This window comes from Lactuca saligna, chromosome 3 (genome assembly GCF_052625555.1).
Source record: "Lactuca saligna cultivar CGN05327 chromosome 3, ASM5262555v1, whole genome shotgun sequence".
NCBI lineage: Eukaryota > Viridiplantae > Streptophyta > Magnoliopsida > Asterales > Asteraceae > Lactuca > Lactuca saligna.
The window spans coordinates 127,116,649-127,188,737 of record NC_136419.1 but is presented as its reverse complement, the minus strand read 5'-3'; the positions used below and the strand labels follow the sequence as shown (position 1 = coordinate 127,188,737).

Below are 72,089 nucleotides of genomic sequence, written 5' to 3'. Positions count from 1 at the left end.
TGTGCACTCACCGATGTCGCGGGTTTTTCACTTTTGTCATTCATAGTATTTCCCTTTTTCTTTATCCACCTTTGGAGGTGTTTTCTCAACTACATGCACCTCAACCGGTGGCTTCGGGGCTCATCTTTACCCAAAGGGATAAATCGACAAGATGGGTGTCGTGAGTGTCAGTTGTGCTTGTCATGGCTTCTAACATGGTAATCTTGGTGATTGGGGTTTACATGGGAGATTGCTTCTTCTTTCTTGATTTATGTGTTTGCAAAGTCCTTCAGGTTGGCTTCCTTTTATTCCCCACCTTTGATTTTTCGGAGGTATTTTTTGAATCTATATTTTTGCTCGTTTCTCGACTAAGGTACCATCCCCTGAATCTTTTTTGACAAAGGCATGGGTAGTAGACCTTAGGAGAAGGCACTAGTTACAAGGAACTCTTCGTGCCCGGGACGTTTAGTGTCACCAGCGTGAATCTAATGTATTATGCCCATATTGACTCTCCTTATTTTTTCTTTCATGCTGTTATGGAGTTTGCATCTCCCTTCCCCTTCCTTAGTTGCATGAAGTTGTTGAGGAAAAGGTATCTCAGCTATTCGAAACTCACGATGCTTCCCGATCGTAGTGCCTTAAACCATTTTCCTACGTTTCCGAATATCTTAACAGGGAAATACGTAAACATGAACTACTTGTCCATACTTAGTGAAGTCATCTTCAACTCATAGGTCTTAATGTGCTCATCGTGGTCAATTGCTCCATCATACTTGGAGATATTTCGTATCATTTCCGAAAGCGGGATCCCATACTACAAGAGCTCTTGAAAGAAGGCTAAGCTGATGCTCCACACTGGGTTTTCCATGTGAGGATATTGAAAACCACTGTGCATCGTAAATTATTGGGTGTAATATGAGTTCCCGTATGTTTAATTGTGCATTACTACTTGTGAGATGTATTGTTGCTGTTGGCAGCTCGATTGGATGCTTTGCTACAGTTACGAGCTTTGCTCTAGTTGTTGGGGCATGTTCAGAGTTGACCCTTAAGGCTGTTGGATGAAGATGTTGAGCTATTGTGTTAATGGGAAGTGAGAGTTAGACTCTTGAAACAATGGTGTTTTATGGTTAGATCTGTGTGACTATTGAAAATAGGGGTTGAAGATCAGAGGTTGTTGAGCAAAAATCAGGATATGTGACATTCCTGCTACTGGAGAGAATCGATAGCTTGGAATCGGGTACTTTGTAAAGGACAATATAGTCCAAGGGGACCAACTGTTTGTCCCCACCAGAAGTAGTTGTGTTTGGGGTTGAGAAAATTTTGGTTACGATTGTTGTGTCGTCATTTGGGATTATTGGGTCAGTGGTTGCGACTGTTGAGTTCCTTTCGACTAAGGTGCTATGGTCACGGTTGCAACCAGTTGCTCTGATATGATAGTGGACAATCAATATAGGTCAGCGATTGCATTTGTTGTGGTTCCCATTATTAGACCTAGCTTTTGTATTGCTGGCATGTGGATGAAGGCTTGTCCATCTGAGGCGGATGGCTATGTGCCCTTGAGCGACGACATTTATATGAGTGGGCTCATTTCTCCCCTGTTGGACGTTTCAGGTGCCTTTCCCATCATTGTTTCTGTCTAGGGTTGTTTTAAGGTTGTGTAACTATGAGTACACGCCTAGATGGGGCCAAATGTTGTGATATGCCTTTGAGCTTAAGGTTGTCTATAGAGGTTCCTCCTGAGTTAATCCTGAGAATCAGAGCAAATAAAGAGCCGATGTTAGTCGTTCTTTGGGAGGGGGTCCCCGACAACACCTTTTGACTCGCTTGGACCATTAGGATGTGGAGGCATCCTGTTAGTGGTTTGTGCACCACTAGTTGTTATCCGCTATTGGTACAAAGTATCTGGGAAACAAAATTTTGAGTGCTACAATTGTCATATTGGGAGTGGTTGGTATTATTTTGTCCTATTATGGGTCTTTGTTTCAGAACATTAGGGCCTAAGTACGAGGCTACAAGGGCGAGGTCCCAAGCCTAGCACTTATGTTAGGTAATGATAGTTAGCTAGGCCATCCTTTAGATAATCATCTCGTTATCTTTGATGAATTCCGAGAGGTTCAAACTAATGATAGCTTTCAAGAAATAAGGATAGATAGAACTTGATAATTCTTAGGTTTATATTTCATGTTTTACAGTCTTTTGACTTAGGAAAAATTTCGTTTTGCAAGTCCTTTAGTTCCATATGATTTTTGGAGCTTATATATAGGCTAGGATCCCTCTTGTGAATATGTTAAGGAAAATCCATGTTCAGATTTTGCTGGAAAAATCCAACTTAAAAAAAATACTAGGGACAAGTTTGAATTTGGAATTTCTGGGGAAGATCCCAACTAAAAAAATTCACTGAGGAAGATCCCAATCTTATAAAATAACCGATGCAGATCCCAACTAGAGAAATTCACTAAGGATGATCCGAACTTAGAAAATAATTAAGGAAAATCTCAACTTAAGAAATTCACTATGGAAGATCCTAAACTAAGATAACATGACAGTGTTGTAAACCATAGATTAAACGTTATGATCTTAACATATGTTCAGAAATAAGAGGATTGCAAAGTCACTAAAGCGTGAAATGATCCTATTACTCATATCCTAGTAAGGTATCATGCGTCGAAGCGAGGTGTAGAAACCTAAACTCATGGGAAAGAGGTTATTTACTCTTATTTTGAGGAGCGATGATCATTCTCTATTCATAGCGATTAGGATACCTGTATTTTTGCAAATTGAAAACGTTAAATTGGTGTGGGTGTTAGCCTTGCTAAAGATCCTCTAATTCTTAAGTTATTAATGGTCTTTTTAGAAAAAAACAAAATAAAATAATTTAGATAATAGTAAAAGGTAAAGAATGTGTACCTCAAATCTGATGGAAATTGAAATATTTAACTTACATGAAATACACTTTTAGGTGTATTATGTTCCAGGATCTTGGCAAGATGTCTCCTTCTATGGTGGTCAACCAATATGCTCCCTTTCCTTATTTTGAATCGATAGGATATGGCCCATCCGATTTGGGTGCCAACTTGCTCGCATCAAGATCCTTGGTATTTTGGAATGCTTTCTTAAGGATCAAGTCACCTACCTAAAATCTTCTAACTTTGATGTTTTTGTTGTATGCTTAGGCGATCCATTGTTTCTGAGTAGCAATGCGAATCTTGGAAAGATCCCTGAGTTCATTAATAGTGTCGAGATCCTAGGCTAGGATCTCATTGTGGTTCTTCTGATTTTGGAATTGGTATGATGTTGTTGGGAATTGGGATGACCACTTAGTCGGAATCAAACCCTCTATTCCAAATAGCACAGAATATGGTGTTTGACATGTGGTTGTTTTTAATGTAGTCCTATCCACCCATAAGATGAAAGGAAGTTCATCAGCCCATCTTCCTTTCTTTTCATCTAGCCTTTTCTCTAAGTTACTGATTATGATCATGTTGCTAGATCTGATAGACCATTAGCTTGAGAGTGAACAAGAGCGGGCATTATCATTTTAATTCCCCAACTGGTACAAAAGTCTCTGGTTCTTTTGCTTATGAATTGGGATCTGTTATCACGAACCTGTTCAAGATATTGTGTTTGATGAATGAGACTACTTCCTTGTCTCTTACTTGTACAAAGGCTTCAACCTTTATCTATGTTGAGAATAGTCAATCATTTCCAGCATGAAGACCTTTCCACCAGGAGCCTTTGGTAACTTTCATACTATATACATTCCCCATTTCATCAATGGGGAAGAGGAAATGATAGGATGTAGAGGTTCTGCCGGTTGATGAAGGATGTTGTTATGTCTTTGACAAACATCACACTTGTGTGCATGTAAAAAGACATTATTTCTTATTGTTACCCTTTCCTTAGTATTTTGGAGCATAAGGATCCACCCATAGTATAGTTTCCACAATCCCCATCATGTATATCGTTTAGAACTCCTGCAGCTTTGTGATCATCCTAACATATTAGGTATGGAATTACCATAAACTTTTTGTATAACTTCCTTTGGATCATTACAAAGTGTGAGACCATCATCTTGAATTCTTTGTTGCTTCTTTCCTCTTTTTTGCTTCTATGTTTCTATCTTGAAAGTATTATATAATGGGTCTATCCAAGATCTCGGAGGATCCTGATTATTTGGATTAAGATCCTAATCGTCAAGATCCTGGATTTTCTGGGATCCTATGGGATGATCCTATATTTGGCTAATGCATCTGCTTCGACTTTATCATTCTTGGGAACTTGGTTTAGGCTAAAAGTTTTAAATTCCTTAGCTAATTTTTTTGAGAATTGGAAGGTATGATGCTAGCCCATTTCCTTTAACCGTGTTGGATCCATTAAAGGGTTTAGTTATTAATAATTAATCGATGTATACCTGATGATCCTTGATTTGAATATCCTTGGCTAGCTACAGTCCCATGATTAGTGCTACATCTTTCGCTTCATTGTTGGTTGCATCAAACTCACAGCTAATAACCTAGGGTAGTATGTCCCCATGTGGCGCTTTTGGTATGATCCCAAGTCTAGTTACTCTTTGGTTAGATGCTCCATCCATGAAGTATGTCCATCTTCCCATGTTTTCTTGTTCTAGAAATTGTTGAGTTGCCATTTCCACTTCGACTTGTAGATCATCACTAAAGTCAGCCACAAAGTGTGCTAGTGTTGTAATATTATTGCGTATCTTGTTTCATACCTTATGTCAAATGTAATGAGCTTCAACAACCATTTAGCCATCCTTCCTAACATCTCAGTCGACTCATACTTTTTGTTTTACTTTAGTATGTAATAGAAAGGTTTACACCTATCCGAGAATCTTGAAATGAACCTATTTAGAGCCGCTACTCTTCCAGTCAGCCTTTGTGTAACACCGTGTTTATTTAATAGATAAACAGATAAAATCTATGAAAGAGTAGTAGACCTAAAATTCTTAATGTTCAGTGAGATATTGGTTCTAGGAGCCAAATGTTATAAATTGGATTATCCAGGATTTATTTTGTAAAGATTTTTAGAAGTCGGGACTTAAAATGTAAGTTTCAGGTTAGTTTCAAAAATATTTATTAGGGCATGGACTAATTGGTGAACTATTGGGACTCAGTTGAAGAGATTTTGGTAGCCTAGGGGTTGGTTGGTAAATTCCGAACCTTATTTCTAAGGATTTCAGAAGATGGGGTTTCAAGGGTAAATTATTGACTTAATTTGAAAGGAATTAGGATGGAGGGGTTGTTATTGTAATTATGGGATAGATTCTCATAACCGGGTATATAACCTCATTATTAGTCAAACCATAACCCTAACCCCCCCCCTTATGTTGCAACCATCACCCCACCTCCCTCCAACCACCATCGTTCACCTCCTTCATCATCTCCGATCCGGCACCTCCGTCATATACATCGTTCGTTTTTCTGGTCACCTTGCATCATCGGTATCCCTCGTTACCGTCAACATCGGAGGCCGACTAGTGGTGAAAGATAGTCTCCAAACACTGTTGCTTCGTCGAAGTTTCATTGCTGCCGACAACACTATGAATGACAGGGACCATCGAGACCGGGTTTTGTAGTGTGAACGTCGAAGTGTGAGCTGCTAAGTCGATGTCCAGTCACGGTTAGTGGAGGTTCGATATAGTCTGGTTATTGCTGCTATTCGGATGTCGAACGAGCACCTCCCCATTGTATTCTTCTTGTCTTTCTCCATTTATGTCAGGTGCTGCGACGCTGTTGTGGTTCCGATAAGTATTGTGTAGCTGCTTGTCCGTTCGACTGCTTCACGCCACCATGGGGACGGCTGAGACTGGTGTGTTTCCGGTGATGATTATGCGTGTTCTGACGTTATGTACGTATGATTGTTTTTAGGGGTGTGTGTGTACTGTGATAGTTTAAGGTTGCATGAGTGCATGTTAGCCGAAGATCCGAAGAGAACCACCACTACCACCGTGAGGTGGTGGCTGCCACCATCTACCACCACCGGCCACCACAAGGTGACTTCATGTGTGTGTGTGTTTATTTTGGGATTAAATCCTTGTAAAACGTAATTAGAAAGTGGATTAATAAAAAGAAAACTAAAACCACCACCGTAGGGTGGTGGTTGCCGCCACCGGCCGCTGCGTCGGGTGGTGGTGTGCCTTTTTTGGTTTGTGACTCATTTGGATGTTTGGACAAAGGGACTAAAACCCTAATGGGCCTAATGAACCTTAATTGATCAAAAGACCTAGCTATTGGGCCTATTGGGCTAAGATGGGGTTGGAAACCGTAATTAGGGTTTAGAAAACCCTAATATTGGATTTATGGGCTTGGATTTATCGAGACCCACATTTGGGCCATTGGAATGGAATTTTGTATTAAGCCCTATCACACCATATGAGTTATTTAGATGAATGATGGACTTAATGGATTAAGTCCTTAATGGGTTAAGTAAGAAACACTTAGCCCTAATCATCATTTTATGTGAAACCCTAATCTCACTTGGGTTTATTGTTAGGCGTTTCTATTGGGCCTTGATGATAGGGTTATTAATGGGCCATCTGAGATCAAGCAAATGGACTAGAATAATTAATGGGCTTTGAGGTAAGGCCCATATGACGAGTTGGGCCTAGTTTCGAAAATTGGGCCATAGTTTGGGCCTTTATGATTATGTGATATTGGGCCATTAAAATGTTGAATGTTGGACTAGACTAAATGGTTGGGCCTTACGGTAAGATCTTGTAAAGGTTTGGGCCCAATTTGGAAAATTAGGCCATATCTTGGGCTTTGACTCATAGTTAACTTTTGGGCCTTTAGATTGGGCCTTGCGCTTGAATAAAGCTATTTTATGGGTAAAGTAGTATTTACCCTCAAGTATGGATTTATGGTTAGGTGTTGGAACCCAATTATTAATTAGGTGATGTTTTGACATTGACAGTTCGGGAATCTATCATCTAGCATATGGGGGTTGTGTCTATGGGACTTCAGCAGTGTGAGGTGAGTTACCTTCAAGTAGAGGTGGGTCTATGGCACCAATGTCGGCCCATTAGTAGGTGACTATGTATGAGATGATTTTCTTTGTGATAATTTTCTGGTTTGCAACTATCTGATATGATCTATGTGCTAGGATGCTCTGTTACATATGTTAGTAGTAGTAGTAGGGGTGAAATAGTCCCCAGATACCGGTTGAAAGATACCGAAGGGGTCGTCAAAACCAATGCATGCCTACCAACATGTTATGTTATGTTATTATGTGGTAGTGATAGGGGTGAAATAGTCCTCCGTTACCAGTTGAAAGATACCGAATGGGAGGTTAGCTCCCTGTTAGCGGTTGAAAGTTAACGAAGGGGAGGTTAGCTCTAGGTTACCGGTTGAAAGATAACGAAGGGGTAGGTCGGGCACCTAGATATGCCTGACAGTATATTTATGTATGTTATGCTATGTTATTATGTGTTAGTGATAGAGGGTGAAACAATCCCTGGATACCGGTTGAAAGATACTAAAAGGGTATGCCAACACCCAGATATGATTGGAAGTATGTGTGTTGTATGGAATGTGGTATGTTGGGGGAACTCACTAAGCTTTATGCTTACAGTTTTTGATTTTGGTTTCAGGTACACCGTTTTCAAAGGAATGGAGCCGGCTTGATCACAGTGCATCACACTATGTCTTCGGCACATGAGATCTTTGGGATTACACTCTAATATTATTTCATGATAACATGTTTGACTATTGACACTTTGGTCTTGACAAGAGATGTTATTATAGATGTTTTATTACATATGGTTTCATAATAACTTATTTAAGAATGAATTTTTTTGCTTTAAATTTTGGGATGTTACACTTTGGATATCTTTGGTCATGGTTGGGGATCTCAGATCAATTATGGCTTTGATCTATGCATGGCTTGCTTCCATACCCCTTTTGGTGACCATATATCCAAGAAACTTTCATGCCTTTCTTCCAAATTGAAATTTTGAGGGATTTAGCTTCATGTTATATTCATTGAAAATATTTAATGTTCCTTGAAGTTCCCTGAGGTGGTCTTCAACTCTGTTAGACTTGATGTAACACCCTTAGATCCGAGCTAGTTAATTTAGAGATAATAGGGGTCGAAAATGAATTTTTGACAAAAGATTATTTAGAATAAATAATCTTAACCAAGTTGTAGAATATGTATCAACGGTTTCGTACATATAAAGAGCGCCGAAATCCAAGTTATAACGAAGAAGTTATGACCCGTTGAAGTTTCACGACGGAACCGACACAACACCAGGGAGATGTAAATAGTGAATTTATGATAGAGTGACTTTTATCCTTATTGATCTAAAGGAAAGTCATAGAAAATGTTAACCTGAGAGCATCCATAAAAAGAATGCCCAAATCTGAATTCGTATGAGGAAGTTATGATTTTTCTAAGATTTGGCTTAGCAGTGGACGACCCGAAACTCGAATTTTAGTTTGAGCGGTTTTTGGCTTACGCAACCTAAATGAGAGTTGAAGATCTCATTAATAGGAACTCAACGGTAAAAAGATCGACGAAAACAAAGTCTGTATGAAGGAGTTACGACTTTTTTGCGGTTATTTAATAGTCTAATCTTCTCGTACTGTTAAAGTTAAGATCAATTGCGAATTAGCTGACGGAATCAAAATGAAAGTTGTAGATATTATTTTTACCTACACGCGCATATAAAAACATCAAAAATGGAGCTCGTATGTGAAAGTTACGGATTTTAGAAGTCAGAAGTGTGTTGTGCGAAAATGGGTGATGTGGCACAACCTTGGCCATTGCTTTCTCCCCAAGTCTTGCCACCAAATGGTGACATGTGACACTAAGTTCAACCATATTTCACCCTATAAATAGAACCTCTCCCACCCTCATTTTCTTCACACATTTCCCATTCTAGTTTTTCTTTACTCTTTTTCTCTAGAACCTCTCTCTAGCCCGAAACCCCCCGAAAAGCCTAGGGAACCTCCCTAGCACGAGCCTGAAGCCACTGAGAGCTCGACGGCTCCGAGAAGAAGAGTTTTTTGGCTCAGGAATGGTACTCCAAGCAAAGCCTGATTTTCTAAAAAAACCCGCTATAAGTGAGATACGCCTACGCTATTTTTAATATAGCTTTTATTTAATTATAGTAACATTATTAGGAACTTATAATAAGTACTTGGGCTATTATTATGGGTTATATAAGTATTATTTAAAACTTATATAATAGTAATAATAGCAAGACTATTAATTAGTCTCGGCGAATAATAGACTAAATTCTAGTGGTAATAACACTAGGTTTCGTCGAAGGAAATAATTTATAAGAAGCGAAGCGCTGGATGAGTTTGGAATCACCACATTTTCAAGTGAGTGCATGGTCCCTTTAATCTTACACATGGATATGAAGTATTTTATATAAACTACGTTCTATGTGTGCATATTATCTGTATACTTGCTTTCTATGTTGGATGAATGATTTTATACATGTTTTAAAAGATTTAAAAGTTATATTTAATTTATATATACAAATATCTTGCGGATGAAACATGGGTAGATGAAATAGTTAGTTTGTGATGAAATAAAATGATGAGAGATAGGTGATGATAGAAATGTGATGATAATTAGGTAAATAGATGATGATGAATAGGTGATGTAGGATGAAAGGAGATACCATAACCTTAACTGGAAATGTGGCAATGTAGTCATCTACCAGAGTATAGATGGCGACCACTAACTATTCTAGACAACCCCGTGGAAACACCTGCAGTCCCATAACCTGTAGCTGATGAATTACGAGTTCAGGCGATGTTGTAACTACACATTCATGCGATGATACTCTAACCCCTTACTATGAATTACGAGTTCAGGCGATGTTGTAACTATGTATTCATGCGACGTTGCCCTAACCCTTGTTGGGCACGTATTGAGGGAGTAATCCCTGAATCAATATTGTCTATGTGGTGTGGACGACGATCCTTAAGGAGAGTCCTTAGGAACAAACATATAAGGAAATGCGATGTAAGGAGATGAGAGGTAAATATGATTTCGGAGACGTTCCTTAGGATAAATCCTTAGGGAAGGTACTTAGGAATAAAGTAGATAATAGGGATGGGTAATCTGGCTAATTGTTTGATGATTAAACATAATAATTATATTATTGTGGGTTGAAAACCCTATATACTCACCAGGTTTCCTAACCTGACCCACTCAGTTTACTTGTATCACATTGACGAGGTGTAGTTACATTACACTGAGAGATTAAGGATATATAGATCACTAGTATAAATGAATGTAAGTTCTTTTTATGCTTATGTTTCTGTATTGATGATGACATCCTAAATGTTTTCAAGTGAATAAAAATACATTTCTTTGGAAATGATTTGATAATGAAATTATCACGTTTTCCTAGGAACAAATTCTACAACATTTTTATTAAAAATTATACTCTGATTTCTATAAAGCATAAACAAAATCGGTCTTTTTTTACGGTAAAAATGGGGATGTCACAATTGGTATCAGAGCATTAGTTTAAGCGAACTAAGAATTTGTAGGATTTCTAAACGTAAACTTAGAATGTTAGGCAATGACTGTGAGATGTGAGCAATAGCTTATTTTAGGAATTGTGCATAAAAATGCTTTTATGTGTTAAATTCCCTATGCCTGATATGCTTTTGTTTATTCGGATCTATGGTCTATTGTCGACTGGATCTGGAAACTTTAGTTGTTCAGGTTTCTAAACGTTTAATTACAGTATTAGAACTGGCATATAACTTTTCGGAGAGATAAGGGATTATACGTCAATCATAGACAAAAAAATTCCTATTTTAATTATCGTCATTAGACATCGACCATATGAATTGGTGTATAGATCGAAATGATAAGAACCCGAAGTGGAGTTGGGAATGAAAATGGAAATAGGAATGAACAACCCCCAGTGATTGAACAAATACAAACCCTCTAGTCTTTCTGGAAGCCCATCACTGGTGGAAGTTATGGATTGGATCTCCAAGATGGAGACAATGTTTTCGAGCTGCGAGTGTAGCAACAAACAAAAGATCGCCCTTGCGGTCCCTCTGTTAAAGTTTTGATTACTAAGCTGGCAGAAGCTACTAGATAACACGATGCCCAAGGGAGAAGCAAGCATGATGTCTTGGGAAGATTTACTAGTGCAATTAAAGATGCAGTACTGCTCTGAGCAGGATCTTCTGGAGATCAACAATGATTTCTAGATTTTGAAGAAGGGGAGGATGAGTGTTATTGAGTATGCTGCAAGTTTTACAAAGAAGATTAAGCTCGTTCCTTATCTAGTTCCAACTGAGCTCTCCAAGGTTGACAAGTTTGCCCACGGATTACCAGCCGACTTTGGTCCAATGCTCAATCAAGAAACCACTCTGAAAGCTGCCATCTGGGATGCTAGGAATGTGCAGACCCAGATAAGAGAGAAGGGTCTAGAAAGAGCTAAAGTTGCCTGCAGTCAGGAAGTCTCCAATAGATATTGATATTGCGACATAAAGATTATGATTGGAAATATAACATGAGATAGAGAGCGAGGCCAAGATCGGGCACTGCCTGCAGTCAGGAAGTCTTAGAGTAAGATACTTGTTCGAAGAAACATGAAAATTATGTTATTACTTAGGATGAAGAGATAACGTATGGAGTCATCTTGCGAGCACTGTTTCGTTGATGATTCCGGAACGTAATCATCCTAAGGGGGAGATAATTGTAACACCCGTAGATCCGTTCTGGTCGATTTAGAGATAATACGGGTCGAAAATGAAGAAGCTATAAAGAGTGTACATATAAAGAGCGCCGAAATCCAAGTTATAACGAAGAAGTTATGACCCATCGAAGTTTGACGGAACCGACACAGCACCGGGGAGATGTAAATAGTGAATTTATGATAGAGAGAATTTTATCCTTAGTGATCTAAATGAAAGTCATAGATTATGTTAACCTGAGAGCGTCCATAAAAAGAACGCCGAAATCTGACTTCGTATGAGGAAGTTATGAATTTTCTAAGATTTGGCGTAAAAGTGCACGACCCGAAACTCAAATTTTAGTTTGAGCGGTTTTTGTCTTATGCGACCTAATTGAGAGTTGAAGATCTCAATAATTGAACTCAACGGTAAAAAGACAGATGAAAACAGAGTCTATATGAAGGAGTTACAAATTTTTCACGGTCATATAACAGTCTAGTTTTCTTGTATTGTTAAATTTAAGATTGATCAAGGATTAGTAGACGAAGTCAAAATGAAAGTTGTAGATCCTATTTTTACCTACACGTGGATATAAAGAACGTCAAAAACGGAGCTCGTATGTGAAAGTTACAGATTTTAGAAGTTGGAAGTGTGCTGTACGAAAATCGGTGATGCGGCATAATCTTTGCCATTGCTTTCTCGCCAAGTCTTGCCACCAGATGGTGACATGTGGCACCAAGTTCAACCATATTTCACCCTATAAATAGAACCTCTCCCACCCTCATTTTCTTCACACCTTTCCCGTTATTTCTTCTCTTTCATCTCTCTAGCCTCGAAAGCCCTCGAAAAGCTTAGGGAACCTCCCTAGCACGAGGCGGAAGCCCCAGAGTGCTCGACAGCTCCGAGAAGAAGAGAGTTTCGGCTCAGGAACGCTGCTCCAAGCAAAGCCCAGTTTTCTATAGCTTTTATTTAATTATAATAACGTTATTAGGAACTTATAATAAGTACTTGGGCTATTATTATAGGTTATATAAGTATTGTTTAACGCTTATATAATAGTAATAATAACTAGACTATTAATTAGTCTCGGTGAATACTAGACTAAATTCGAGTGGTAATAATACTAGGTTTCATCGAAGGAAATCATTTTTAAGAAGCGAAGCGTTATCTGAGTTTGGAATCACCACTTTTTCAAGTGAGTGCATGATCCCTTTCATCTTACACATATATATGAAGTATTTTATATAAACTACATGCTATGAGTGCATATTATAAATAAACTTGCTGTCTATGCTAGATGAACGATTTTATACATGTTTTAAAAGATTTAAGCATTATATTTATTTTATATCTACAATATGTTGCGGATGAAACATGGGTAGGTGTTTGATGAAATAAAATGATGAGAGATAGGTGATGATAGAAAGGTGATGATAATTAGGTAAATAGATGATGATGAATAGGTGATATAGGATGAAAAGAGATACCATAACCTTAACTGACAATATAGCGATTTAGTCATTTACCAGAGTATAGATGGTGACCACAGACTATTCTAGACAACCCTATGGAAACAGCAGTAGGCCCATAACTTGTAGGTGATGAATTATGGGTTCATGCGATGTTGTAACTACATATGCATGCGATGATACTCTAACCCCTTACTATGAATTACGAGTTCAGGCGATGTTGTAACTACATATTCATGCGATGATGACCTAACCCTTGTTATGCACATATTGAGGGAGTAATCCATGAATCAATATTGTCTATGCAGTGATCCTTAGGGAGAGTCCTTAGGAACAAACATATAAGGAAATGCGATGTAAGGAGACGAGAGGTAAATATGATTTAGGAGACGGTCCTTAGGATAAATCCTTAGGGAAGGTACTCAGGAATAAAGAAGATAATGGGTATGGGTAATCTGGTTAATTGTTTGATGATTAAACATAATAATTATAGTATTGTGGGTTGAAAACCCTATGTACTCACCAGGTTTCTCAACCTGACACACTCAGTTTACTTGTATCACAGGTGACGAGGTGAAGTTACATTATATTGAGAGATTAAGGAGATATACACCACTAGCGTAAATGAATGTAAGTTATGTTTATGCTTATGTTTCTGTATTGACGATGACATCCCAAATGTTTTAAAATGAATAAAAATACATTTCTTCGGAAATGCTTTGATAACGAAATTATCATGTTTTTCTAGGAACAAATTCCGCAACGTTTTTATTAGAAGATATAATCTGATTTTTAGAAAGCATAAACAAAATCGTTCTTTTCTGGACATGAAAATAGGGATGTTACACTTGACCACTATGTCATCAATGTAGACTTCCATGGTGTTCCCTAGTTTGTACTTGAAAATTCGATTCACTAGTCTTTGGTATGTCGCACCTACATTTTTAAGGCCAAAAGGCATGACGATATAGTACTATATACCTATAGGGGTTATGGAGTTATCATCCTCCTGATCAGATGATTCCATTTGTATTTGATGGAATAATGTTGAAGTGACCATGAATATTAGTAGCTTATGTCCTACTGTGGCATATATCATCGAGTCTATGTGTAGTAAGGGAAAAGGATCGTTATAGAAGGCCTTATTAAGATCCGTGTAAACTACACACACTCTTCATTTTCCAATATTATTTTGGACCACCACCACATTGGCTAGCCATCTTGGGAATTTTACCTCTTTAATCATTCTCGTCTTGAGAATTTTTTCAACTTCTTCTTGAATAATTTGGTTTTTCTCAGGTGTAAATTACCTTCTTTTTTGATGTATAAGCTTCAAATAAGGATTTATATGGATTTTATGAGTTATAATTTCTATATCTATATATGGCATATCCTCATGCTTCCAAGTGAAGGTTTTGTTACTATCCATAAAGAACTTTATTAGTTCCTGCTTGATTTGTTATGGTATCAAGGATCCTATGAGTAGTTTGGCTTCACGATCCACGAGGTTTAGGGGAACTTCCTTTATGTCATTCAGTATTACTTCTAACATGTCTTATGCCGTATGATTTGATTACTATGCTTTCTATGGTGTCGTTAAAGACTTCACCAAGGTATTATAGTACTCTGTAGATTCTTGATGATCTCCAACGATCTTCACTGTCCCCTATATGGTCGGCATCTTAATGCACTTTTGGTATGCTGATGGGACTAGTTTCATGTCATGGATATATTTCCTACCTTATTGGGATGTTCATCTTAGTTTGTGTATTTAAAAGTATGATGTTCACCAAGGATCCTCCATCTATCAGGATCCTTCTAACAAAGTTGTTGGTGATGTATAGTGTAATCACCAACCCATCATGGTGAGGATCCTAGATGTTTTCTCTATCGTGTTCATCAAAGATGATCTTATTGTTGTTTGTTATCAATATGTTCTTTTGGGGTCCTTCTTCCCTTTCTATCTTGGACACTTTGATGTGTCTTTTAGCTAAAGAATAAGAAGTTCCACAGATGTCAGATCCTCTAGAAATTACATTAATTACCTTGGCATCATTAAGAGGGGATCCTAGCTTTTCTAGGATCTTTGTAGGATCCTGCTCTTTTTCCATGGATATTTATTTTTTCCTTGCTATGACCACTCTAATATATCTCTTGCCGAGAGATAACTAACCTCCTTCCTAAGGGGTATGCATTCCTCAGTGTTATAAAAAAAATTCATCATGATATGAAAACTATTTGGATGATTCTTTCCAACTTTTCGCTTCTCTACTTTTCTTGGTCATCTCTCTTTGTCACCAAGATCCCACAAGGCGAATATTAGACCTGAAACATCCATAGAGAAGCAATAATCAGTAATTTTAGGAAAATCATCTTCCTCTTCTTTATCATTATGGGCACTAACTCTATGATGATTTAGTTTAGAATATGGTTGTGACTTATAGGATCTTTGGGCTGAGGTTCAACTTTCTTCTTAGGGTTGTCAAAGGAGTTCAGTGTGATGAACCTATTTTTTATTTCTTTGTCTTCTTCTAATCTGATGAACCTTGGTGTTCTGCTTCTTACATCATCTATTCGTTTGCATGGGTTCATCACAAGATCACTGTAGAATGGATAATCCTTCTTTAAATCCATCCTAAAGGAATAGTATGCTTAGGGATTCCATGCCAAACTTGCTTACAAAGTATCTTAAGGGTTCTTTAGGATCCTCGACTACCCGATAGAGATCTAGATATACTTTTAAATATCCTGCTGCAAGAAAGTAAATTATTGAAAATATTAACTAGGTTGCAAAAGGAAGTAATAGAGTAGGGATGAACATTAAGAAGCCATTTTAAGGCCGATCCTATAAGTCTTGATCTGAAGCCTTTGCATAAACAGGCCTCCTTTAAATGTAGTGGAATAGGAATGATTTCCATCCTTTCCATATATTGTGCAATATGTTCTTTAGATCTGTGATTCCATCATAATGCTTCATGCAAAGATTTTGGAAGTGCTTTGGAACTTTGGTGTCCGCTATCAAGGGGATAAATCTTGAAATCCTATTACTAGTGGGGGGTGCTTCTGGTATGGGTTGGACCACCCCTAGTACACTTGACATCATCGGTCTTAGTTGTTGGAGTTCTTTGGCAATGATGAAATTATTCGTGTATCGAGATCCATAGATTTAGCATTAATAGTGTTACTATTAAATAAGTTACCAGTATCTATGTTATTAGGGGTATTGAAGGTTTGATCAAGATCCTGGATCACAGGAGTTTGGATGCTTGGGATCGCTATCCTTGTTGGATAGCAACAAATGTTAGAGCTATCAATTTTGGGCATTTCCCTAGGGATCCTGTATTATCAAAATTGAAGATCCTCGGGTGCATGATTGAGGGTGTCATCTCCTAGGGCTTCCATATCTCCTCCTTTATCCTTTCTTCTTCTTTAAGTAAAGTTCTAATGTCTTCTTGTTGTTAAGACACCTATTGTGTCACGCCTTCATCATGGAAAATAGTTCGTTATTAGAGACCGAGGCAGTAGGATCATTGGATCCTAGGGATCCTATAGTAACCAGAGGATTGTTCTTATTTGGTACATCGAAAGTTTTCCTTTGGACATGGATTCCGCTTGGAGGAGGTGGAAGATTTTTCGAATGAATATAAGGAACAGGGGAAGTAGAAAGGGTTAGTTGTGTAGACATGATTTTCAAGGATAATAAACATCATGGGCCCACAGTGGGCACCATATTGTTTTGGTCAAAGATCAATATAATTAAAATCAACCAAAGTGAATGAGTGGTTGTGGTGTTGTAGCTGAAGTGATTTATGAAATTAGAACAATGTTAGAGAAGTGATTTACAAGGAAAACCCTTGAACATACATAAAATTCATGAAAATTTAAAACTTTTTCAAGCATTCGAAAACCAATATTTATTACAAAATGTTTTCAAAATAGTTTCATATTAGAGTATTCCAGAAGAAAATCATAAAAATGTGACGAAGTGCATGATCATGCCATTGCCTTCCAGCAATCATCCAAAGTACCTGAAACAAAATCCAAAATTGTAACCCTGAAGCTTAATGAGCTCCTCCAAAATAACAACGCCATACAAATCATAACCATATCATAGAAAGTAAAAAACATGCATATAGAGTCTACAATATGACTGGACCACCTTCACCGGGCCTACAATCTATATGGCACACTCTCAGAACATTCAGCATGTCTGGTCTGCCAACCTGGGCCTTCAGCCTGTTTGGACCATTCTCTAGGCCTTCGTCTTAACTGATATGCCCTAATGGGTCTGCAGTCTATCCAGTCCGCCCTAGGTTTGTTATCCTTCAACACAAATCAAGTTCGTCTCAAATGAACCCCACATACGCAATCAACACATAGATATCCTAAGCTAGCTAGCATGTACTAACAGTCAGAACGATCTAACAGATGACTAATCGTAGCATCATCCTATATACCAGGATACCGACCAAACAGGTCACTAACATATCATCCTATATACCAGGATACTAACCTAATAGGTCATTAAGCATATCATCATGCAATAAACAGGATAATAATCGAATAAGGGCTGACATTGGTTCCTTCGACCCTGTTAGTATAGTGAGGACAACTCACCTCACAATGTCGAATTGTACTGAACTGAAAAGATCAAACTCCTGTAGCGTGGCTCCAAACTCAAACTCCTACAACCACCATTAATCCAATTCCATAAATTCCCAAATTACCAAAATACCTTCAGGAGTTAACCTTGGTCAGCCCTTGGTTAAAATCAAAGTCAACGGTCAAGGTCAATAGTCCATGTTGACCCAACTCGTTGAGTTCAGCTTACAGATTCGTCGAGTTCCTTCACAACTCATAATGTCGAGAAAACCCCAGTCAGCTCGCCAAGTTACCAAGTAACTCGTCGAGTACATGTAGCATCCAGAATATTGGGAGAACCCTCATCGACTCATCGAGTCATCTCACCCACTAGTCGAGTTTACTCAGAATCCAGAAAGCAGGTAAACCCTAACCAACTCATCAACTTGACCATGAAACTTGTTGAGTTCCTTCAGCCATTTCACATTCAGCTCATTCTAGTGAAGTTCATAGCTCAAAACTCCAGATCTGGTTTTCTAGGGTGAAGTTACCACGTAAAGTTGCCAACTTTATGTGTATGCAAGGTCTCAGAAGGCTTAAAACACCAAAACTAAGTCTAAGAAGAAGTTTAGGGCATGTAGAAGGGCCAAAGCTTCATATATCTTGAGGCTTAATGTCAAAGAGGGCCTAGAGGAGTCTAGATCTGAAGCCATGTCCTTGTAACAATATCAAACCGGAAAATGACCCCCATTTTGCACCAAAATACACATAAACTTGAATAAGAAGAGATCTAAGGAATAAAAAGTCAAGGAATTAGATTTATACCTCAGATTGGTTACCAACACCAAGTAGATAAAGGATCTACAACCTTATTTTTTGATACAAGCTCCTCAACCTTCAAGCTTCTTCAAGAAATGCACCAAAAACATACTTTTAGCCTTACACACACTCAAAATATGGATTTTTTTAGCTAGGGTTTCCTCTCTGTACATGAAAGTGTCAAGGCTAATTGGGGGAAAGAACTTAAGGTTCTTTAAATAGGATGCAAACCCTAAAAATTAGGGTTTCCATTCATAGCCTCTACTCGTCGAGTTGGGTCCTCTGACTTGTCGAGTAGATTCTAAAGTCCATGCAGCTTGATCAATCTCTACACGATGAGTTGGGGCAACCAACTCGTCTAGTAGGTTCTAAAATGTGAAACTAAGTGCTTTAAAATTATACCTGGGAGTCAGGATGTTACAACCCTTGACCCATGCTAGGATCTCCGACACAAAACCTTGGGAGGTAATAATGTTCACATTTCTTGTTTAATTGTATTGATTAAAATGTGAATTACAAAAATGGAAATAAGTAAATAAGTACAAGTATTGCAGTAAGTCTAGTGGTGTGTAGCGTGCGTTATTCATGTGTATTTATAGTTTAGTCTATGCAACCATGAGTCTGATATTTCTGGGATGCTCTCAAATAAATATGAACATGTTGGTTTGACTTGGTATCCCTGGGTATTCTGCTCAATAAAAATGTTTCTTCGTTGAGAATGTGTCTTATGTTGGCTATTTCTACACATGTGAGGAATAATCAAGACATGTAGTTGTTAAATAAAAATAAGGAATAATAATAATAATCAGGATCCTGGAATATGTTTAGGGATCTTCATATATCTTCAAGATCTGGGATCCGAAATAGGGTTAAGGATACTAAACCCTAACAAATATTCTTACTAGTAACTAGCGACCTAACAAAAAACTTGCTCATTAGTCTATCCAAGCTAACACATACCAATCCTCATGCATGACAAAAGAAAATCAAAGATATCATAAGGATATATGAATACTTATTGGTGACATCGATGGGTGTTGCACTAGCCTCCTCTATAGAAAATGGATAAGCTCAAACCGTATCCCTTAGGACCTTCATTACCGCTTGACATCTGCTAGTTAACTGCCAAGATATGGTTATGGATACAAACCCATCCCTCCAGCACATATAGGACAATCAACGTTGACATGAATCGACAAGTTACAAATAAAACTTGTTATCATCTCCCCCTAGTTATAATCTCGACTATACTGATCCTCCTGGCTACATCTAACCAACCAATTCAACCAAAAAGTATCTGCATGATCCTACCTCGAGTATTGATAATCTTGACATTTTTAGCTATTATCATTGATTCATTAATATGTATGTGCTCCTTATTTGTTGATGGGTCTCTAAATCCAACTCCCTACTTGTAGTTGGAACCACCATCTCATTGATATTCGTACACCTAACAAGACACACAAACTCACAAATCTCTGTCCTCAGCATGTCATGGTAACAATTTATCTTCATTCTCCATGTCATAGCATACTCGGTGAAAAATAATGAATCTCCATAACCTTATCGGTGATCTTTATCACTCACTCGGTAGTATGGTCGATAGATATGTATTCTTAAGTCACCTAATCCACCTCTACTAAAGGCACATACTCCTTCAAAATTGTCTCATGAAATCCTCTTATAACATAGCCTCTAGCTCGTCCATTGAAATGGTCTAGATGATCTGACACAACTAATCCCTTATCCCATCACACAGAAGGTTCACATTGAATCTTACCTTTTCCTCTTCTAGGAAAAATCTCATTGATTTTTTTCATTACAAGGAAGCAATACAAGACTATATATAGAGGCAGGATCCCTAGACAAATGAGATCCTTCAGACCCATGGGCTAAGTAGGCCAAAACTGACATATGAAATATATACATTCTAACACCTTAAAAGCACTCATACTATCCATCTATTTCAAATTCATAAAGTTAAACTAGAGTTAAAGTATAAAAAGCAAGTGGAAGTCACAAAATAATAATATAAGAGTGATGCAGATGTACAGTCACATCACACCCTACCCTTTCTCCTTCAATCGACTTAAAAAACATTTAAGTTAACAACGTAAGCATAGTGCTTAATGAGTTACTAATAATACCGTATATTCCATCACACATACAACATATAGATACCAACTATTGGCTTTCCGCCATCAACTAACATCAACTCTCAACCACTAACCAACTATAGGCTCCGATACATCAAACATCTACAAGCTCTAAACCATTTTACAAACATACAAAAGTTACTAAAAATATTGATGGGTTGCCTCATGAATGCATAGTTATACGTAGTTGATGATTAGATAACCAATCAAATAGACGTTGATAACCAAGATCAGTCAGACAAGACCAGGAAATAATGCATGATCAATAGTTCTTAGGCTATCTAATGCTAATTATGCCTGACCCTATGGAATTCACTCAACAATATATCAATATTAACCATACCCCAAGCAAGTAAAAATGTTAAAGAAACTAGCATCGGGCTATCATATCCAATCACATAATCGTACATTATCATAACACATGTATCTATTGGATTTGGTGTCTAACCCATAATTATAATTGGTATGTACTTGATTGGATAGTAGCATGGTGATTTTTGGTTTCCTTCACTCATGCAACTTGCAGGATGTCTATTGGAAAGAGAGAGAGAGAGAGAGAGAGAGAGCTGAATTTATTATTTGAAATAATAAATTGGTAATAAAAATTATTTTATTAACATATTATAAGATTAATATATTATTTCGAAATAATATTATTAATTAGTATTTAATCAGAAATTATTTTGGGATTAATTTTGGGATTAAATTAACTAATTAATAATGGAAGGGTTGTTTTGCAAATCATTGATAGTTGTTAAAACTAGGCTTAGGACTCCATGGAATGGAGTAGACGAAATATATAGGACGCCCTATAAGATTTCATCCAAAGGCTTCAAGTAGAGGTCCGCAGGTTGGTTAGGGTTTTGGATGAGAACTAGAGCTTCTTTATTCAAGTCCAGCTTCAAGATTAAGCAACATAGCCCAAGATAAACCTCTCCAAACCCTAGGAATTTCGGCCTATGATTTTCCTATAACCCTATCCGATTTTCCTTGTCTCTCCTCTCATCCTCTTGCATTGGGTGTTTGTGAACCACTAGAGGTGAAATATTTGGGGAACTAAGCTTTCAAGTGTCAAGGATCTTCAAGATTGTCTTGTTATTACTACATAACACGTGAGGCAATCTTCTAACCCTAACTTGTCTATGAATTCTGAAAATTGTATACTACTTCTAGGGTTATTGCTTTGGAATCTAATTTTCATGTTCAATAGTGAAAAACATATATCCAAAACAATTAGGGTTGCATGAACACATAGGTTTGTTGTTACGCTCATAACCCATCAATGGTATCAGAGCCTAAGGTGATTTTCCCATTGTATTGATGCAATATTGAATTATCCTTAGTAGCAGAAAATCTCTTTTTTTTTTGTTGTATGTACCTTGAACTCGACAAGTGTAATGTCAACAACGACGAGTTAGACGAACTCAACGAGTTTGTTGGCCAATACAACGAGTTGACTCATTAGTTACCTATTTTTTCAATTTTTAGATTTTATCTTGATTAGGATTATTGCCTTATTTCGTTTTTACTACCTAAAATCAATTTGTTTAATGGTAATATCCTCATCATAATTAAACGATTTGGTTAAATTTAGATAATCATATGATTATTATGATTTAAAATTTAACCTAGTATCTTGAAATGTTTTAAAATACACCCTTTTGATTTTATAATTAAATTTGAAATTAAAAATTTAATTTTGGAAATTTAAATGGAACACCCTAAAAGATATCCTTGTGGATTTTATTAATATATTAATTAAAAGATAATTAATAAATCCATGTATGGCTTAAATTTAATTAAACTAAAAGTTTAATTTATTAAAAGATTAAACTCTAGTATTTTAAAAGTTTAAAATATGCCCTTATACTATTATAAAATGAAAAATTTAATTTATATATATATATATATATATATATATATATATATATATATATATATATATATATATATATATATATATATATAAAAGAAAATTCAGTTTTACCGTTTGTAGGCCTCATTCACAAAACTGGTGTATAAGGGGTGTTTAAGGAAGCGACCTATAAAATGACTTCCATTGGGTATCCCTTCTTACCCTTTGTACTCTTGACTAGTAGAGGGTTGTTAGCCGAACGGATAGGATATGACACTAAACTCTCATTAAATGTATAATGAATTATAAAGTAACTAAACAATTTTTAAAATTTTCCAATCTTAGTTACTTTAGAAAAAATGTGAATTTGATGCTAACCTATGAAATTGCACATTGCACCAATTGGTCGTTAGTGGAGCATATGGTTAAACGGCACACTAATTTGGGACTAAGATTGTTGGCAATGGGTTTCTCGTAAATTATCACTAAGTCAATCGAGAGTGTGTGGTTAACCGACACATTGATTGGGTGATAAATGACATTGAGAGTGCCTAATATGCATGGTTATTCACATCTCGTATATGATCCTGGGCATCCCAGTCACAAAGTGAGAGCATAATCGAGATTAAACATACCATTGAATAGTTTAATGAATCTCAAAAGATCTAGGAATTTCATCTAAATCCTAATTCGTTAAAGTTTCGTTTTTCGTGGTGGAAGTGGTAAGTCATCATTACCTACCTTCAAATAATTTACAATTGGATTATGACATCCCTTTTCTGAATTGTGAATTATTGTGCTGGATCCTAGCCTTAATATTTCATTTGGGTGTTATATTAAGGATCCAAATCAACTCACTTTAATTTTCTCCCTTTACAGATGTCGAGTTCAGACAACTATGGCTTTTCTCATCCTTTTGAAACAGGTTTTCATTTTGAAGATGATCTTCCAGAAATCATACTTCTCTTCCTTTACCTCCTTCATTGATTCTCCCCGACCCACATACTTCTCTTCCTTTACCTCCTTCATTGATTCTCCCCGACCCACATTTTCATCAGATTGAAAAGTTCAAGATTACTCAAGCCCTGTTGGCATGCAAACACCTAGATGGAAATTATGTGTGTGCACATATTCTAAACATGAAGTTCCACATTGACAGATAGGGAATGTTGGGTGTAATTTTACCAAAGGAGCTGGCTGTTAACTTGGTTCTTCGCTCGCTTCCTGAGTCGTATAGTCAATATGTTAAGGAATACTATATGACTGAAACCGACGTGACCATAACATATTTGCTAATTATTACTGAAGCAAAAAGGGTTTGGCGCAGTGGTCAAGCGAATTTGTTTGGAGGATCGTTTTCCCAAAATTCTATGGACGTTGGTGATAGCAACAGTGATAGTCTACAAATGGTTTCCCCTCCTAAGGGAGAGAAATCGGCCAAAGTCAAAAAGTTTGACCATAAGAGAAAGGCCAGTTTTGAGATGGTTCCACGTGTCGGTGATAAAGAATCCATCTATTTCTACTGCCAATTGAAGGGACACTGGAAGCGAATCTGCCCAGAGTACCTAAGAGATATTAGAGAAAGTGAAGTCAAATGGTATGACTCTACTTCAGCTACGTCAACTATCTAACTCTATTAAGTTCCTATTTATAGATTCTTATTACATGATGTGATAGTAACATTCTAATGTTTTGTAGGATCAAAGAGAAAGAAAGAAGCTTAAAAGAGGAGTAAGCTTAATCTGATCGTGATAAATGGATTTTGGTCGAATGGTTCGATGATAAGATTTATGTGCTGCTGTTTAGGAGTTACGATAAATTGATAGATTGCTTAAGAATATTGAGAAACATAGTTTTAATATGCATTTGCATTGTAAGGACAGAGTTCCGCACATTATCAATAAAGTAAATTTTGCTTTTATCTTATTTTCTTTATGATTACTTGCAATGGCATTTATGAAAATTGGTGTTTAGATTTCTATTATTAGCAATGTTGGAAATGGATTTGATTCTTAGTAGTATCTCTTGTGGTAGTGTCATGATGTACCAAGTGAGGAAGGATTCTCATCACCCAAGTTTCAACTAGATAGAAACTTGGAGTCATGGGATTTGATTTGTGTGATGTATGAGAATCTTGATCCTTGGGAAATTGAGGCTAATTCCTTGTTCAGATGTATATGTGAGTCAACTGAAGGACTAAAGGATCTAGTACACATTGATGTGAACCGGTCTCATCCACCATAAAAAACGATAAAGTCTATTCGGCATGATTTATTTTTGGTTCTGTAAATATTATTATGCTTATAAGATTAAGTATAATTCTGATACCTTGAAAAGTTTCAAAGTATAACAAAACAAATAAGAAGAATCCATTGGGTAAAAATATAAAAGTTTTTCCAATCTGAAAGGGAAGGAGAGTACTTTAGTATTATGTTTTATGATCATTTTAATGATTTAAAAACCATGAGACAATTGATCCTCTAAGGACACCTTAGTGCATTTATATGTATAAGAAGAGGAATCATGTATTGTTAAAATGGTTAAATTAAGGAGGTGAGTCCATACATTGTTCCAAAATCAAGTTTTAGATTCATACTCTAGTTACTCTGAGTTATACCTTGAGTAACATGTTCTAAGTATGTTTACAACACCACATGAAATGTGGAGTATAAATGTTTTCTTGCCCTAGTACATTTGCAATTGGTAGTTGTGATGTTTTGGTTAAAACAAAGACCAACTAAGTCCAATTATATGAAGTGTTTTCTTGATAAGAACCCACACTAACTCTTGAATATTTTTTTGTCAAGGAATGTTACTTGACAAAGAATCTTATATGTCAAGAAGTCAGTGGGAGTCTTGTTGATCTTGAAAAGTTTCAAGAGACAATCGAGAATAAACCTTTTAGTAATCACTAACACACGACCTGAGGTTGATAACCTATCGTGTTGACAAATTCTTGTTTCTATGCCCATTCCAGTATAGTTGGCAATGCTTATAAGATCTATATTTTTCTTTGACTGCAAAAGGAAAAGCACCTTGATCAGTGAAAGTACATTGATATGTATAGGTGAGCTGCTCCGTAAATCGGAAGCATTGGTAGGCCCTTGTGCTACTGGATGGCAAGAAATTACGATTAAGCAAGTTGGGTCTATATGATTTTGAATTTGTCATAAACCTTGTCTTATGATAGTGGTTAGAAATGATAATTTTACATGGACAGGAACACATAAACTATAAAATCTAATTGGCAAGAGGTTTTGCTTTACTTCATGAAAATGTTTATGAGGAAATGCTTTCACTAGTAGATTTTAAAGGATTAATGTCATTAGAGTTAGCAGTTGTGATAATTGCATTCTCAAATTCGAGTATGATTACGACATCCCTTTTCATAGTTCCAATTGTGAGAAATGTCAAATAGTTTGAACATTTGGGACTTATTGCTATAAGTTTTGGAAGGGTTTAGACACACACATTAGCTATCTAATGAAAGGTGTATGAGATTGAGAAGTCTAGATAAAGACTTATCAAAGCACCACATATAAGAAATCTGAACTTTGGTAAGAAATTCATTTGGTATTGATTTCAAGAAGTCCACTTGATTTCTGGGTACATGTCAAAGCTAGTGGGAGCATAATTATTATGCCAACAACAGTATAGTTGTTATGCTAGTGGGAGCATAATTGTTGTACTAAGTGTTACAAGTAGGCAATGCTTGTTATATGAAACAAAGGTTACAAATTTGAAAGTTGCTAAGTTTGGAAGTTTTTTCACTATAGAAAGATATAGGGGAGAGAGCACTTATACTTCATTTCTAATCTAAAAGTTTAGACTGAAGGAAAAATATCATTTTGAAATGATTCAACATAGGAAAATCAATATATGGAAATACTATTTCAAGAGACCGATCAAGTGTTAATTAAGACATTATGAAATGAATCCCATATGCTTTAGATATTGGATGGATTGTATATGCTATAATACTCACTCATTCTGATTTTCCAAATGCCTAGGGCATTAAGAGGGAAAGGATTAAAACCAAATATGATTAAAGTTGTTAAGAAACTATCAAGGACAATCTGAGGTTTATCAAAGATTGGTTGCTTGTGAACAGTTGGAAGTGTAGTGTAATTTTGGAAGGACCATATTCACATGTTCTAAATAAAGGTAACTCTTTTTCAGAATTGATAGTCATATGGAATATGGAAATGTTTCCATAGTGGGAGTTAGATATGAAGATCTATGTGTGATTTGGTAACTTTAATGAAAGAAGGATGTTCAAGGAATGTTCTTTGAATGTGAGACTTCGTTTCCATGGAATTGTTTTTTTAACAAATCCCCAATGGGATGCTATATAATATCATTAACAAAGTCTCTGTGACTTTAGTGCCTCGACATTACAAAAGGATCTTTGCATGAAAGGTTAGATTCGAACACATTCTAGTAGTGGCAAGAATTTGGTACTCTTACACTTGTAGTACGGATTTGGAATTGTGAAATGAGCATCATTCAAAATGTGTTCAATTGATCTGTTTCACAAAGGAATGACCATATATAAACATAGTGTGTGCTTAGAGAATGGCATAACTATTGTTTTAATTCAAATATTAAGTTGATTATTTAAAACATTATATAATGAATAAAGTCTGATTAATATGATGATTAAATAACTAGTGTTTTATTTATATTCACAAGTTTTGAGATCATACTTAATTAGGTTATTCTTGTGTTTCACTTCTCATGTTTTACTTCCCGAATAACTAGGTTGTTCAAACATCCACAGTCGATCATACTTTTTGAAGTAAGTAGTGAATTAAGACTGTCATGAATCTGATTGTATATTGTATAAGAGCTTAGACATAGCACAAGTTTGTTGTAGTGTTCATGAGTACTCCTGAAATATGAATTTTAGTATTGGATTAACCCACACTAAAAGAATTACCTCATAGATTTTATCACGAGTAATTTTGAGATGATAATATCTTATATTATTCAAATGGAGATATATGAGTTGTTGTTTACAAGTTGGTTGTGCATTGATAATACGTAAACACATCAGTAACTTGATGTTAAAACGTATTCTTGTGTATAACTTGATGAGTGAATAGTACAAGAATATAGTCGAAGTTTATTCGTTTATTTTACCATAAATGATTTAGTGATTGCATCTGATGCAATTGGCTAAGCCTAGACTGATTTGATTTGTTCAATTAGTCAAACGTCATAAATCAAAAATCGGGAAACAAACCTTGGACAAAGAGAATGATTATAATCCATGTCTCATGTCCATACGATATCTTGTACAATGGTGGGATATTTGATCACTTATCTAAAGGACACATAACAAACTAGGTCAAAGTTCGACATCGGCTTTTTAAAGCTACGATTACTAGTCAAATTTTGAGGTCATACTTGCAATCATAGTTATTAGACTTTTCCAAGTGGGAGACTGTCGGATTTGGTGTCTAAAACCATAACTATAATTGGTATGTACTTGATTTGATAGTAGCATGGTCCTTTTAGGTTATCTTCATTCATGCAACTTGACGAGATGACTATTGGTGAGAGAGAGTTGAATTTATTATTTGAAATAATAAATTGGTACTCCAAATGATTTTATTAATATATTATAAGATTCATACATTATTTGGAAATCATATTACTAATTAGTATTTAATCATAAATTAATTTGACATTAATTGTGGGATTAAAGGAACAAATTAATAATGGAGTGGTTGTTTTGCAAATCATTGATAGTTGCGAAACTGGGCTTAGGACTCTATGGAATGGAGTGGAAAAAATTTATAAGAGGCCCTATAAGATTTCGTCCAAGGGCTTCTAATAGAGGTCTATGGGTTGCTTAGGGTTTTGGTTGGGAATTAGGATTCCTTATGCTTGTCTCTCCTCTCATCCTCTTGCATTGAGTGTTTGTGAACCATTAGAGGGGCAACATTTGGGGAATTAAGCTATCAAGAGTCAAGGATCTTCAAGATTATCTTGTTATTACTACATAACAAGTGAGGTAATCTTCTAACCGTAATTTATATATGAATTTAAAAAATTGTATGCTAGATTTAGGTTTATTGCTTTGGAATTCAATTTGCATGTTCAGTAGTGAAAAACTTAGATCCAAAACAATTAGGATTGCATGAACACATAGGTTTTTTGTTATGCTCATAACCCATCAGTATCCTACTACAAATTTGACATATAATGTCACACATAGTATAGTAAACTCATGTAACGACCAAAAATACGACCCAAATTTTTTTGTTTAAATAATAATAAGGTTATCAACGATCTATAATATAACATAAAATCGTACATCATAAATCCAAAAAAGTTATAATAGAGGTGTCATAACAAAAGAACTGTAACAACATATCATAGTATATGAAATAAACTCCCAGGATAAAAGCTGAAGCGGTGGTGTGTGCAATGTCGTCATCCCGAGCCCTTCCCTTTGCTTAAGGAAGTACCTGAAACCAAAACTGAAACTGTAAGCACAAAGCTTAGTGAGCTCCCACAGACTACCACATACTATACAATCATATAAACACATATTGGGCCTTGCCCAATGCATCGGACCGAAGTCTGGAAACTGCATCGGACCGAAGTCCGAAACTAACCAGAGCCTTGCCCTCTGCATCGGACCGAAGTTCGGAAACTGCATCGCATCGAAGTCCGGAACTGACTGGGACCTTGTCCCCTGCATCGAACCGAAGTCCGGAACTAACTACATCATATCGAAATCCGGAACTGAGTGGGACCTTGTCCCCTGCATCGGACCGAAGTCCGGAAACTGACTGAGCAATACATAGCATATCATAAACATATCAACTAGCATAAACACATATACTGCACACTGCAGCGGACCGAAGTCTGGAACACATAAGACAAAGACGTGCTTGAATCACAAAGACATCAAGCACACTGAACTACTGCATCGGACCAAGTTCCGAAACTGACAGCTAACTAGACGGGCTGGCATTGTGGCCGTAGACCCGTTCCTACTGGAAGGAAAACTCACCTCGTAATGCTGGCTACTGTGATGCTATCTCTAAATGTGGCTGACTGCCGCTCCAAAACTGTCCGGCTACAATTTCCAAAAACATTAGATCAATTACTAGTAAATGCTCTTACGGGTCAAATGACTATATTACCCCTAGTCAAAGTCAACTTCCAGTTGACCGGACTTGCAGAGTCAGGGCGCAGACTCGCCGAGTCCCTCCCCTACTAACTCTGACTTTAACTCACCGAGCCCTTTTCCCACTCACTGATTTACTCTAAACTCACAACTCGAAGGGAAGATGAGGACTCGCGACTCGACTCATCGAGTCCGAAGAACAACTCACCGAGTTCCAACGCAGCTTCCATGCAATCGAATTCTAATCCATTCCAGGGCCTCTAACTCACATATCTAAGCCCTTGGGACCATTTGAACACGTAAAGTTGCTGACTTTACGTGTAACTACAAAGGAATGAAGACATTTCACTCAAACACTACTTTTCTCGGGAAAAACTCATCCGACTCACCAAGTTGTAGAACAACCCGTCGAGTCTAAGTCAATCTTCATCGGACTCGCCGAGTTCCTCATCCAACTCATCGAGTCCAAGGTTATCTTCATATGACTCGCCGAGTCAAGCTTGTTACTCGCTGAGTCCATTCAGTCTCTTTTCCATACATGCCTGATTTGAGAGATGCAGTGACTCTAAATCACAGATCCATGCTTCTAGGGCATGCTTATAATGTAAAGTTGCAAACTTTATGTGCATGCATGGCTTTAAAGGCTTCCAATGCCAACCCTAATCTCTTAATGGGGTTCCAAGCTCAAGAGGGACTTCAATCACGACCTTTACTTAAACTTTATACTTTTAGAATGCAATAAGAGTCTGTCTCTAAAGTTTTCATCCAAGGAGAGTCCATATCTCAAGTTTTGAATCATAAAAGGTTCCATAGAAAGCATAACAAGCATAAAGGAGGTTATAATGAAGGAATGCACAAGGTCATAACTTCATTACCTGGATGAAGAACAAATGTAAACTAACTCCTGGATCTTCCTTCCCTTCAATGGACCTTCTTTCCATCCCCAAAGCTTCCAAGCTATCACAAGCACACTCAAACTCAACAATAGGGCTAGGGTTTATAGGGTAAATGTTCTAAGAGTGATAGAGGTGAGGTTGGGGGCACATAAGTGTGTTTAAATAGGGTGGAAACCCTTAAAATTAGGGCTTCATCTAGACATGCGGACTCGTCAAGTCCAACATATGGACTCGTCGAGTAGCTAGCTCAAACGCGTGATCGTCCCATCTCTACTCGACGAGTCGGGCTACAGAATCATCGAGTACCCCTTCAGAAAATAAAATACTTTATTTGAATTACATATCAGAAATGGGGCGTTACAACTCACTTGGATCTAGATGATCAATCAAAATCCTGACACACGGCAAATACTGATGAATTTAGTAGCATGGGCCATAAAGTTTGAGGAGTCCACAAAAATCAAGAAAATCTCTGGAATTTTCTTTTTTTTTGAGACAAAATAGTAACAAACTTATTTAAATCTCACTTGAAGGCACCATGACACAAAGAATAAGACAAATCGGGATAGGGTTTTTAGGTTTGGGGTTTCTGGGAATGGAAGCCGAAGGAAACGACTAACCAAAGGAGTTATTGTCCTTATATATGGATCAAGGCCCGAAATTAGGGTTTGGGGTTTATGCGGCTTCATGTCGCGACCCACACTAGGTTACGTTGCTACTAATGATGTGGTGTGCTCTAAGCTTATCCGTTAAGTGCGTCATGAACAAGGCTTTCTCCAAAAACACTCAAATATATTTCCGTAATATCCCTAATTAAGCACATACGGAAAACAAGAATTACAAACTAAATATCCAATATATGGCATAATAAATTACCGTCTTAATTATGTAGGTGCTTTTGTTCTGAAAAACCATTATCATGAATAAAAAAAACTTTACAAATGATCCATTCCAAGAAGGAACGTAAGCTTATACTTTGTCCAACAAAATCAACCGGTCTTCCCTTGCTGCTTGCTTCAAACTTGATGGTAATACAAAGAGAAGTAGATGTTGGGGGCGTTGACATGTAAGGGAAAAAGGGAAATTTTAGCATTTTAACTATGTAGCTTTATTATATAGCTATGAGCTAGCAACCTCCCTTAAATATCTATATGATGTGCTTCATAAGCCCTTTACTTACCATACAAATAACATGCCTAAAACCATGGTCAATTAATTCTATTAATTAATTGATTTTTTCTTTTAAATAAAAAACATTTTCTACTTTATTTTTAAGTAAATAAATTATTTATTTATTCTGTCTTTGACCAATAAATAATAAAAGAACTACTATTTCATTGTTTATTTAAGTTGGTAGACAATAAATTCACACATTGTAAGATTATTATTTATTTGTTCATTTATCATGCTCTTTGGTGTGCCACCTCGTAATAAAAAATGTGGTTAGTTCTTTATTCTTTGCATATTATTTCCAACATAAAGTTCTAGAAAATACAATCAAGATGTGGGAAAGTTTGAGATGCGGGTTTTCTTGGGAGGGGAAGCGGATGAAAATGAACTTAGTTAGATAAAATGGGATAAATTCTCTTGATTATTCATAATCATGTGGAGTCTATTAACCATGTGATCATATTGGTCGTTGGTGGGATCTCAATGTTTTTACCCTTAGTTCATGTGTTTTAGTAAACGAAGAAAAAAAATATTGTGATGACAATATGAAGAGAAAATAATGTGAGAGAAAAGGAAGGAAACTGTATGTTGGTGGTCATGAGTTAGAAAAAAAGGAAATGAAGATTAAGAAAAAAAATGCCCTTAAGCCTATTTCCATCCATATCCATCTAACTTGGGTTAAGTTACGGAGAGAAGATCATCTCTAATTTCTATTTTCTTCTCTCCTATACTTTCGAAAAATAATCTTGGGACAAGTGGTTTCTGATTTGGAGGCCTTGTGCAAAAATCAAAGAGAAACCCCAAAAAAACATTTATTGTAAAATATTATTAAGTAAATTTCATATCGCTAATCTCAAAACTTAATGTTGATAAAAGAACATATCGTAAATTCTTTACCTCAACATTATATACTTGTTTTCACTCATCACTATTGGAACCTCAAACTGAACCTCAAGCAATCCTAAGTCCCAGTGCAAATTCCGAAGTATGCATATGTTCCGAAATGGAGAATGGTCCAGAATCAAAAGTGAAGAGTAGTCCGGAATCTGTCCGAACCTAAAGAGAAGAAGATGAGAAGATTAAAGTGAAGGCATTCCGGAATGGACCTCATGTCCGGAATGTGTGCTAATCCGGTGTCACTGTATTTTGTCCTTTTACAATTAATGAAATTTGAGTTTGTATGGATAGGAAGTTTCATAGGGCTTAGTCTTTTTTGTAATATTAGATAATCAGAATGTTAGGAACATTTCTATTGTCCGGCTCTATGTTAGTTTCCTAGTTTATTCAATGTAATCTTCACTTCTATTTATAGGAGCTTTCAATGCAAAGTCAAAAACATATCTTTCACTTAATTTTGTCATTTACTAAGTCACTTCAATTCTCTCAAAAACATTCTTCGTGTTCTTCATTTAATATATTTAGCTTGATCATTATCTTCTCTCTTCACTTATGTTTTGAATAGTTTGTCAAGAGTATTTATTCAGACATGACTAGTCTTACCAGACTTGACTACAACACTTATTAGCAAGAAGACATTGATCTTAAACATTCATTCAAGGTTTGAGTTTTCAACCCTTGTCCATGTGCACCAGATCATCCTTGTTCTTACAATTAGTATTAGAGTTTGAGCGGTTGTCCTTTGAATCCACAAGATTAAATTATCATTGATTTGAAATTACCTTGGTATTTCAATCAGTTATTTGTTCAGGACAAAAGTTCTTCTATATACCACTTTTGCTCAAAGATATCTTAGCTTCAATGGTTACTTCTAATCCTCAAAAAATGTATTCAATGCAAATAGCAAATAGCATGAGTTACCCTACTCGTGCCCATTGCTAGTTGTTGAAGATTATGATCATTGGAAAGTAAGAATGGAGAGATTTTTACATGGAAAAGAAAAAGGTGAGTCTACCAGGAGATCCATCAAAGAAGGACCACATGTGCCAGTTCGAACAATTGTAAGAGATGTTGCTGCTCAGCTTATGGGTCAAGATGAGACTCGTCCAGCTCCTATAACAGCTGATGATCTTGAGAAGTTGCATGCTGATGAAATCTTCTTCTCTAAAATGGTGTTTGGTGTTCCTCCCTCTCTTTTTAAGCACATCATATTATGCAAGTCTGTTAAAGAGATATGGGACACACTTTAAGATCTGTTTGAAGGGTTAGAGAATATGAAGGAAAAACGGTTGACTTCGGTTGTAAATGAGTTCGACACATTCACTACCACTCCTGGTGAATTTGTTGCCTCAACTTCTAATAGATACCGAATAGTTTTCAACAACATGAAAACTCATGGAATAGTCCAAACTCCTCTTGAGTACAACCTTAAGTTCATCAACAGCCTCGGAAAGGGATGGGGAAATGTGAAGTCTTGTCTTTAGAGTAGAGGATCTCTGACAAAACTCAAGGTCTGTCAACTTTTTGATGAGCTTCAAGGTCATGAATCAAATGTTCCTAAAACTCTATGAGAACTCTCCGGATGTCCCCTTGCCTTAATCAGTTCCTACGACCCTCCTCAAACCTCCAACCCAGGCACTTCGGACGCTCTCACAACTGTTGTTCTGTTCACTTCATTCGTACTTCCTTCACTTCTTACTACTTCGATTCTTACCAATTCCAACTATCCACCTATGGAAATGTTGAATCATGATGAAAAAGACTCAGAACTTCAATTCCAACAAGAATTTGCTCTACTCTCAATGAAGTACAATCATCCTTTCAACAAAACCTACAACAAGCCCTTCAACAACCACTTCCAAAATTCTCAACAAAATAACCGCTTTCAAACTCCTTACCAAGACAATCCTCAACCTTTCAACAAACCTTCTGAAAATCCTCCTGCTTACAAGCCAAATCTTCCAAATCAGGATCACACTTCGAAACAACCACAGATTCCAAAATCTGAAAAACCAAAAATTATGTGTCATAAGTGCGGACATGTAAATCACTTTGCCAAAGGCTACTTAGCTGAAGTCCCACAAAAACAAAACGTTAAGGACTATACTTACTATTCTCGATGTGCTCAAGAATTGGCTAAAAGTGAAAAGGCCTTTGTTACTACTGTGTCAAGGGATGTAGAAGGATACCGATCGTGTGGAGATGATGCTGATATAACTACTGGCATGAACATGTGTATCATGGCTCGACAAGAAATTAAGTGTGATAAAGGATAATAGTCGTCTAGATCTGAATGGGATGATGAAGATGCTGAGCCCAACTACTGCTACATCGCTATGAACAATCCTCTAGGGAAAAGCATCATTCTGTAGGTAAATTTTATGACTACTGAAAATAATTTTGATTTATCTGTTTGTGAACCATATCTAACTTAGATTCAATAGGACATGAACATCATTTAAAAAGCCCATTAGTCAGCCATAGAAGCCAGTGAGAAGAAGGAAATCAAATTAAATCATCTTAGCTTACGTTTCGAGGATAAGAAGTTAAAAATAGAGTCTTTAGAACATGAGCTTGTAATGTCAAAAAATGAATGTATTATTTTAAAAGACAAATGTGAAATCACTTATTCTGAAAGATATGTCTTGATTTGTGATAAAAAAAAAACTTCTCAATGATAAGATAGATGCTTTGCATAATTCCATTGACATACTTGAACCAAATATATGGATGACTCATAATTTTCGTCATCCATGGTCCAAAGCACCTGGCCTCAGAAGCGAGTTTCCGAACCCAATTGTTCGTCCTTTGGAGGAATTGCAAAATTTGATATTTAGGGGAGAGGTTTTGGACATCAAACATTTGGACACCACAGTTTCTCCATTGTCGCCCCTTCTTGAGAACGAAGACCACTTTGCTTCCTTAATTCATGAGTTTCAACCAATTGCTGTCAAGTGTCCTGATTCCACGCCTCTTCCGCCTCTAACAAACCTGGAGCTGAATCAGACCACGGAATTTCATCACAGTGTCTCAAATTGTGTAGATTATGTTCCAATACATAATCCTCCTAACAACTGTGTTATTAAGGAAATCATTCTGGTGACAACTGAAATTGCTACCTCTGAATTTGTATAGGCATACTTATATGCTAAAGTTGAAACCTCAAGCTGTGTCTCCTCTGATTTTTGTGAATCAAAATCTTTAGTCACCTCAAAAACCAAGTTGGTTCCCATTGGTCCCGAATTTAGTAACCCATCTGCAGGACAAACCTCAAAATCTTCATCTCAATTCAAGAAAAAACCAATGGTCAATAGGAAGGATATTGTAGATCCCAAAGTGGAAGTGGGAAATGCTTACAAAAAAGAAGTTAAGTCAAGACAAAATACCAGGTTCTTTGAGAACTCCAAAAAGAGTGTATCTCGGAATTCTCGCTCCTCAACCCCTAGTCAAAACTCCTTCACTCCTACTAAGATCCTCAAGAGACCCTCAAATTCTTCCAGTCCTGTAAAACCAACGAATGTAGTCGATTCCACTAAACCTAAGTCTCATATGGATACCACCTCTATCCAAAAGACCGCTCCTCAGACTGGTTCATCTGTTTTCATTGCTAAATCTGATGGCACAATTTTTAAACCAAATTCTTTAAAAACCAATGTGTCATCAAGCAAACCAAAAAGTATAAAGAAAACAATTTCATCAAAATCTTCAAAGAAAAATCTTGTGTGGAAAGTCAAAACACTTGTTAATGAAACCATAGTTCTGAATGTGACAGTTGTTCACACCACTCCGTAAATTTATGTCATTTAATATGACTATTGGATAGATGAAAGAACAATGTCATTTTGTTTGTTTCCCAAGGAATCTAAGAACAAACCTTCGAAACCCTCAGTTGCTAATAAGTCACTTCAAAAGCCCAAGACTTGTGCCCTTGTCCCAAAATCTAACTTGGAGCCTAAAAACTCCACTATTCACTAATTTTGCAGGCATTATGTGCTTCGGAGAAATAGACAATATGGTATATTGATAGTGCTTGCGCCATGCACATGACGGGGCAGAAGGACTTTCCTCGAGATCTGAAGCTTCCACCAATTGCTCGATATGTATCATATGGCAACAACTCCAACTCTCAAATCCAAGGTTATAACATCCTTACAAATGGTAATTTTTCAATTTCAATCGTGGCGTATGTAGCTGATCTAAAGCACAACTTGATAAGTGTGGCTCAACTCACTGATTTAATCATCGAAATTTGGCAAAAAAAAAAACATAGCTACATCATGACCAAAGACAGAAAAGAATGCTTGATCAAGTCCAACCACAACAAGAACATGTACCCTCTTGATATCAACATTGTCATTGGCAAGCCCCAACTGTGCTTACTCTCTAAAGCAATTCCTGATGTTAGGTGGTTATGGCACCGAAGGCTTGCTCATTTGAACTTCAATTACATGAATGATCCTGTTTCAGGCGAAATGGTTAGAGGGCTGCTGCTCGTCAAATTTGAGAATGATGACTTATGTGCTACATGTGAGTGTGGTAAGAAGTTAAAGAAAGGTCATCCAGTAACCATTGAAAAATCAATCTCCAAACCCTTAGAACTTCTACACATTGATCTATATGGACCATCAACAGTTGAAATTTTAGATCACAAAAAATACATTCGTGTGATTATGGATGATTTCACTAGCTTCACTCTGGTCTTCTTCCTCAGGCTTAAGTTAGAAAATAGCCTCTGAGCTCATAAATTTCATCAAAGGAATAGAAATTCTTATCAAACTCCCCGTAAGGCGAATCCAAAGTGATAATGGTTCGGGATTCACAAACTCTACCATTGAGAATTTCCTTACCGAGAAGGGCATTGATAATATTTTTTTTGCTCAATACACTCCTCAACAAAACGGTGTTGTCCAACAAAGAAATAGAACTCTAGTTGAAGCTGCTCGATCAATGCTCAATTTTGAAAATCTTCCTCTCTATTTTTGGGCCGAAGCCGTTTCTACTGCGTGCTTTACTCAGAATAGAAGTATCAACAATCGACGCCTCAACAAAACACCTTATGAATCCATGAATGGTCGGAAGCCAACAATCTAGTTTCTTCATGTTTTCGGATGTAGGTGCTTCATCAAGAATAACACTGATCAGCTTACCGAGTTCCAACCCAAGGCTGACGAAGCTATTTTCCTTGGATCCTCCTCAAAATCAAAGGCTTACCGAGTTCTCAATCGATGTACTCGGGTTATTGAAGAAAGTATTGATATTACCTTTGATGATAATTTCGCTCAGAATTCTGGCCTCACTCATGTTACCACCCACACTATGGCGTCTGATGCTACTACTTCGGAATGTCTAAACATTCAAGTAATCCATGAAGTGGATTTTGAAACTCTCTTTGGAACCTCCGAAATAGCTCTTGATTCGGAATCTTGTATAAGGCAACATGCCACTCCAGAAGTTCCTATTTCTCAAAATGTCGTCGGTCCGATTCCAAGTCTTCCTCCATTTTATTCCGAATCATTTCAACCTTCTCAGGTTGAGGGGGAGAATGGTCAACCTTCCCTTAAATCAAATATGGATGGATTTCAAGATGCAGCAACTGACTTCAATGATTCAAATCCGATCAACATTGATGAAAAATGAAAATTTCTTTGAGTTCCCTTCTAATGATGATGTTAACCGCTCCGGTTCAGAAGTTCAAGGGGAGCATCATCCTCAAATTCAAATCATTCAGGGGGGAGCAACTCAATCACATCATTGATTTTGGATCTTTTTTGTCTCAAGAACTTCCAAGGTTACATGTCTGGACCAAGGACCATCCTCTAAACCATGTAATCAGAAATATAAACACTGGTGTACAAACCAGATCTACTGCAAGTCTTCAACATGAATGTCACTTTTCGGCATTTATCTCCATGGTTGAACCCAAATCCATTAAAGAACCACTTAAGCATGCTGATTGGATCACAGCCATGCAACAAGAACTGGCAGAATTTGATAGAAATTAAGTTTTGTCTCTCATCCCTCCTCATCAAAATCATTCTATTGTCAGTACTAGATGAGTGTTTTGCAACAAGTTAGATGATGTAGGAGTCATTATTCGAAATAAGTCAAGACCAGTGGCTAAAGGTTTTACTCAGATTGAAGGCCTCGACTAAGATGAGACCTTTTCTCCTATTGCATGACTTGAAGCTATCCGAATCTTCCTTACTTATGCTACTCATAAAGGCTTCAAAGTTTACCAAATGGACATTAAAAGTGCTTTTCTAAATGGTGAATTTGACACAGAAGTATATCTTCAACAACCTCCTAGATTCATCAATCTTGCATTTGCGAACCACTTCTACAAACTCCGGAAGGCAGTCTATGGCCTCAAGCAAGCTCCCCGCGCATGGTACGAGACCCTCACCGAATTTCTCAAGCACTCAGGTTTTCAAAGAGGTTTTATGGATCCTACTTTATTCCAAAGATCGAATGGAAAGCAACTTATGCTAGTTAAAATATACGTGGATGACATCATTTTTAGATCTATAGATTCATCAATGGTTGCTGACTTTGCTAAGCTAATGATCAATCAATTTCAAATGAGCATGAACCGGGAGTTAAGCTTCTTTCTTCATCTCCAAGTCAAACAGACTAACAGAGGAATTTTCATTCACCAAGATAAGTACATTTCGGAACTCCTCACAAAGTACTCAATGGACACCTTTGCCTCTGCCAAGGTACACATGGGATTCGGACACAATGTCTTTGTCGACCCTTCAGGTGTAGCTATCGATTAAAATAAGTATAGAGGAATGATTGGATCTATTTTATATCTAATAGCTAATCGCCTGGACATCATGTTTTCCACATGTCTGTGTGCCGAATTTCAAGTCAACCTGAAAATGTCTTATCTTTTGGCTATCAGGCAAATTTTCAAGTACCTTAAAGGTACTAAGAACCTCGAAATCTGGTACCCAGCAAATGAGAGTTTCCTGTTACAAGCTTACTCAAATTCAAACTATGGTGGACTATAACTGGATAGGAAAAGCACATCAGGTCGATGTCAATTAATAAGTGGTCGATTGGTTAGTTGGCCATCCAAGAAACAGAACTGCATTGCTTTCTCTACAGCTGAAACTGAATACATTGTTGGTGCCAGCTGTACCTCTCAAGTTCTATGGATGAAGTCTCAAATCTTGGATTATAGTTACCACTTCCAATGAATCCCCATCTATTATGATTCTCAAAGTGCAATTGCAATTTCACACAATCCAATTCAGCACTCCATGATGAAGCACATCGACATACGGTACCATTTCATAAAAGACCATGTTTTAAATGGTAACATTGAACTCATTTTTGTTCCATTTGACATTGAGATTGTTGATGTCTTTACCAAGGCATTAGACGAAACAAAATTGAATGGTTTTCTGAACAAGATGGGTATGATGATGCCAGATCCTTAGTTCTTTCAAGAGATTTTTTCTCTATGATGGAAGTATTCGAAAGAAAATTGATTCCGATTTTTTAAAAAAAATCTCTCTGAATACATAAGATCATTTTACTTGTCTTTATTTCTAACCATATCCTGAGTTTCAAGTTGTACAGTTCATTCTGATTATCTGTTGTTCAAAGTCCACATAGTCATAATGATAAATCTTGGAATTCACTCCATAAGGTCATCCTAGAATTCCACTCCGGAAAGGTATTGCACTCTATACTTCAAAATTCCTTTTAAAAAGTGGACTCCGAAAGTTTTCTGAAATCTTGTTACAGAATGTCTCTTAAATCTCTTTCGAAAACTGCTTCAAAACCATTTTCTCCGGAACTCAAAAATCATCATTTCGGAATTTCGCTCCAGAAGCACTATTTTTTTTTTCGTACTCTGGAATTTTCAAAACTTCAGATGACATTCCACTCCGGATTTTTCAAATCATAGTTCTGAATTCAAATCATAGTTCCGAAATGTCAATCAAAAACCTTATTAAACTATATACTCACTCTGTATTAATTCTCATTCCGGACCTTTATTAAAAATATCTTGTTCTGGAACTCAACTCTTTATCCTTCAGTTTTAAATCTGTCTGGAAAAGATCATCTAGAATACCAAAGGTTTATAAGGAGAAACATCTCACAGCGGTTACTTTTAGAGGATCCTTATCCTATCTTCCTTGATTTTCGTGACACGATTACACGCCTCCAAAAAGCAACCATCGAATCGACGTTTAGGGTTTTCCACTTCAAGTCACAAACAACCCAACCTTTCCCTTCCCAAGTCAATTCAACCCCCAAAAGCAGTAATTCATTAAATGTAACCCCATTCACACCCTCATCATTACTCTCATTGACCCGACCCATTTACCTTACCTATATATACCCATAACCCCCCCCCCTTTACCTCTTCACGCGCTCAAACCCTCTAAAACTTCAAACCCTCTCTGTGTTCGCTATGTTCTTCAAGCATTCATTGCTCTGCAACAATGGTTTCCCAATCTTCACCACAGAAAAATGTACCAACCGCCTCAACTCCAAAGAAGCCCATTGCAAAGAAGAAACGCTCCAAAGGTTCATCATCATCAGCATCGCCTGAACCGTTTATCAGGGATACAACACAATTGTTTTCCCTAAATCATGTTGATTACGATGAATTTGTCTGTGTTATGATTGAGTTCATAGTGAATCACCCGATATCCATTCCTCTCACCAAAGTCCATGAACCACCTCTCACACTTCATCACCTTCACAGATCATTTACAAGAATCAAACTTGAGGATGGTGTGTTGGAAACTATGATCATCGACAACAAGAATTGTGCCCATATACAAATCAACTTTCCTCAAAGCGATTGGTGTGAAAGAAAACCCCAGAGGTTTCAGAGTTCAAGAACCCACTACTGAATAGTTTCAGATGTTTGAATCATATTGGTTACAATCAAGACTATAAAGCTAAAGACTTGAAGAAATCAATCCTCTCCGGACTATGGACTGTTCTGATGCACTTCATCATTCGAGGGCTATCCGAAAAGCACGGGGGTACGGATACTCTTAGCAAGGACTAGCTATATCTGGTTTATAGCATCTTTTCCAAACGCAACAATGCAGTAGATCTCCCGGAGGTTCTATGGCAAGGCTTTTACAAGTTTTCCATCAATAAGAAGGATAACGAGATTTCAATCCTCGGGTTTTGGGCACTGATGATTCAGCTGATGGGTTTTGAGCATTCTAACACTACTATGGTGTACATTCAACCCTAGAAGCCTTGGATCTATGTTTAATTATGATACATGAAATTTGATTTTCCAAGGTTCATAACCTATCTAGCATACATGGGGAACTTTTAATATAAAAGCTAGTAAGAGATACATACCTTTTGTTGCTGGAATTCCTTTTATATCCTTGTGAGCCTAGCACCCCAAATGTGATGTCTCAAATGCTTCACACAACACCAAGTACACTTGGAGTAACTTAGAGAGAAATGCAACACACGTAGAAATCGGCTATGCCCTCTTGTTCTTCACTAGTGGCCTATATTGGTAGCTAACACATCCATTTTATAGTGTGTCACAAGTAGGGTTACACCATGTAAACCATAAATGACATGACTTTTCATTTCTTGGATTCATGGGTCCAAACCACGATGGAGCATCTCATGGGTTTTAGCCCAACTTAGTACACCATGGACTACAAAGCCCACTATTAAAGAAATTGATGATCACACAATTAGCCCATATATTTAATTACTCTTCTTTTGATCACAAAATTAATTCTAAATTAATTATTTATCAATACTAATTAAATAATATTTATTAATATATCATAATCTATAATATATTAATGAACCATAAGTGACCTTTCTCTCATTTTAGTCTACCCAAGTGCATGATGTCAGGAAACCCAAATGGACCATGCCAAATCGGGTCAAGTACATACCATAAATACTTATGGACTTAGACACCTTATCCAATAGTCTCCCACTTGGATAAGTCTAATAGCTGTTACTGCAAGTATAACTTCAGGAACAGATTAGCAATCGTAACTCTTTCAAGGTCTCTTGGAATTGAGATAATGATGTTACACCATTAAACATAAGTGATCATAAAATCCTCTGCTCTCAGGATTTCAGCCGGATAAATACATGGAACAATGTCGTACTTATTGTCCAGCAGTTTGTTTGCCGATTTCCGATTTGTTTGACATAGAACTTAATCAAACACATCAATTTAGTTCTGATCGGGCCCAATAGATATGTCAAAACAAAATCATCGAGGGGCCCAAATATCACCTCTAATCCAAGAAGGAACAGATAAACTTCGACTCATATGCTTGTTCTACTACTTATTGAATTATACACAAGGCACATTTTATATCATCAAATTACTAATGCGTCTTCGTACAATCAATGTATAACCAACTCATAGTCAACAACTCATATCTCTAGGTTTTAAGACTTATATTATATTACTGTCTCATGATCACTTAAGATAAATTCCATGAAGTGATACTAGTGAGCATGGATTGAATCCAATACTCAGAACTTATGAGCACTCATGAGTGTCGTAGCAACTCTTGCTATGGATAACTACTTAGACATCTACAAGCCAACTTCATGACAGTCTTGATTCATATATACTTCCAACATATGACCGACTGTGGATACTTTGAATAAGGTAATTATTCTGGAAGTCAAAACATGCAAAGCTGAAACAATATTAAATAATTGACAAAGATAGAAATACTTTACTCATAAATAAACAACAACTTTAATTCATCATCAAATATCGATTACATTTTACAAGTTTCATAAATACCTATATAATTTGCAAAACTAATATCATCCTTCAGCCCGATGTGGCTTGCATGCTAAAAATGCTTAACCCTAGTCACTCCCTTCGTAACGGGATCTGTTGGGTTCTCATCCGATGATACTCTCTTTGCCATGAGGAGTCCTTCTATTTGATGTCTGATAAAATGGTATTTTCTGTTGATGTGTCTGGATCTCCCGTGATCCCTTGGTTCCTTTGCTAAGGAAACTTCACTTTTACTGTCACAAAAAATTCCCATAGGCTTCTTTATAGCTTGTACAACTCCATGGTCTCCAATGAAGTTCTTCAGCCATATAGCCTCCCTCGCCGCTTCACTCGCTGCTATGTACTCTGATTCACAAGTCGAATCAGCTACAGTCTCCTACTTGGAACTTTTCCAAGTAATTGCTCATCCGTTTAAGATAAAGACCCAGCCTAACTGAGAACGAAAATTATCCCTATCAGTCTGGAAGCTAGTATCACTATACCCAACCACTCTCAAGTCATCACTCCCACCAAAGGCAAGGACCCAATCCTTAGTCCTCCAAAGATACTTGAGAATGTTCTTTACCGCAGTCCAGTGAACCTTGCCAGGGTTCCCCTGATATATGTTGACCATGCTCAAAGCAAAAGCCACATCAGGACGAGTACAAGTCACAACATACATGATCAAGCATACAATGGAAGCATACAATACTCGAATCATTTCAGCTACCTCAGCCTCTGTACTCGGACTCTAAGTCTTACTCAGCTTGGTGTTACTCTGGATTGGTAATTCTCCTTTCTTGGAGTCTTGCATGCTGAACCTATTCAGCACCTTATCCAACTAAGTACTCTGACTAAGTTCAATTAGTCTTTTACTCCTTTCTCTTAATATCCTTATCCCTAGGGTATAGGTAGCTTCTCCAAGGTCCTTCATAGCAAAGCACTTCCCAAGCCAGGACTTCACCTCCTGCAGAGTTGGGATGTCATTTCCTATGAGTAGTATGTCATCCACATACAATACCAAAAAGCTAAATATACTCCCACTAGCTCTGACATATATGCAGGACTCATCTTCACTTCTCGAGAAACCAAACTCTTTGACCTTTTCATCAAAACAAAGATTCCAATTGCGAGATGCTTGTTTCAATCCATAAATGGATTTCTCAAGCTTGGATACTCTATTTGGGTACTCCGTACTGACAAAACCCTCTGGTTGACTCATGTAAACATCCTCAGCCAGCTTTCCACTAAGGAAAGAGGTTTTGACATCCGTTTTCCATATTTCATAATCATGAAATGCAAGAATGGCTAGCATGACCCTAATAGATTTTATCTTCGCTAATGGTGAGAAGGTTTCATCATAATCAATTCCATGAGTCTGAATAAAACCCTTCGCAACTAGTTGTGCCTTCTAAGTATGCACTTTGCCATCCATGTCGGTCTTCTTCTTGAAGATCCACTTTCACCCGACTGTCTTACGACCGGTTACATTGTCAACCAAGTTTAAAACGTGATTGTCATACATGGACTGTATCTCGCTTTCCATAACCTCCTTCCATTTAGCCGACTCTGGGCTTGTCATGGCTTCAATAAAGCTGTTAGGTTCATCCAAAATTACCAGTGTACTATCACCGATAAATGTATCACCTTCTGCAGTAATATGGAAACCATCGTAACGCTCAAGTGCATTCCTAACCCTCATGGAACGCCTCAGGGGTACAGACTCATCAATCGGATCAACATGTGTTTCCTCCTCAGGTTGATTGCTAGGGTTTGAAGTTCCTTCATCGCTTGAATATTAAATTTCTCGAAGGTCAATTTTCCTCCTACTGTTTCCTTGGATTATAAACTCTCTCTCGCAAAAGATCCCTCTTCCTGCCACAAAGACCACATTCTCACTGGGTCTGTAGAAGAGGTAACCAAAGGATTTCTATGGGTAATTGATGACAATACACCTCTCAATTCGAGGTTCGAGCTTATCTTGAGTCTCGCGTCTCACGAAAGCCTTGCAAACCCAAATCTTGATGTGGTCCAATTTGGGAACTTTCCAAGTCCACATCTCATGAAGTGTTTTTGGCAACCTTCTTTGAAGGGAGTAGATTTAGGATATGGGAGGCAGTCTCTACGGCACACCCCTAAAAAGAGATTGGTAGCGAAGTTTGACTCATCATGGAGCGAACCATGTCCAACAAGGTCCGATTACGCCTCTCACCCACACCATTCAACTGTGGTGTCATGTGAGGTGTCAATTGTGAGACAATCCCATACTCCTTAAGTAGCCGAGGAACTCTATACTAAGATACTCACCACCTCGATCGGATCGAAGCATCTTAATGTTCCTGTCCAATTGATTTTCTACTTCCTGTTTAAACTCTTCAAACTTTTCAAAAGTCTCTAACTTATGCTTGATTAAGTAGGCATAACCATATCTACTAAAATCATCAGTAAAAGTCACATAGTAGCGATTAGCATCCCTTGTGGCGGTTTTGAAGGTTCCACATACATCAGTATGTATAAGGTCCAACAAACCCTCACCCCTTGCACAAGAACCAGTGAAGGGTGATTTTGTATTTTTCCCAAGCAAACAAGATTCACAACTATCATCTGACTTTAGGTCAAATGACTCCAAGACTCCATCCTTATGGAGTTGGCCTATAGGTTTCTTGCTTACATGACCAAGACGACAATGCCATAATGTGCTTTATCTAAGCTAGTAGAAGTATCAATACACAACACATTATTTCCTAGGTTATCTACAATCGACACAGTTTCATACACACCATCACAAGCTAATGCTTTAAAATAAAGAACATTATTAAAGAAAGCATTAATACCACCACATTCATTATCAAAAGAAAAGGTAAACCCTTATTTGTACAAACCATGAAACGAAATAATATTTCTCGCCATTTCAGACAAGCAAACACATTTATTCAAATCTAACTTTAACCCACTACTTAGCAACAAAGTATAAACTCCAACCTTGGTAACAGGCGAAGCCTTCCTATTCCTCATGATTACGTATATCTTCACGTGCTCCACATCCTCACTTCTTCTTAGGCTCTGCAAATCAGAACATATGTGAATACCACAACATGTATAAAGGATCGAATAGTTAGAATATGGTGAGTTATTAAACAATAGAGTGTAAATACCTGCATATGATGGTTTCACTTTCCCATCCTTGACATCTTGCAAGTATTTTTAGCAGTTTCACTTCCAGTGCCCCTTATTCTAGGAATAGAAGCCTTCAGACTCTTTGGGGTTGGTAGAAGGAGTGATAGAACCACTTTTGGTTCCAGATGAGGAGCCTTCAAGAGACTTTCCCTTGGTATTTTCCCTTTGCCTTCCCGATAGCCAAAACAGAGGTAGTTGTAGGAGTAGAAGTAGAAGTAACAACCGACTTACCTTTAGGACCACTTTCTGCGGTCTTCAAAAGTCCCTAAAGTTTGTTGAGAGTAACTTTTTCCATGTTCATGTGGTATGTGATTCGAAATTGGTCATAACAAGAAGGTAAGGAGTGCAAAATGATGTCAATTGCCAACTCCTCAGGAAAGCTAACATTCAGTTTCAGCAAACGGTCCACATACCTTTGCATCTTTTGCATGTGGCCCGTGATGAGTTCACCATCCTTCATTCGGGTTGTGCTCATGGAGGCGATTATTTCATACCGCTCTTGACGAGCACTTTGATGGTACCTTTCCATCAAATCCTGGTGCATCTTAAAAGGGTAATAGCCCTCATAGGACTTTTGGAGCTCGACTGACATTGTGGCCATCATGATGCATGCTACTTTAGTGGCATCTCTCTCATGTGTCCTGAATTTTGTGATCTCCTCAGGAGTAGCTATAGACTCATTGATTTCTTAAGCTCCTTATCGAGGACATATTCCTTGTCCTCGTAACGAGTAACCATCCTGATGTTACAGATCCAATCCATAAAGTTTATGCCATCAAAGACGACTCTCCCACAAAGTTTCATGAAAGATAAGGAGTCGATAGGGTTAGAGCCTGAAGCATTGTTGTTGGAAGACATCTGAAAAGAAGAAAATAAGTTTATATTATATTATATATATATATATATATATATATATATATATATATATATATATAGAGTCCTTAATAAAACACCCAAATGTAATATCAAGGCTAGGATCCAACACAATATATTATAACATAAAGATGGATGTCGTAATCTAATCCATAACATATTTGAAGGTAGGTGAATGATGATTCACCAATTTCCACCATGAAAACGAAATAAATTATTAGGTTTTAATTGGTTTTGAAATTCCTAGATTCTTTTGAGATTAATGTAACTTTTCAATTGGAAGTTTCAATCTCGAATGTGCCCTTCAATTTTTGTGACTAGGATGCTGAGGATCACAAAATAAGGTGTGAATAACCATGAAAATCCACCTAGTACCCTTAATATTATCACCTAATCAATGGGCTGGTTACCCACACGTGCTCCACCGATCTATGATAAACATTAAGTCACCCTTTGTTATCCTTACTAGTCCAAGTTAGTATGTCGGTTACCCACACACGCTCCACCAACGACTAGGTAAGGTATAAAGTGTGAATTTCATGGTTTAGCACCATATTCACATTTTCCTAAAGTAAATAAGATTGGGAATTATAAAACATTTAGTTATTTTATACTAATCATCATACTTTTAATGAGATTTAAAGTCATTGTTCTACCCGTTCGGCTAACGACCCTCCACCGATCAAGGAAGCGGTGGGTGAGAGTGGACACCCATTAAGCTGCCATTTCATAGGCAACAACCTTATACCCCCTTGTAGACCGGCTTCGTGAATGAGGCCTACTAACGGTAAAACGACTTGATCTTATACATATATATAATTATTAACAATATAAAGTTATAATAGTATAAGGGTTGGATTTTAACTTTTAAAACTCTAAGGGTTTGGAATTAAAGTATTCTTAAATGTGCAACTTTACAAATTCCAAAACTTGAGGGTATGTTTTGAAAGTATTCAAAACCTTTCATTTCATAACTTATGAGTTAATAGTTCATAAAAGTGAAGACTATTCATTTTATGTAACTTATGTGTTTTAAATGGACATTAAAAGAAAGTGACTTTTGGTTATCCATAACTTGAGGACAAATTATGGATCCCATTAAACACATAATTGATCAATAAATAATCATTAAACAATTTAGCAAGTAATTCCTATGATCTAACAATAACTCATATAAACATGAACATGCATATCAAAACTTCAAGAATCATATGAACACATAAAAGATGGAATTTTGATATTAGCCTTTTGTAAATGGATTAGCATAACCATTACACCATCTAAATAAAGTTTTAAAACACCAAAATAGTTTAGGGTAATGTTTCTAGTCCGTTTCCTGTAGCACAAGTCAAAAAACTGCAGTCAGAGCCTCCTACTCGTCGAGTCAAGAACCTACTCGACGAGTAGGATGAATTTGGTCTTCGACTCGTCGAGTCCCCCCATGGACTCGGCGAGTGCACTATCCAGACAATAAGTTTTTTAGCTTTTTCAACAAGTTTGCATCAAATATCAAGATAACAAGCCTAGGCTCTGATATTAATGATGGGCTTTAAGCATTCTAACACTCCTATGGTGTACATGCAACCCTAGAAACCTTGGATCTATGTTTAACTATGATACATGAAAATTTGATTTTCCAAGGTTCATAACCTATCTAGCATACATGGGAAACTTTTAACATAAAAGCTAGTAAGAGATACATACCTTTTGTTGTTGGAATTCCTTTAAGATCATTGTGAGCCTGGAACCCCAAATGTGATGCCTCAAATGCTTCACACAACACCAAGTACACTTGGAATAACTTAGAGAGAAATGCAACACACTTAGAAATTGGCTATGCCCTCTTACTCTTTACTAGTGGCCAATTTTGGTAGCTAACACATCCATTTTATAGTGTGTCACAAGTAGGGTTACACCATGTAAACCCTAAATGACATGACTTTTCATTTATTGGATCAATGGGTCCAAAACCACCATGGAGCATCTAATGGTTTTTAGTCCAACTCAATACACCATGGACTACAAGCCCATTATTTAAGAAATGGATGATTACACAGTTAGCCCATATATTTAATTAGTCTTCTTTTGATCACAAAATTATTTCTAAATTGATTCTTGATCAATACAAATTAAATAATATTATGAATATATCATAATCTATAATATATTAATGAACCATAAGTGTCTTTTCTCTCATCTTAGTCTGCCCAAGTGCATGATGCCATGCAACCCAAATTGGCCATGCCAAATCAACTCAAGTACATACAAGAAATAGTTATGGACTTAGACACCTTATGCAACATTAACAACTCTTCAATGAGCTTTTCCGAATCACTTCCTGTTACCATGATTCCTCCGGAGGTATGTGTTTCTTTCAAAGTCGTCAAAGCATATAGAATTCTTGACCAATCCTCCTTTGGTCCTGTTAGACGACTTCCGGACCGTATGTTGGCCTCAATCCCTTCCGATTCCATTTATCTGAAACACCCTTTAGAGACTTCAGTTGTGTTTGACCCAACACAACCTGCCCCAGTCTCTGTTGAGCCCATTATGGTAGAGGCCAATCCTTCCATTTCCAGGCCAAAAATAAAAAAATCCATCAAACGGAAGAATTCTCCCTCAAATCCAAAGCCTAAAAAGAAATCCAAAGTCAGTTCATATTCTTAACAGGAAGGAATGCATGACATCCAGGCTGATTCTGGCCATCAGAACACCCCCTTATCCACTCATCTGAGGTACCCCCTCGATGATTCAAAATCACAAGCACACAATCACGGGGAGTCTCCACATAATCCACTCTCACCTTCTTAACAATGTGATGCCAGTTTTGACCATAGTTCCTTGCACCCCCTGGAACACACCCACGATTAACATTTGATATCCCTTTCGTTTCTTCCACATGCACACACTCCGGAACCCCTGTTTAGGACCCTAAGCATTTTGTAGCCGGAGCAGTCCCTCCGACTTCGGATGCCACAACTAGTCTGATACCTGGAAGGTGTATAGGACGACCAGGTGCTAACGATCCCAAATGGGAAGATTATATGAATAGGGTTGTATCCAGATGTCTGGATCTTACAAGAGCTCAGGTGGAGGCCATGCTTATTTCAATGTATAACAAAGCTATTCAAAGAAATCTTCCATATGTTCCTCCTACTGATGTTGATGCTGAGAATGAGCTTGCTTTGGAATACCCACCCGTTAACCCTCACAACAACATCTTCCAAACCGATCCGATTGAAGAACTCTTTGAAGAAGTTATGCTAACTGATGAAGGATAGATGGTTCTGGATCCCAACTTCATGTCTTTCGTCCACTTTCAATCTAAGCCATCATCATCCAATTTTGCCTTTGACTTCGGATCATCCTCCTCAACCACTCTGGATGGTGAATCTTACTCCAACATCAAGATACATGAAGATGATGCCACCACTCAACCTGGTACATCTACGAAAGCCTCATCACCTTAACTAAAGCCACAACACTCCAATTCTAATGCTAGGTCCTCAGTTGGTGATTATATTGATCCTTTTTCTCTCCTTGAAATTCAATCAAATGTGTCAGACACATGAAGAAAGTCTCCTCAATCGAAACCTCGGTAACAGAGATCAACACCAAATTTGATCAAAATGTTTCCAAACTTGATGCCATCATTCAGTCTCTCTCAAATCAGTTTGGACCGTCAGTTGCTGAACGAGAAGCCCAATAAAATCAACTGATCTCCATCCAGCTCAAGCATTCCATTAAAGAAGTTGAAGCTAAATATGATGCTTTAGTTGAACACTATCTCGACACAATCACTATAATGCTCAAGGTCCATGATGACTTGGTGTTTGCTACCAACGATTTTATTAAGCAGACCTATGTTCGTCATGAAAAACAGATTCAACGACTGGAGAAGGTGATCAAGAAGAAGGACGAGATGAATCTTATCATTCAACAAGTTCTCATCAAGCTACTTCGATCCACTTAGAGCATTGTTGATGTTCCGAATCGAAAGTTTAATGAGATGTTAGCTATCCTTGGACACTTATTCGATCATCTTGCTGCTCAAACACCCACTTCTGAAGCGTATGATGCTCTCACCAAACAACTCAAAACTGGACTTCAAAATTTTTTTGAAAAAATCGAAGGTTTGAATGAGTCACTAATGCTTGCACCGGTTCTACGATTCACCAATGCCAGAAGGGGAGAAGATCCTAGCCAAACATGGAAGCCTGCCTCGGAGTCTACACTACGAGATGAAAATGATTTTGATGAAGATGAAATGAACATCCTTTCCATCTCCCTTTCCAAAAGCAATGATGAAGACAGTGATGAAGAGAAGTATATTTCAAAGGGAGTTCTTGGTCTCGAGAATCTGAATAAGCTTTTTCCGAAGGTAATGATAGATGAAGAAAAAAGAATTTGGTCTGCTGTCTCCTGGCCATCTTCTCTACCTGATGCTCTTCCGATGCGTGGAATATCTCCTCTATGCCGAGAAGGCATTGTCGGTAATCATGAAATAATTCCATTCATGTATTACGATGTTCCTACAAATGACTCCGAACAGATCAATCTTCCTCTCTCTCCTTACAGCAAATACTACATCAAGTTTGCTCTTCTTCACCCCTCTGAAGATCCGAAAGTAACTCTCCAGACTGAGCAAGAAAGGCTTAAAACATTCTATTCCAAGAATGCACAACCTCTCTAGGAAGTGTGGACGAGGAAGAGAATTACCAAAGTTGATGGTTTCGGAAGAAAAATTCTAGTGAAGTTTGAACTCAACTACCCATTATTTCGATTTCACATCCTCCGGAACAAACCAACACCCCAGACCATCACTGATGCTGATTTCCCTTCGATGAATCCTAATGACATTCTTACATTAGCTGCTTACTTCTGAGGAATTAAAAAAGATGATATTAGTATGGGTGCTTACCATACTGCTCTAAGCTTCCTTAAGGACTATGTCGCGGAGTTTTGCAGATGCGACTACGAGCTGGAACACTTATACGGAACTGAATACTTCGTTGCAAAAATCGACTTCATTCTTCTGGAAGCTAAACTACTTGCAGATGGTCCTATCGATGAACCGGTTCTAGGGTTTGTCTACACAACCAGAAAGATAAACAAGAAGGACTTTCTCTGAGTCCTTGACAAACACCTAGTTCCTACCAAAGCCCCTCAGAAGTTCATCTCTCGTGCATCCAAATCTGAAGCTTCGGAAAACGTCAAAGAAAAGTTTGTGACTCACCTGATATATTAAAGTCAGAGAATGGTTGTTCTGAGCCTAAACTTTCATCAAAGAAGAAGATATAGAAATTGACTGGATTACTAAGTTCACTTAGGGAAGATTGTTGGAACCTGAAAGTGAACCTCTAGCAATCCTAAGTCCCAGTGCAAATTCCAAAGTATGCATATGTTCCGAAATGAAGAATGTTCCGGAATCAAAAGTGAAGAGTGGTCCGGAATCTGTCCAGACCTAAAGAGAAGAAGATGAGAAACTTAAAGTGAAGGCATTTTGGAATGGACCTCATGACCGGAATGTGTGCTGATCCGGAGTCACTATATTTTTTCTTTGTATAATTAATGAAAATTTTCTTTGTATTGATATGATGTTTCATAGGACTTAGTCTTTTTGTAATATTAGACAATCATAATGTCAGGAACATTTCTATTATCCGATCCTATGTTAGTTTTCTAGTTTATTCAATGTAATCTTCACTCCTGTTTATAGGAGCTTTCAATGCAAAGTCAAAAACAGATCTTTCACTTAATTTTGGCATTTACTAAGTTACTTCATTTCTCTCAAAAACATTCTTCTTGTTCTTCATTTAATATCTTTACCTTGATCATTATCTTCTCTCTTCACTTATATTTTGAATACTTTGTCAAGAGTATTTATTTAGACTTGACTGGTCTTGTCAAACTTGACTGGAAATTTTATATTAGCAAGCAGACATTGATCTTAAGCATTCATTCAAGGTTTGAGTTTTCAAACCTTGTCCCTGCGCACTAGATCATCCTTGTTTTCATAATCAGCTGTAAATTCAAATATTAGTAGCAACTTTTCAAAAGAAGAAAAACAACCAATGCATTATTATATTGTAAATATCAACATTTTAGCATTTTAGAAGTAAAATCATCTATTTCACTTCCATAATTAATATGTTTTATAAACTCGTGATCGATCAAAATCAAATCCAAAATCATTTAATATATCTTCAAACATTGTAGACCGTAAATACAATTTTGAAATTGTAGGTTTTTTTTTTTTTTTTATTTTTTTTTTTTTTTATTTTTTTCTTCAGTTGATCCAACCATAATCGGAACATCCAATAATATTTGATATGCTATACAAGAAATTATTTGTCATTTTCAAGATAATCAATCTTGCATGAGCTGTATTATCTTCAACAGTAAATGGTTTTGTAAAAAATCTAGTTCATTGAATAAATCATTACCATTGATGCATATTTTCAAAAAAATTCAACTCGACTTTACTTCATCAATATTTTATGGCTTAAACTTGTTTGATATAAATAAAAAATAAAACATATCTTTATATTATTTGTGTTACTCAAACATTCGTTCTAATGAATCAAAAGTTTGATCAATTATGTACATACAATACTCAATCTAAAATGATTATTGAGATAGAAGTTCGTGTATTAGTTTTGATTAGTCAACTTCATTCTCGTCATAATAGCTCTTTTTTTTATTTCTCATTTTAATATTTTTCTTAACTCACACCAAATCAATTTCCAAATCAAAAGTTATAACTTTAGCAGAATTCAAAGTTTTTTAAAAAAGTATAGTCTTGGTAGTTTTTAAAAAACTAAATAAGTGCTCACATAATACTTATTGCCTCATTAATACACATGGTTTTAGATTGTATTTGTATGAAACCATATAACCATACTAATGATAAAGTCAAATTCGAGAATTCCAAACTTTGCTAGAAAAGTAGCTTTACTTTTTATCTTTATACTTTATCAACAAGTTTATGCAAGCGTCTATACTTTAAAGAGTTGGAGTGCCTTTTTCTTTCTCACGTTTAATCTTGCGGCCACACTTTCAATCATACTTTCCAAGGAATGAGACGAACAATGAACTCCGAAAGTTCATTGGCGGCATTAATTGGACAATTAGGTTTCTTAGGTTTTGATTTATTATATTTTTTCCCCTTCTTTTCTTTTCTTTTCATGTTCTCTTCATTTCATTTATCTTCTCTATTTTAGTTGGATTCAAGAACATGGTATTAGTTTTCTCTATTAGAGAATGACTATATTAGGTGGATGCGGTGAAAATGTCGGTTATCAAAAAATCTTGTTTAAAAAGAGATTTTCTTGACTTCCTTATGAACTCATTGGAACTTTAGAAATTCACCGGTGTTTGAGTTTTAAAAGTGGCAAAAATATACGATATTTTATATGAAAGTATATCAATCCTTTTTTGGCTTATGCATAGACATATATATTTAAAACTAGAAATCAACACTTTTCTTAGTTACGTAACCAATGTTGGCTATCAGCCCGTTTAATATTTTTTCTCGGTTTTTTTCTTTGCTAGTTAGTAAAAGTTTAGTTGTTCAACAAATATTTTTGTTGAATTAACTTACGTTAACAAATTTATAAAAATCGAAACTCTTTATCCAATATTGGATGCATACCAAAAGAACATAAATTTGCAAAAAAAATAGGAGGATCACAAATTTGGAGATGGAATTTGGATCACAACTAAAATTTATAATTAAAAACTAATTACAAAGATTTATCATAGAGGTCAAAGTAATGCTAGGATCACAAAATCTATTCGAAAACCAACCAAAAGATGAAATTTATATGTATTTCTTCAAATAAGTGTGTTTTTCAAGTCTCCATCACTTAAATCAATGAAACATATAAACTCATTTAAATTTGTTACCAAAAGGCTTCTATTCATGAGTATTAGATATTGTCATCATTTTTTAGGTCTCGTAAAATAAGAACTCCCACATTTAAAGTCAATTTTTTACCATTAGCAAGAACTTATTTCAGTTGCATATAATAAGGAATTCAAACAACTAGGTTCTATAGGAACCAGACGATCTTATTTGGTCACATACCTAGTGAAAAGCTTCTATCTTCATTTCATTACGGTATTTCTAAACAAATCCCTAGATAACAAGTATCAAGGTATTGATAATATTAATGTTGATACTAGTGACAATAGTGTTGCTACTCAAATCTTTCTATTTTGTGGTGGTTGGATCCACAATTAATTATATGGATTCTTAGGATTAAGATATTATTTTAAATCCTGTATTTTCCTTCGATCGAGACAGGTATCACAACTCTTTCCACAAATCCTGTATATTGTCATTTTTGTTCTGTATTGTAATAGAAACTTAACTGATTATTAGTTATTAGACGAGAATTCATAATGATGGTCTTTTTTATCTTCGGATTGATTCAAATTTTAAAATAAATTACAAAAATGTATTTTTTTGATTGGATGGGAATGAATAAAAAAATCTTAATCTTAAATTGCCTCATATCGAATCCGAAAGTTTTTTTTCTTTCCAAAGTTTGTGAGACTATCATAAATATAAAGAGAAACATTGGTGTATTCCAAGCAAACTACCAAATTTGATAAATACTAATAACTCTCAGATAGAGTATCAGAACGAAAGATCCATTAGATAATGAAGGATTGGTTCTAAGCCAGGCGATTAATCAATAATTCGAAGTGCTTTTTTTATTACCTTCCTCGTGTATGTATAAGACCGAATCCATTCAATTTCTAAAAAAGATTACTAATCCTTAACTTTTCGAGGAATCCTTCATGAGTGGTTCTGAATGACTGATTTTTTTCAATCTTTTCGATCTTGGTTCCGTAGAAGCAAGTTAGAAAGTAGAACCATCAGACTAGGGCTCAAACCCAACCATAAACCTAATAGACACTTGGGAATGCTTTAATTGCCATTCAATTAAACCAAGCATACAACTAACATTGCCCGTATATTAATACTTTCAGGTTTCTGTCACGGTCTTATTTTAATTTATCACGATTATTATTGCATTTATAAGTAATGTTTTCCTTCACAACTCACTCGATATGATGTTGCCATGTGAAACACCTTCATTGACACAAACTTATTTAACACTTTTTTGTGTGTGTCCTTTTATCGAGCATGATATTGATAGAGGCTAAAAAAAATGTGACTCGTGTTTGCCACAATTCCACGGGTACGACCATATTTCAAGTTACAGAAAAAAGAAAGTAAAACATATTAAAGATAAGTTGTGGAAGGATGGACCCAAAGTTGATTATGACAAAACACATAAGAAACAGTTTTTTCTTTTAGAAAAAGAAACCACGAACCAATCAAAATAAAGGGGTTTGCTTCTTAAAAAGTATTGGATTTTTGTCTCTATGTATGCTTGGTTGCATCATAATAATTACACATTAGTCCAAAAACTTTCGGGTTAAATTCTCTTTTTAGAAAATTTTGAGATAAATTTTGTTTATGTTAAACTTAGAAAAACAAATACAAGTAGTCAATAAGCATCAAGTTTTTGTTTAATGTAAGAAACGTGAACATAGGAGCCAGATATGTTTATGTGATTATTTACACTCGTATTTTTTTTTTTCACTTAATGGTCTAACTTACATAATAATAAGTATATTGAGTTTGTATAAAGTAAAAAGATAAGATACTCAAAGGTGTTCATATCTAGTAGCTAGTAGCTAATAACGGATAACCATAAGCTCGTACCTGATACCTATATTTTTTATTTTTTTATATGAGTGTTTGGAAAATATATGTGGATTGTTTTGAAATATTTAAATTACATAAAAAGGCAATTATTGAAAAAAGATAAATATATAAATATACATTTAATGGGAATTCTGAAAATTCATTAAAAAACTTAATAGGTTTTTTTTAAACACTACTTTAGCTTTTGAATTTGAAGGTTTTTTCATTTAAACAAAAAATTAAATGCTTGTAGTATCAAACAATTTTTTTTTTTTGTTTAAATCGAACTTTGCTCTTAAACGGTCGCTACAAACACAAAGATATTTTATATTTTTCATATATAAAAATGATAATTTATCCAGTGACATATCAGTTTGTTTTACTCACGATCCTATTATTCTTTTGATGATTTTATAGCATTATTGGGGAAGAATATTAGTGGACAAAGATATCATTTTCAAAGAAAAATATCGAACAAAAACCAGAATTTATCTTCACATATGTGATTGAGATTGGTGGGTCACTTTCCACGGTAGCTAAGAAAAAAATATGATAGCCTTTTGTTTGTTAGTAAGTTTCAATATAAAGTCATGGTAAAGTGTAAACCTTTTGTGGTAATTACAAAGAAATTTGAATTTCACACGTAAGAAATGTTGCATTTTCTTTTGAATTAATTGTTAAGAGTCATAGAGTCTTGTACACAATCTCTCTCTAAATCAATTTGGAGGGGACCATTCATATTGTTTATGCATTTCTATCTTCATAAAATATAATAAATAACAAAAAATATTTAAGCCACTAAAATCATTTGATTTCGAACAGCTAATATCAAAATTGTACAACTTTTAGAAATGAAAAGTGTCTTGTAACAAAAGTTTCTCTTTATATATAATAATTTATATTTTATAATGTTGTACAATATAATATTTTAAAACACACAAGTTTACGTGTGAAGAAATATTAGAATGTACGAATTAAATTTAAAAATAATTGTAGAAATTATTCAACTTAAATTTTCTATCGCAACTCACAGGTGCCTAAAATAGCCAATGTAAAAAATACTCATTGGTTTGAGAAACGGAATTGTATATTATTAGGTCAAGGGAGTAGTGTTTGGAAAAAGTGAGTTTTGCATAGTGAGAGGAAGAAAAAAGAGGGCAGTGAGGTGCTGGGGAAGAACAGATAGAGAGAAAAGATAAAATGGGGTGGTGAGGGGTGGTGCTTGTCGATCTTACTAGGCTAATGTCGTTGCACATGGCTTTATCAATTCTAATTGTAAAAAATAATGGTATGTCCGACTCATTTAGAGACTACAATAAAACCAATCAAGCATTTCAAACTTGATTGAATAATTGTTATTATTATTATTTTTAAATGTAATCATTGATGATATAAACATTTTTTTTTTGAATGTAAGCATTTCAAACCTGACTGAATACTAGGTTTTTTTTTTTTTTTCTTCAAATGATATAAATATACTATTTTCTTCAAGAAGGTTCTATCCAAAACCATTAGGTTTTGTATGAGTGTGATTTGGTATGAAGTATGCTATGATGGTCTCTATCTATCTATTTATTTATTTATCTATCTATCTATCTCTATTTCTCTTTTATATATATATATATATATATATATATATATATATATATATATATATATATATATATAATAATAATAATAATAATAATAAAAACCATAAAACTATTGAGTTACACATAACATGTGGATGAACATTTTTCACATTTCAAATAGTTTCCTTTAACTATTTAGTTACTATATTGATGATGTAATAATAGGATGATAAGTAGTATAAATATCCATCAAATATAAAAGAAATAAACAAACCATCTTGAATACAATCTTCTAAGTATTCAAAAATCCTCTAAAATCTTCTTCTTTTATATTACCCTAATCTTGTTTTATTTTGTTATTTTTAGTTTTAGTTATATCAAATTTATAATACGTTATTAGTACGAAAGCTCTAATCAAAGTTATTAAACAAGTGAAAATCACATCTACCTTAATCAATGTATGTATTACTTAGTAAAAACATTATTAATTATAAAACCTCTACCATATTCAAAAAATATATATCAATGAATTAATAAAACTTATTCATTATGACATTACATACTGCTAATGATTTTACTTCTTAGTTTTCTTATACTAACATTTATTTTATGTAACTAACTTTTATACTAACATTTACTTTATGGAACTAACTTTTATTTATGCATACTAACAATTACTTTATGCAACTAACTTATATTTATGGATACTGACATTTAAATTATGCAACTAATTTTTATAATTTGTATACTAATCGTTTATTTATACATGTCAATGTATATTTTATTATATTTTAGATATTCTTCATAATTTTATTTAAACATTTAGTAATATTTACTTATGTTTCTAATTAGTAAAACTATACCAGTAAAATTATGTACAAATTATAGTTCTTATTGAATGATTTATAAAATACATATACATATATGTAATATATAATGACAACGAATATATATATATATATATATATATATATATATATATATATATATATATATATATATATATATATATATATATATATATATAACGGTTATAAACAGCAAAAACAATGACTATTTTTCTACTATAAATAACATCACTACCATATTTCGTTCTACCACAAAAAGGAGTAAATTCTCTCAATGTTTAAGGTTATCAATAACAAATGATTCATCCAATTGTGATTCTCGCAACTATAATGACTATAGCTTTTGCAACACTTTGCAAAATCGACATTGCAAAGCTCGATTTTGCAGCACTTGAAGTTAGTGGGAAAAACTATATGTCATAGATGATAGATATAAAAATGCATCTTGAGTCCATGGGAATCTCAAATGATATATATGAATTTAATAATTTCTTACAAGAAGACAATACGAAAGCACAAGTTTTCCTTCGTAAGCATATTGATGAAATCTTAAGATATAAATATCTAGATATTACTGATCCAAGTATTCTCTGGAATCTCTTGAAAGAAAGATTTGATCATCAAAAGAAATTCATACTTCCAAATGCTAGAGATGAATGGAGAACAGTGATGTTTCAAGACTTCACGGAAGTAAATGAATACAACTCAGCTTTGTTTAGAATATGTTCACAACTCAAGTCTACAAGAAGTAACTAATGAAGATATGTTGGAGAAAACTTCCTTCATATTTCATGCAACAAACATTAGCTTGATGCAACAATATCGGTTGCAAAAGTTCACAAAATATTCTGAACTGAATACATGTATGTTTGTTGAAGAGAAAAACAATGAGCTCTTGATGAAAAACCATGAATCTCGTCCAATGGGATCAATAGGAATTCCTGAAGCAAATGCTACAGATACTGATGGTTATCGAAACAATACACGTGGATGAGGGCATGGTCATGGCTATTTTAATTGAAACCAAAGCCATAATCAGAACCATAATTTTTGTCGTGGATAAGGTAATAATCGTGGTCGTGGCTAGAAAAGGAATACTTATCATTATTTACAAGGAAACAATATACATACACAAGAAAAGTCTAAAGTGGTAAGGAATGATGTTGGGACATCACAAAAATCTGATGGTTCATGTTATAGATGTGGTAACGTAGGCCATTGGTCAAGGACCTGTTGCACACTTGCACATCTTCGTCAACTTTATCAAGAATCCATTAAAGTAAGACGAAATTGCTAGAATGGTCCCTGTGGTATGTCAAAACTAGCATGTTTGGTCCAAAAGTTTGATTTTCTTGCGAGTTTGGTCCAAAATTTTTGAAACTTTTTAAAATGATAGATTTGCCCTTGGTATTTCCCATTTTCAATTTTTTTATTACATAAATCAAAAAAGAAAAAGAAAAAAAATAGATCTATCTTTCACTCACTCACTCACTCACTCACTCACTCTCTCTCTCTCTCTCTATCACACCCCAAAACCAGGAACGGTGGAAACGTTCTGGGGCGGACGACGTCATGTACAGTATCATCCATTGCATTAATAATATAATTATTATACAAGTGTTCTGTCAAATTTTGATAAACACTAAAGCATAAATCAAAATGAAAGATAAGTCTTGAACAAGCTCCATCTTCTTTTCTCCTTGCATCGGTACCTATCTATGATGACCTCAGGATACAAGTAATTTTGAAAGCGAGTATCAGCTTTAAAGCTGGTGAGATCATAAGTATTTAGTGTCTTAATTTGTACGTAAGTATTTGTATGTAAGAATTTCTATATGAACTGTAAGTATGAAGAGGTTTGTAAAACAACTGTAAACGCTTGAAAAACCCTAGAAATCCTTATGATTCCTATTAGTAATAAAAGGAGTCTTCTACCAAGACTTAACTGTTCTCATCTAGCCTTCTATCAAGACCTAGTGTATGTGTGTGTCTCTTGTAGGAGTGTGTATTTTCCCAAGGCTAACTACCATCAATCAAAAAGATAGTTTCTACATTACTGTGCGTCGTGTGAATGTTCACGAAGTGAATGTAATGGGAAAATGGAATAGTACTATGGTGTAGCATTGAACTACATCCGTACCAATTACCTTAAGTCTAAAGTAATACTTCTAAGTACTGTAGTATTTGTAATAAATAACCACATCGGTACTCAACTGCCTTATTTGAGGGATAAGGTATAATGTGATGTCTAGATCCCAAACTATACGCTCCCCTATCAAAGGGATTTTGGGACCTAATCGTGACCCCTGCATGTATGCAAGCCATGAGCATCCACATTACTATGATCATGTATACTCGATATAACGATCACAATTGCGTTGTGATTCATCGGTATAGTTAGATCCTGAACTGGTTCCATGCTATAGCACCTACTAACGTATGTCCTATGTATATGTAAGTATGATCATGTAAGAGATCATGTAGTTGTTCTCATGTAAGTGTGATCATGTAAACATATCTATGTAATAGTATAGTAAACATATCTATGTTAAAAGTCTCAAGGGTTGCATCTAAGTGTTGTAGGGAAAGGCTAGTGTGTTTGGGGTCCAAGGGTAAACTCCCTTGGAGTTTACGGTTTTTATGGTCATGACACAAAGATTTTACGGTAGTAAACTCTAGAGTTTACGGTCGTAGACTCTAGTCCTAATGAGTAGGTGTTGTTTGGTGGTTTAGCAAGCCTCTTGGAGCAATCTTGCTAAGTGGTTTAGCCTTTGGAATGGACTACGGCCACAAAACACCCCATTTGAGGAGTTTACGGCCTCATGGATTTTTCCTTTGGGTTCAAAAACCATAAACCCATATGGAAGAGTGTATGGCCAACATTTCAAGTGCCTAACACAATTAGGTAAGTGCATGTGCTGGTTTATAAGCCTAAGGAAGGAAAATAACCCATATGGACATACTTTTGAATGTTTACGGTTTTTGGGAGATCCCCAAACCGTAAACACATATATTTGTGGGTATTTGGTGATTTTCAAGGCTTAGACACATCAAAGGAAGGTTTAATCATTTCTTGGAAGGCTTAAACATCAAACTAAGGCTTTGAGAAGGACTTATGCACACTTTGGTGCATTTTAGGGTGTTTACGGCCCAAGAACATTCTTGGACCGTGAACACCTCCAACCTTGTGTTCTTGACATTATTTCTTGATATTCAAATGTAATACTAGCTTAAAATCACTCAAGGATGGAAGTACTTACATAAGGAAGCTTGAATTGAGCTAAAAGGCCAAGAACACTTAGTGTGTGTTTTTGGTGTTCTTGGCGTTTTGGAAAACTAGTCAAAACACATAAATGAATGGATTAAAGGATGTAAAATCACTAGATTAAGTGATATACTAACTTGAAATGGTTAGAACACTTACAAGTTTGAAGATTTGGAATTAAATCTTGGATGATACTTGAGAGAGTTTTTGGAGTTTACTCTTTTGACTATTGGGGAGTAAACACAAATGACTAGCTTTTTGGGGAGTAAACTCATACATAGGTATGAGTTCACGGTTTTTGGGTGATTTTTCAACCCAAACATAAATGTTTGGTCGGATGATTCTAATACGCAAAGTGTTTGCGGTTTTCAAAAATAAAAACCCGAGACGACACTTTCTTTCACCCATTCGTTTAAAAATAATATTAAAATATTCAAACGAACTTTATATTTCCTAAAAATAAGAAATATTGACATTGACTTATGATACGAAGTGGTTGACTTTTAGGGTTTAACCGAATGGAAATTTCGGGTTGTCACATCATCCCCCTGTTAAAGGGAATTTCGTCCCGAAATTAGAATTTAGATAAGGAAGTAGGTATGAATGATTGAGTCGAGAGGAGGAAACTTCCATATCGATTGGTTCTAGCGCTTCTAAGTGAAATCAGGTCCTCAGTTGGTATCCAACAAACCTTCACTAACTGGCAACGGTGTTGCTTCGTCCGCTTGACCTCTCGGTCGAGGGTCACTACGGTTCTAATACGAAGGCGAGGATCTCAACGAGTGGACTTACAAGAGTCCTATCGGAAAGGTATGGTTTCTAGGTCGAGACGAGAAAAGTAAAATGTACGTTATCGAGTTTGCGGAGTAGGTCTAGTTTGTGCGAGGTATAGGAACGATTCTGGTAAGAATCCCGGAGGTCCTATCTATCTTGGATTTAGCTTTCCATGGTTTACGAAGCATATTACGTTGTTCCCAGAGTGAGACTTCCTAAAGAACTTGGTCTCTCACTTGGAATCTCCAAGGTTTCCTTTTCTTGTTTAACCTCCCAATCAAGGGTCACTCCTTGTTGGGTCAAGGTCGTAGGGTTTTCGGTGATTTGCGAGGGGTTCTGGATGAACTATGACAGTAGGTCTGTAAGACCTAGAATTTGATGAATGTCTGTCGGCGTCTCTAGTGTCGATAACTGCTCATCGGCTTTGACAAATTGAAAGAGTACTCAAAATTTCCCACATTACTAACAGTGTGTCATAGAAATTTTACTTTTCAATTTCCAAAACTCGTGCCTAGAGAACTTCGCTATAAGTTCCTCTGTAGGAAATGTTTCCATGGGTTTTCTTCTTACTACGAGGGTAAATAAGTAAGTCATTACATGGAGAAATGACGAATTGATCCAAGTAAGAAAGACGTAACCCTATTCATTCAGCTCATGAAAACTATTAGTGTATTGGTCCTATCCGAAAGGTATCACTACGGAATCGAAGTGTCCGCATCGAGTTCAGGAGATAGTATTCCGGACATCTTTCCCTAACACTAGAACTAGTGATATTCGGATCTCGGATCCATTCCTGGAAGTAATTCTTTCCTTGCTTTTGTTCAATCATTTCATCTATGCGATGCAGAGATAACGATTTCTATGAAAATCTTGACGGAGTCCTCGACATCCGAGGCACATACGATACAATCCGTCGATCTCTGGGAGAATATGACCGGGGTTGTCTAGGATGAGAAACCTAGTCTTCTAATTCAATTTCTGTGTAGTTTGCTAAGTTGTCCGGGATGTTCTTGTGTCTTCGTAGGTGTTTAAACTATAGGACGATCTGTTTACAAGGGTCCTACTAAGTGCTAAGTTTGTTCACATGTCGATGTGATTACTCGTAGACTTAAGCAGTTCTCCATCCTGAAGTTCATATTAGAATTCATACTTGGTTCACAATCACCATTTCGTGTATACGAGTCATATATAATTAAGGTTGAAAAGGTAGCCGAATAACTGATTCTTCTTTAAGCTCACATCCCATCGGGGAAAAAGAATTTAAAGTGGAATCATCAATTCTAAACCTGTAGAACCTTGATTATATATCACTCTTATGCATACATTCCTCAGTGATAGATCAACCGCATGAATCCCTGGATTAAACTTAACGTACTGCACGAGTGGTACTTCGGGGATTTCTTCGGAAAGAAAATAACTAAAAGGTACTCCTGGCATGAGTACTTCGGTGTTTTGATATGACGGCTTTGCTGGAAAAGTGATTAGAAGAAAGAGATGTACGTATGAAGTTGTTTTCGTGAGGATCAAATTGAATCGATTTGTATGATAATGTCGAAATCACACTAGAACTTAAAGACATTAGATTTGAACATAAGACGTTTACAGACAAAACACAACCGTGCAACCATGAACAGAGTTACAATACTTTAGACTTACAACAAGACCATTGCTGTGAATAAGGTTTACTACAAAAGACAAGTATACGCAGCACGAGGATCTCTATACTGACAGAATCTCGCAAAAAGTAAGACTCTAGTTGCACTAGTTCTGGATAGTTTAGAGGTCTGTTACAACAAGACTCCTGCAGCTGTGATCCTGAGAATTCTCCCATCTGCGCCAGAGTTCTTTGTTATAGGGCAATCTTTCTTGAAGTGTCCTATCTCTCCGCATTGGTGGCATGACTTGCTAGTACTAGCTTTGGTGACGGGATTGCGGTGTTTAGCCAGTGTTATGTGGACACGAGTGCCTTCCTCGTTACTCCACTTTGAGAATTTCTCCCTAAATCGTTCGGCGTTATAACTACTCTTGTGTGTAGGGTTAGTCCCGATGAAAGGGATTTGAGTGATGGGTCATGCCGGTGCTCCACAGTCACGAGCATGGTGCCCTATGTTTAGGCAATTGCAACATTGCATCTCATGGCAAGCCCCATGATGATGGAAACTACACTTATCACACTTTGGGAGTTTTCCCTCGTATGGCCTGCTCGGTACGGGAATGGCAGGGGTTTCCACTTGCTGCTGTTATATATAGCCAGCCTTTCGGATCTCTTGCGTTCTTTTCGGGATTGACACTTTTGTTTCTTGTTCTCTTCTTTTCGGCTTTGCGAGCCTGTGACTGTTACTGTTTGGCGACTCCTGGATGGATACCATGATTGGAAACTTCGTTCCCATCAGTAGCATTGACTGTGCCGATAGCGCTATGGTGCGCAAGGACTGCGGTTACGGCAGCCACAACAGCAGCTATAACTGCTATTTGAAAGGTAGCGGCGTCCATAGGAAAGGCGGAGGTTTCGTCGTTCGACAGATTGCTTCCGGATAACGACATGATTCTATAACACGAGAGATAAGAATTTTGTGAGCGATTCTGGTTGACCCTTGATGTACTTAGATTGTTCGTGTAAAGAGTACGACTACGTTCTCGTAAGTTTGACCTACATCCCTGTGATGCAGTCCTAGTACGGAATGGAAGTATGTTCGTGAAGGTTTTACCTACATCTCTATTATGCAGTCTTAGTACTGAGTGGAGGTGTGTTTATGAAGGGTTGACCTACATCCCTATGATGCAGTCCTAGTGATGAGTGAAAGTAGGTTTGGACACTGGTCTCAAGACGTTTGTCATTCAAGACGAGGTACCGTGGGTTAGTGAATAACAAGATCCAACCACTGAAAGAGACTTGGAAATGTCTCCGGAGATAAATCACTATAGTCCAATGACTTGACTAAAGCATGTTTCAGATAGGCTCCAATGAAAGTATGATAAGAGTACTTGAAGGAAGGATGACACAGAAGTTAGCCGGCTGTCAATATCTTTGATATTCACGATGTAAAGATTTGGAGAAATGACCTTGTAAAGGTCTTACATCATATCCACAGAGAAGTTAGTTCTTGACAGCATAAAGACCTAACTAAAGTACTTACGGTACAAGATAATTTCATAGAAAATGCCACATCAGGCATAGACAGAAAAACATTCCTTTATAACAAGGAAAATAAAGTAAAACATTTATTACTAACGACGGTAATCCCTCTGGTGAATTCTTAGTTCAGCCAGTTGACGTTCTACATCGAGTAGGTGTCTTTCGTACACCCTCTGTCATACTCGGAGCTCTATGACTTCGGCTTGGGATTCAGCTAGTGCCTGTAGCAGGGTTTCATGATTTCTCTCAGATCTCTCGTGAGCATCTTCTAGACGAATGGTGCGGAGGGTATGCATTCTCGCATTGGTGACAACTTCAGGGATCTGATGTAGGGCTGTCCTTCCTTGAATCTCATTCCGGGCCACTCTGCGGACCAGGATTGGCAAGCTTCTGTCTGTCGAGCCCCCATTGCTCAGGTCATAAAAGTTTCGATCACCATCAAATGGCATGGGATGATCTTGTCCTTGGCTCCATGTTTCCAAACATTCCACCCATGGAGGCGTCAGGCCATGAAAAGCCGGACGAGGGTTAGGAATTTGAATGGGAGCTGCCTGGGGTAGATCTTCAACATCGGGTTCGGAATTAGCATCATCCGAAAGGGCTTCATCATGGTGATCATTCACAGGGATAGGATGATCATTTTTTGGCTCTTCTTCAAACCATCCAGCAATAACTTCGTTCAGAAGGAACAGGTTGTCGTGGGGATGGAGTCCAGCCATGTTATCTACGCGAGAATTGGGGTAAGAAAATAACTATTAGAAGAACTATCTAGATAATTATTTAGAAAATCTTCATTATTTACATCGCTATTTGTGAAGTGCATACCAGTTATATGTAATCGAAACAGGATAGGCCTTCGAATAAGTGACCTTAACTCCAAATTCACACAGAATCGGGGTAAAGTAAAATTTTCATAGATTCTAAGTCTATAACATCCTAATTACATTTAGCTTTATTGTATCCACTTAGCAACTATCAACTTGGTAATGAAGATCCCATTTTAGTTCTCAAGTATAACGTACTTATAGTAACACCAAATACTCCTATAGTATTTTAAATTTTTAATGTTATGTTCTATTGTTCTCATTGTGGTAGGGTTGGTAAGATTTTAGCATTGTTGCAACCACACAATTAAACTTAGGCACATGTTAGTCAACTCTCGGATAATATAGGTGATCAGGCTATATCTTCCCAGTTTTGACCATATGTCTCTAAGCCCACTTGTGTTGCCCAACAATCATAATTCTTTTGTACTGTCCTAGTGACACTGATTTTAGTATGAATGCAACATATATACTTACTTAAATATTTTATTATTTAAAGTATAAACTCTTGGTCAGAGTATTTTTAATCCCTTATGTATTTATAGTTAGTATATCTTTTATGGGTTGATATACTTAATTAACTATAAACAATGCTCTGATACCAATCTGTCACACCCCAAAACCAAGAACGGTGGAAACGTTCTGGGGCGGAGGACGTCATGTACAGTATCACAACAATGAAAAGTAGTAAACAAGCAACAACATCATCCATTGCATTAATAATATAATTATTATACAAGTGTTCTGTCAAATTTTGATAAACACTAAAGCATAAATCAAAATGAAAGATGAGTCTTGAACAAGCTCCATCTTCTTTTCTCCTTGCATCGGTACCTGTCTATGATGACCTGAGGATACAAGTAATTTTGAAAGCGAGTATCAGCTTTAAAGCTGGTGAGATCATAAGTATTTAGTGTCTTAATTTGTACATAAGTATTTGTATGTAAGAATTTGTATATGAACTGTAAGTATGAAGAGGTTTGTAAAACAACTGTAAACGTCTGAAAAAACCCTAGAAATCCTTATGATTCCTTTTAGTAATAAAAGAAGTCTTCTACCAAGACTTAACTGTTCTCATGTAGCCTTCTATCAAGACCTAGTGTCTGTGTGTGTCTCTTGTAGGAGTGTGTATTTTCCCAAGGCTGACTACCATCAATCAAAAAGATAGTTTCTACATTACTGTGCGTCGTGTGAATGTTCACGAAGTGAATGTAATTGGAAAATGGAATAGTACTATGGTGTAGCACTGAACTACAACCGTACCAATTACCTTAAGTCTAAAGTAATACTTCTAAGTACTGTAGTATTTGTAATAAATAACCACATCGGTACTCAACTGCCTTATTTAAGGGATAAGGTATAATGTGATGTCTAGATCCCAGACTATACGCTCCCCTATCAAAGGGATTTTTGGACCTACTCATGACCCCTGCATGTATGCAAGCCATGAGCATCTACATTACTATGATCATGTATACTCGATATAACGATCACAATTGCGTTGTGATTCATCGGTATAGTTAGATACTGAACTGGTTCCATGCTATAGCACCTAGTAACGTCTGTCCTATGTATATGTAAGTATGATCATGTAAGAGATCATGTAGTTGTTCTCATGTAAGTGTGATCATGTAAGTGATCATGTAAACATATCTATGTAATACTATAGTACTCTTTCTAGTATCGTTGTATCTGTTCTTCTCTAGTATAGTTGTATATGTTCTTCTCTAGTATAGTTGTATATGTTCTTCTCTAGTATAGTTGTATATGTTCTTCTCTAGTAAAGTTGTATATGTTCTTCTCTAGTATAGTTGTATATGTTCTTCTCTAGTATAGTTGTATATGTTCTTCTCTAGTATAGTTGTATATGTTCTTCTAGTAGTAAGTATTGACTCATGAATGAACTCACTCATACTATGATATTATGTTCTAGTAATAGTTCTAGTATCTTCCTAAACTACCCCTATGGTAGTTTACTAGTAATCTAACTGGTATGTATGGACATGGGTGTATACCCTTGCTACCCAAGGGTCTATATTGAGCTGGAAGAACCTTTATGACTACATATGTACACATGATATATAACTAATATTTAAACGACCTTCAGATGGGTACCCGATATCCCATCAGACCACATCTCAAGCGCGAAAAGGAAATAGGGTGGATAGCCTTCCTGAGTCTTTTAAACATTACTCATATAAATATACATATATAGGCATGCAATTTATAATATAAAAGCATCAAGTAAGTTTTGTAAAACCTTTGAACATAATTATTATCTTAAGAAAAGATCGACTTGATGTCAATCTATAAAACAATTTGAAGGCATGGGTTTGATAAAACAGTTTAGTATAAAGAAACATTTGTTTGAAACACCATTGTAAATAAGTTTGAAATGAAATATACTGAGTAAAATGTACAGTGTAATAAAGAGTTTAAAACATATAAAATGTTTATAAAAATCATTTGAAGAAAAACTGTTTGGTAAAACGGCTGATGTGTAGTAAATCATTTGAATGTTGCATATTAATCACACGTGATTGATATAATAACTAGCATAATTCTACTTATTAATTACATGTGATTGATATAATAACTAGTCAGATTCTACTTGTATCCCCCCCATAAAACATTTAAAAGTAGTTTTAAAACATTGATTAAGGGGTATGAACTCACCTGTAGTAAGTGGATCGGAAAGAATTGTCGGATAAGTGCTTGGTGTCAAGTGAAGACTTAGACACACACAAAGATCCTAATAACATATAAGGATATATGTATATACTCAATTAGTCCTTAAACAACTAATAAACAAAGTTAAAACACTCTAAGACATGTTAAACACTTTATACAAGTGTTAAGAGTCTCAAGGGTTGCATCTAAGTGTTGTAGGGAAAGGCTAGTGTGTTTGGGGTCCAAGGGTAAACTCCCTTGGAGTTTACGGTTTTGATGGTCATGACACAAGGAGTTTATGGCAGTAAACTCTAGAGTTTATGATCGTAAACTCTAGTCCTAATGACTAGGTGTTGTTTGGTGGTTTAGCAAGCCTCTTGGAGCAATCTTGCTAAGTGGTTTAGCCTTTGGAATGGACTACGGCCACAAAACACACCATTTGAGGAGTTTACGGCCTCATGGCTTTTTTACTTTGGGTTCAAAAACCGTAAACCCATATGGAAGAGTGTATGGCCAAGATTTGAAGTCCCTAACACAATTAGGTAAGTGCATGTGCTGGTTTATAAGCCTAAGGAAGGAAAATAACCCATATGGACATACTTTTGAGTGTTTACGGTTTTTGGGAGATCCCAAACCCGTAAACACATATATTTGTGGGTATTTGGTGATTTTCAAGGCTTAGACACATCAAAGGAAGGTTTAATCATTTCTTGGAAGGCTTAAACATCAAACTAAGGCTTTGAGAAGGACTTATGCACACTTTGGTGCATTTTAGGGTGTTTACGGCCCAAGAACATTCTTGGACTGTGAACACCTCCAACCTTGTGTTCGTGACATTATTTCTTGATATTCAAATGTAATACTAGCTTAAAATCACTCAAGGATGGAAATACTTACACAAGGAAGCTTGAATTGAGCTAAAAGGCCAAGAACACTTAGTGTGTGTTCTTGGTGTTTTGAAAAAACTAGTCAAAACACATAAATGAATGGATTAAAGGATGTAAAATCAGTAGATTAAGTGATATACTAACTTGAAATGGTTAGAACACTTACAAGTTTGAAGATTTGGAATTCAATCTTGGATGATACTTGAGAGAGTTTTTAGAGTTTACTCTTTTGACTATTGGGGAGTAAACACAAATGACTAGCTTTTTGGGGAGTAAACTCATACATAAATATGAGTTCACGGTTTTTGGGTGATTTTTCAACCCAAACATAAAAGTTTGGTCGGATGATTGTTATACGCAAAGTGTTTTCGGTTTTCAAAAATAAAAAACCGAGACGACACTTTCTTTCACCCATTCGTTTAAAAATAATATTAAAATATTCAAATGAACTTTATATTTCCTAAAAATAAGAAATATTGACATTGACTTATGATACGAAGTGGTTGACTTTTAGGGTTTGACCGAATGGAAATTTTGGGTTGTCACACTCTCTCTCCCTATTGGAACTGTCCACCACTTCCTTCTTTAACCACCACCTACATCTACCATCACCACCCCTCGCCGCCACTACCACCACCACCACCACCACCACCGGATGCCACAACTATAAAAAAAATCAAAAATCAAAAATCGTTTTTGTTTGTTGTTTCAAATTCTTGCCAAAGAAAAGTTGATTCGATCGAAATCATCAAATATTTAGCATTCATAACCAAAATCTAATTCAAAACTCAAAAACACCTATCTATCTATGAATGTTCAGTAATTTTTAAGTACATAAAACATTCAAAACCAGATGAAAGAACCTTGTATTTTGGGGGTCTCCTTGTTTGGCTAATCTGGTAACAAAGAATAGAGATAAACTGAGACCCGCCTG

At 36.2% G+C, this 72,089-nt stretch overlaps 1 protein-coding gene across 1 annotated transcript; it reads left to right on the top strand.

Moving 5' to 3' along the window:
• The first annotated feature begins 36,684 nt into the window (after positions 1-36,684).
• Positions 36,685-37,377, top strand: LOC145035961 (uncharacterized). Its single transcript, XM_078984455.1, has one exon. It carries the CDS (start codon positions 36,685-36,687, stop codon positions 37,375-37,377), a length of 693 nt encoding a protein of 230 aa, XP_078840581.1.
• The last annotated feature ends 34,712 nt before the right edge of the window (positions 37,378-72,089 follow it).

What these genes read in the sequence shown, in the direction of transcription:
- LOC145035961 (XM_078984455.1), top strand. Translation starts at nt 36,685, where the DNA reads ATGACGGGGCAGAAGGACTTTCCTCGAGATCTGAAGCTTCCACCAATT.